This window comes from Primulina eburnea, chromosome 3 (assembly GCF_022965805.1).
Source record: "Primulina eburnea isolate SZY01 chromosome 3, ASM2296580v1, whole genome shotgun sequence".
Classification (NCBI taxonomy): Eukaryota; Viridiplantae; Streptophyta; class Magnoliopsida; order Lamiales; family Gesneriaceae; genus Primulina; species Primulina eburnea.
Genome location: NC_133103.1, coordinates 7888758 through 7959000, shown reverse-complemented (window position 1 = coordinate 7959000; position 70243 = coordinate 7888758). Strand labels below are relative to the sequence as shown.

Genomic DNA, 70243 nt, shown 5'->3' with positions numbered 1-70243 from the left:
GCTTCTTGTCATAACGTTAATGGGGAAACTTTAAGAAGTTTTAACCTAAAAACTCTGATATAAAGGGAAAGATATGATCATTTTTCAAGAGCTCAAATTTCTTTCAAAAGATTATTGAGAAAAGATGGGAAAGTTGGGGCATCTCACGTCCAAGCAAAACACGTAGGCTGAGAATGCATGTGACACATAGATTCTCGACCTTTGTTTCACTTAGCATGGATTTGAGCTAGTGTTTTTTTATAAAAAGAAAAAACAATTCAACCCATACACATCCGAGATTACATGAATATTTAACTCTCTAGAAAACTACAGCTATTCCACTAAGCTATTTGGTTGGCCGCCAGTGGCCACTCCATGAAACATCTTTTTGTGTTACTCTTTCTAAGAAATGCTTGTACTCATTGTGTATGTAGTGGAGAATAGTGATGCAGCTAAGCAAAGGGTGCTCTTGATTTGTAGGTTTAGATATACTATATTGGTAGTTATGAAGGTTTATATGAACTATAAATGCTTAAGGAGTGTCATTTATTTTTAATATCTTTGATTCTTTGTTTAGTTGTACGGCTATATGTATTTGTGTATATCTGTGCACATATACATTCTACTTCCAATTTTGAGAAACGAGATTACTATTGAGCTTCCACATAATGCTCTTGAGCATGTTATTCTCTATCTTAGCCTCGGTGAGCTTGTTTTGCAGGTGGCCTTAAAAACTTTGATTGTTATTCATCGTGCACTAAGGGAAGTGGATCCTACATTCCAGGAAGAACTTATCAATTATGGTCGGAGCAGAGGCCACATTCTTAACTTAGCAAATTTCAAGGATGACTCCAGTCCAAATGGTAGGGGTTTTATTTTGGATAGTCCTTCAGAGGTACACAAAATAATTAGTTATCGATGAAATGCATCTGCATCACTTGGCCAGCCTGGGACTATTCTGCTTGGGTCCGCTGCTATACATTATATTTGGAGGAGAGGCTGGAGTGTTTTAGAATACTGAAATATGATATAGAGGCTGATCATCTGGTGAGATATCTACCCCTTTCTCTCGTTTTATTTTATTTTATTATACATTCACTGTATTTTTTATGTTTGTGTCGTGCTGTGTTTTTTTTTAAATTTCAATAAAATCTCTCTGCTTGAAATTGATTTAATATCTATATTCCTATCACATTAGAATAAGTTGAAGCCTCCGATTATTATTAAGGTCAAGTACTGGTACGAGTTAGAATATGTGCTTTATGGAGGCCAGTGCTGATTACAGAATTTTGTAATTGATGATTTTTTCCCTGAACTTTAATCTTAATCTCGTTGTGTCTAAACCAGTGAGGCATGAAAACAAATAATTTTTTGTCATTTGTTTTTTTGATTACCACTAAATGCAAGTATTATTTCAGAGAACCAAAGATCTGGACACACCAGAGTTGCTCGAGCATCTACCGTCTTTGCAGCAACTTCTCTTTCGTGTGCTCAGCTGCCAGGTAAATTTATATTTTATTTTTTTCTGAATGTCATCTTTAATATTGGTTTTTCAGGGTACGTTCGATGACCTTGGTTTGATATGTGGACTATCAGATAGTTGAACTTGTATGTTGTTGATGTCATGCAGCCACAAGGAGCAGCAATTCATAATCATGTCATTCAATTGGCCCTTGCAATGGTACGTTAAGTTATATTTTATGTTTATGTTCAGAATAACTAGCTTGCAGTGGACATTGCTATGTGTCATATCTAATGTTTATTATTTTTAGGTTGCTTCGGAAAGTATTAAAATTTACAATGCCATTAGTGATGGTACTGTTAATTTGGTAGACAAGGTACCCTTGTGAACTCTGCTTTTTCTGACTTTCTCCGAGTGCTCTATTACTTAAGTTCTGACGACTTGATTTCTGATAGTTCTTTGAGATGCAAAGGCCTGATGCTCTCAAGGCTTTGGATATATACAGGAGAGCTAGCGTGCAGGTACAACCATCAAACAAAATATAACTTGATTGGTATTTTTACTTTTAGGAATCTCTCTAGAAAATAATTTAGTCATGATATATTTAATTTTATCACGATTATCTCTAGGCTGAAAGATTGTCCGAATTCTATGAAGTATGTAAAAACCTTGATGTTCAACGGGGAGAAAGATACATAAAAATTGAACAGGTTTGACTTCTTAGTTACTTTTTTGTAATTCTTGTCATTCGTTATGACCTGTATATGTATCTCATTTCATTGTTTCGTGATGTGTTGTATAGCCCCCTGCATCGTTTCTTCAAGCCATGGAGGAGTTTGTGAGAGAGGCGCCACGTTCTTCTGCAGTTCGCAAGGGTCTGGTATGTTAGCCTAACTCAACAATCTTTGAACTTTTTCATGTTGGGACATAGTATTCAATTGGGATGTCAATTATATTTTTAGAGACCGACTAGACGAATGTCTTATTTTTTTGTATACATTTTATTTTTATTAATTAATTTCTTTTTTGTCAAAAAAAATTATTATCCATCACTCAACATCCGTCTTTGCATCTGTTAATCGGAGAGTGTGAAATGGTTTTGTAGTAACATTTCCCAATCATATTCATATGGTAAAAGATAAAATGTGAAGTACTTGCTTAGTGCTCACAGTCCACATTGTTGTGTCTCGCTTGCAAGTCTAAACTCATGTGAGCATAGTTCGTGATACAACTTGTTCGTAAAATCTTGTTTTGTGGAGAAGTTCTATGACATCTTAAAGCTGTCCCATTGCTTGAATTGATATATTCCTCTGGAAAGATCGTTGGCAAATGTATTTTACAATTGTTAAAATTAATTGTGCCCAATGAAACAGGCTGATGATAAGCCCAAGGAGATCTTAGCGATAGAATATAAAAAGAGTCCAGAGGTGAAAGAAGAGTGTCCACCATCCCCACCTCCGCCAGAACCGGTAAAAGTAAAAGAACCGGTAAAAGCTGAAGCTCCAGCTGCTGAACTGCCAGATTTTCTTGTATGTGATTAAGATATAGGAGAAGAACCTGAATCTATTTTTTCACTATTAGTTCGGAGATGCCTGTTTTAAGAAATGCAAGCCCTTACCAATCACCACATTTGTCTTTGATACAGGGTCTGAATGATCCTGTTCCCGCTGCAACAGAGTTAGACCAGATGAATGCTTTAGCATTAGCCATTGTACCAGTTGGTGAGATTTTTTCAAATTGAACTGTTCGTGTGGTCTTTTCTGGAGTCCTTTTGTTGTATTCTGGTGAAAGACTTTTGAGAAAATGTTTTATGGGAATAGGATGTATGTTAGGTATATGATTATGTTTTATTGTTAGTGGCAGATGTTTCTAGAAATTATCCCAAAGTGCTGGCCATCACAACATAATATTATAAATCATCATTATTTAGTATGTTATGTTAAAATATGATAATATGTTATCTTGATAAATGGTTAATGTAAGTTATTGCGTTGGAAGATTTGAAAATTCAAAAACAAAATTAAAATAAGAAATCTTTTTTATTCATGGGATCGAAAAACAGATTTCAGATATGGACACCATCAAGGTTTATATGTTTCTGAATGTTGTGGATATAAATAAAGGTTTCGTTGATGATATAGGTTCTCCCGCACAACCAGCTTCCAATGGACCAAACTTGGCAAATGGAACTACAGGCTGGGAGTTGGCACTCGTTACTGCTCCAAGCTCCAATGAGAGCACTGCTGCCTCTAGTAAATTGGTATCAGTCAAATCTTCACTCGATGTTTTTTTGTTACTTCACCGATAAAATTTTAATTTTTTGTTTTCAAACTGCACTTGTGAGAGCCCCTTTTCGTGTTTTCCTCTCATGTTGACAAAGGCTGGAGGGCTAGACAAACTTACATTAGATAGCCTGTACGACGATGCAATCAGAAGAAATAACCAGCAGAATGTGAGTTACAATCCATGGGATCAAGCTCCAATGGCCAACTCTATGATGCCACAAGTCGCACACGGTCCATTCTATGCCTCCAACGCAGTTGCTGCGCCAAATTTTGTTCAGATCGGGGCTATGGCGAATCAGCAACAATCTTTTATGTATTATCCACAACAACAAATGATGTTTATGGGACAACAACCACCACCTTTGATGATTAAGGGACAACAACCACCCATGAATCCGTTTGGAAATACCCATATTGCCAGTGGCCACTCCTACGGCTTAGGTATGGCAGTTCAAGCCAACAATCCTTATTCCGGCCTCATATAAATACGAGAAAATATTTTCTCATCGGAAATACTAGGTGACGAAATACAAACGAGGTTAGGCTTGGGTGACATTTTGGTCCGATATGTGAATCAAGGTTCATTTATGTAATCATATGTTGTGCATTTGAAGTAGATAGATGAAATTCATTGTGTAATAATTTAAGTGTCATAATTTTTGTCTGCGTCAGAGAAGTGGAAATAAACATTTTTGGGCTTGCATTATTCTTGCTACTTTCTTCGGTTGAGCAAGAAATTCTTTCATGTTGTAAACTTGTTCTTTCATATCGAGAAATTTATGGGATGTAGCATATGGGTGGACGGAAAAGAGTCGAAACTCGTCACAATGACCGGTCCAATTTAACCCGGCTTAATCTAAGCAATAAAAAATTTAGGGATTTTGGCAAGAAAGAGCAAAATTGATTGTAAAGCAATAATCGAAATTACAATTGTATTCATTTAATAATTATATCGTAAGATTTTCCAAATCTTAAATTTTTTAATAACATTTTGTCATATATAAAATATTCTGATAATTTTTTTAATATGTTATTTAAACTTTGTTGTTAACAAATTGTACTAGTTTTTTCTTCCTCCAGTGTGTTTATTTTATCATTAAATATATTTGAGTAGGTCTCTTGTGAGATGATATCACGAATCTTTATCTGTAAGACGGGTAACACTATCGATATTCACAGTAAAGAGTAATACTCTTGGCATAAAACAACATATTTTTTCATGGATGACCCAAATAAGAAATCTGTCTCATAAGATACGATTAGTGAGACCGTCGTAAAAAAAATCATGGCTTCTTATTTTTTTATCTTTTATGTTTTTTTTCCTTAGCTAGAAGAAAAGTTTGTCTAGCTATATATCTATTCTCATATAAAAGTTGGTAAGATTTGATAAGTTTGAATCGATTTGAATCAGATAATTTTTTTTGAAAGTTAATTTGGGTATAAGATTTAGTTCCAATAGAACGTATATAGAGGAGCAATATCAAAACCCTACACACAAATTTGGGGGAAAAAGATGTCATCTTGGATTCCTTCACTTTTCAATGCCAATCATAGTCGCGATTACGATCCCGATTACGATAATCCCACGTCCCCCACATCTTCTTCGCCCAGCCGGACGCCCAGAGCCGCTGCTTCCGGCGTGAAGGATGATCTCTCCGCTGTGTTCCGCGGTGTTGCCGCCTTTCTTGCTCCCAGGGAAGGGAGTTCGAGTTCGGCCGTCTCATCTTCTTCTTCGGATGCTATTACCGGGATTAAGAATGATTTGGCGGAAATTCAGGGCTCCTTTAAATCGGGCCTCTCGTTAATTTCCTCCAAGCTCACCTCCAATTTCTTGCAGTTCAAAGGACAACTTGATGATGATGATGCTGACGAAATGGAAGAGGAGGAGGAGGATGATGATGATGAGGATGCAGTGGGAATTACAGAAGAAGTGGTGGATTTTGTAAGAAAACTATCTACTCGGCCAGAATTGTGGATTGATTTTCCTCTCTCTTTAGCAGATGGTAATAATCATGCAAATTTTAGTTTTTTTTCCTCATTCGATTCTACTCTTTACACAATTAATGTTGTGATGTATGTTTGAACACTGGTAGCACACTCTTAGTGTAATTAGTATTTAATAAGTTGGTTTTTCAGAGGATCAACTTTAAGCGATACTAATTGTAGGCTTGTAGTAATTATGGTGAAGGCAGTTTGAATTTGTGTTTTCATATTGGAAAGCCGTGACATTGTTTTACCACTGCGTGGCATGATGAAGTCAGAATTTTCAATTTTAGAGGATTGAAAACACTTTAATGTAAAACAATAATTATTGAGATGATACTTATTGAAATGTGTGGACTCTGGAGTTGAGTGGAAGATACTTCCTTATGACAATCGTAGTTATTAAGGGTATTTGGTGTGCAAAGGTCTTTGGAGCTGGTTTCAAAGGTTAGGTGAACAGAAGGATAAAATTGCTATATTTCAAATAATTTTAATAGATATAAACATTGAGTCATAAATCCCAAATTAAGTTACGAAATAATAAATTTATACATTAAAGTCAATATCCGTAAATCTGAAATTAATTGTAGAAAGGTATATATTGAGTATGCATTTTTTACCTTTCAATGTAGCGGAGTCGATGATTTCAGAAAGTGAACATAGCACTCTTATGAAACTAAAACAGATAACAACTGTGTTTTATGATTGTTTCGTGCTAGTAATTACTAACGGACCCTAGTAGCTCAAACCTTTCCTCATCGTCTAGTGATATGTGTAAGCAGAATTGTCTCAACTTATAAACTAGTTATGGACAAATGAGGAGAAAGAAATAATTTTCTTGGGCAGAGAGTGCAGCCTGTTCAAATGCTTGTAAAATGAACAGTATATGACATCCAAACTCTTTCCAATAGCTTGACTCTAGATATAAACACTGCTTCGCAGTTCTTGGGTTTTAGGAACTGCCAAAGTCATTATTGTGGCCAACATACTCTTTAGACCAGCAGATATCTACATTCAAATTTCATTGGCATATTTTCTGATATTTTTGTTTGCGAATTAAAAATAATTGCATTTTGGCTGTTAATAGTACTATAATAGTGTTGTGTAGAATCCATGATCATCAGTGCAAATAATTTTATCTTGAGGATAGTGTATCAGTTGGTCCTGAACTTTGGAATATTCTGTTGCAGACTTTGATATGTCAGACTATCAAAGAGACCATGCTGCAAATATCGACTATTTGGTGCCTGAGCTTGTGAGACTAAGGCAGAAGATTTCCAGTCAAATTACCGAAGGGAAATTTTGGCTTGTCTATTTTATTTTATTGTTTCCCAGGTTAACTGAAGAAGATTTGAAGCTTCTTTCAGCCCCACAGGCAAGGCTTCTTTATCCAACATTTTTCTGTAGATCTTCCTTTCATGCATCTTGAGAAGCTATAAAATAAGCAATGAAAGAGTTACTTAGGCTTGTTATGGAGATTTCTTATATCATATCTTCGTGCGTCTAACTTATAATAAATACAAGATCCACACCTTTTCAGCTATTGAAATTTGTCTTGAAGAAAAGTATGTTTATACTCTAGAAGATAAGTCGATAATTGTTTGACATTATGTACCATTATGGTAATTCTCTTATTATGCTCCCTTTAAATACTGCTCTCGAGTTTCTTCTATCAGATTCTTGACATTGTTGGACAATAATCAGATAATGACTTTTCACTTTATAGTATAATCACACATGGAAAAGCCACCAGAATCTAACTTACTTCGTCTTACCCTCTCTCTTGATATATATATATATATATATATATATATATATATATATATAATGAACGCTTAAATTCCCTTAATATGAAACACTATTGAGATTCATGCCAATTGCTGTTGTTTCCTTTCATTTGTTAAGGATGTCGAGGATAATTGACTTTTCCTTTTTCTTTCTTTGCAATTTTCTTCCTGTTTTTAATATTAGTTTTGCAAAACATACAACAAATTTGTTTTCCATTCTTTGTAGTAAAAGAGGATTCCGGCATTTCTTGCTTATTTACATGCATTTGTCATCATGAACGAGTTGCAAATCCGTGTACGCTAATATTTAGTTCCCCGCAGATCGTTGAAGCTAGGGAGACACTCTTAAAGAAACTGCAGAATAAAAGTAACACGATGCAAGAAACATCTGAAAACCACTCTGAGAATTCTGAGACTAACCATGACATTGATCATGGGCATGTCTCGGAAGGGGATGCAAGCGACACGCAGCACAAGAGCACGTCATCTGAGATTGTGAGTGCAAAAAAAACCGATGGATAACACGGCACCTGACTCCAATATCTCTGAAGAAGAAAAAGGTTCACGCACATCTGTTGATGCTCGGAAACAATCTGAAAACGAGGATATTTCATTTAGTGATTTGGAAGATGACAACAACGACCTATCAGAAAAGAATTTGGGATCTAGAGTATTGAATGACGACAAAGGCGAAGCCAATGAATGGATTCAACTAAATGAGAACATGGGAGGACGGGGTGCTAAACAAAAGGCAGGCCACTCTGCTTTACGAGATAAAGAATCAGAGAGTGAGGATTCAAATGATTGGCTTGCCGTTGATGATAATGATTTTGACAATTTGGGGGCACTTTAAGTTATGTATATTCTATACCCTTTTTCCCATTTTATTTTCTTCCGGTCAATTTTAGATATTCACCAATGGTGAAATTGTTCATTAGAAATAAATTGGTGTGAATATTCTCTTTTATGGACCTGTTCTAAATACTTTACCAGTAATTTACCTCTATAATATATTTAGTTTCAATTATTTATTCAATATGTTTTAAATATATATAGTCAAAATAAATTTTTCTTCAATGATGTGCCATTATGCATTTCTTTCACACACACACACACACACACACACACACACACACACACACACACACTATCACTTAATTAACGAGAGTTATTTATTATAATTTCCATTCTGTTTGGCGTGAGTTTTCTGTTGTTTCCTGATCATATATGCATGTATTAATCTTTCCAGTAGCTTCTCGAAAATATTAATTCCTGTGATTAAGGTATGAAGAATGCTTGATATGATGGTGTGACTTTTATTGTTTTTCAAGATACACTTAATTTTGATAATGAATAAAATAAATTTTAATTATTCAGAAGTCATATTACAAAACGTTATGATTATTTATTTTTTAATCAAAAAGAAATAAAAACAGTGGTTAAATTTAATTTATGTAAATCGAGCAGTGGCTAAGTCTAGCTAATTTATATAAATTAATTATTTTAAACTATATTTTTTTCATGTATACTTTGATATATTAAAACTTAGTATTGATCTAATCACTCTATGCTGTTCTTATTTCATTTTAATATATTCGTTTTTATTACTAAATTGTGGAATTTTCTTTTTAGACCCGTACCAAACGATCCTCAATCGCTAGCTAACATTGAATTTTTGAAGAATTTTTTCAACCATTCCTCCACTAATAATTTCAACATTCTAATATAAAGTTTCTTATTGACGCTGGAACAAGTTGGATATCCAGAAAATAAACATATCTGTGACATCTACCTTAGAACTTTTTACAAGTACATGTCTTGCTTTATTGAATAACGTGAATATAGTAATCACAAGGACCACAAATGTAAGAGTACGCGTAGTCACAAAAATCAGCATCACCACAGCATAAATATTCAGGATTCCATGGGCTGTGTGATATATGCTTGATGGTGGTCGGAACAGCGACACACTCTAGCTACATCAATGAAACTCCCGTAAAATTTATATCCAAATCCATTGCATCTTTTTCGACACCTCACACAAGCAGACATGGAACAAAAACCCCTTGATTTCGAGGTTTTAAAAAAAGTGTCCTTTACAGTTGGGGGTAAATATGCTCAAATCACACTGAGATTAATGTTGCCAGTATATATACTGTGAGAGGAGGTGAAATTATGGGTTGAATACATGCATTGCACAGTAGTTCACTATCACTCTCTACGTCCAAGAAGAATGATCACTGTGGTGTTTCTATATGTTCCCTTTTGTTCTCTCCCGCATGCATCACAGACCAAGGAAGCTTCCTTGCAAGGGGTCACCAATGAGTGTTCATGATGAATGATGTGTTTTATGCTGATCTCCAAAGAGAGAGCACATTGGCAGTGGAGATAAAATGTTTCAAGTATCCGATTCGAGCATTCGTGTAAGTAAACTTGGTGCATAATTTTTCACGGTTCTCACATTTGCAATTTTCATGCAGTGGTTCTGCTAGTAATTTAAGATCAAAGATAAATCCATTAAACTCACGGTTCGATGATAGAATCAACTGTACGCATGGCTGGTGCAAGAAAAATTGTAATCTTTGCTACATCTACTCGACAATAATGCCTTAATAGTTATAGGAAAAAATGGGACAAGTAATTAGAAAACAATTAGATCAAGTAAGGTATCTGGGAAAGTCGTGCGGTTGAGTGTAATATCGGAACCATAATCTTAGTAAATGTAATATTCTTGAACTTTTTTACTTTTACTATGTTTCTGCCTTAAAGAGTGACATTCAAGCTTCCCAAAATTGAAATTTAAATTTGAAATAGTTGATGATAAGTTGATAATGATTCTGATAACGTATATAAAAAATGACCTAGGCTCCACAAGTTTTTTGAAAAATGATTTTCATCTCACTAAAAGCAGATGATCAAAAATCAAATTTCCCCTCTTATTACCATGCATTCTACATCGGTGATAAAGGAACAATAAAAGAGATGAAGAAAAGATTATAAACTGGCATTAAAAAAAGTACACGTGATTGCATTAGATCAGGTTAATAGTTTACCATTTTCTTCGGTAGAAATTTGTCTCGCGCGCATTGAAAATGGATCCAAAAGTCACACATTGAGCAATGAAAAGCCATATCATCTATGAAACCTTGAATCATAGCCTGACAAGAGCCACACCTTTGACTTCCCATGGTAAGCATGCGAGTCAGAGCCACGGGATGATCATGAACATGTCTTGGTAGATCAATTTTCCTTCCAAACTTGATCTTCGACAATTTCCCAGTCGAAGGAATGCAGTTGACATGAAATGATTGATCACATTTCCCACAATAATAAAACCAGAACTTTGGATTGACGTCTTCTTCGCAAAACTCACATAAATAATGTCTTTGCTTTTCTTCGTCTTCTTTGTGTGGAATTTGAAGTATAGGGTCGTAAATGAGGTCAAGAGGATGTTCGTCAAATTTGTGCTCAGCTGTTTTCGGTAGAAAGGCACAAGAGACGTGAATATAGTAATCACAAAGACTGCAAATGTAAGAGTAGGCGTAGTAACTAAAATCAGCACCACCACAGCATAAATATTTAGCATTCCATGGGACTGTTAAAGCAAGAAGGTGTGGGCTGTGTGATATATGCTTGATGGTGGTTGGGGCAGCGACACACTCTGCATCAATTACAGCCCACCATTTTTCTCTATATCCAAATCCATTGCATCTTTTTTCACAAATCTCACAAGAAAATATGGAACAAAAATCCGTTGATTCCGAGAAAAAGTCCAGAGGTTCGTTCCTGAAATAGCCCTCCACAGATGGTGGTAAATTCGCACAAATTTGATGGAGGAGAAAATCACACGGAGATTGTGGGCAACTATAATGTGAAAGATGAGGTGAAATTATGGGTTGAATACATGCATTGCACACTAGTTGATTATCACTCTCTCCCTTCCAAGAAGAATGATCACTGTGGTATTTCTCTATCTTGGATTCCCCTCCATCTTTGATTTCAATATCCTCTCTGCTTTCGATTAACGCACGTATTATCAAACTTGGAAATGTATCCGGATTTCTAGGAAGAATGGATCCTTGAACTATCGCTGTAAAAATATATAATAAAATGTAGAGATGTCAAAAGAAGTTGTATTCCACAATCCCAACCAAAGTATATAGATTGAAACATAATAAAGCATGAAAGGAGGTTTTACCTGGCTCCTCTAATTCTGATGCTGCACAATTCAGATGAGCCCCAGAATCACATAATTGACAAATATATGCACCGAAGCTCAAGGATATCTTATTTTTACAAATGAGACAATTCTTATCGCTAAGATAAGACTTAGAAAGAGAATAATTTAGAGCGAGAAGATGTCGATGATGATTTATCTTTGCAACAGTGGGCAATAAGCAACAATCCTGATGAATATGGAAACTACATTTTGGACAAGAGAAAAATATCCCCTTTTGTTCTCTCCCACATGCATCACATAACAAGGAAGCTTCCTTGCATAGGGCCACCAATGAGTGCTCATGATGACTGATGTGTTCTATGTTGATCTCCAAAGGGAAAGCACACTGGCAGTGGAGGTAAAATGATGGATGATACCAATGCAAGCATTCGTAAGTAAACTTAGTGCATAATTTCCCACATTTCTCACATTTGCAATTTTCATTTAGTGGCTTTGCTAGCAATTTAAGATCATAGGGATCTGAACCAAACATACGGTTTGATGATGGATCCAATTTTGAACATGGTTGGTGCAAGAAAAAATTGCAATCTTTGCTACATCTATAAGAAGGACCCGACAATAATGCCACCCCACACGCACTGCAAAGACTCCTGGGATTTTCATCTTCGGTGTAAATCAATGGATGGTCGTGGCTAAAATGTGGAATCTCCTTTCTGTCCGTCGATATTGTGTGGACGTGTGCAGACATCATATGATTATTTCTCAGCAGCGAATAGACTCTACAAAATAATATCGTGTCATAAAATAAAAGAAAAATGAAATAATATTGTAGTATCGATTAATGCAATTCGCATACAATGTTTAGATATTTATAGGAAATAAAATCAAACAAATTAAAGCAAATTAGATCTGGCGCAAGAACAAGCAAGGTATCTGGGAAAGTTGTTTGGTCGAGTGTAATGTGCGCAAAGCATAATTTTAGAAATTAAAATGTTTTGAATGTTTTTTTTCTTTCTTTTAATATGTTGTAGCCCGAAATTATTAGAGAAAGTAGGGTACGTATCAGGAAAGTTGTGCGGTTGAGTGTAACATCGGGAAGCATATAATCTTATTAAATATTATATTTTTGAACCTTTTACTTTTACTTTTACTATGCTTCAGCATTAAAGAGTGATATTCAAGCTTCCCAAAGTTGAGATTTAGAGTCAAATAGTACTTTATAAATTGATAAGTGCATGATTTCTAAGTACTTTGAAAAGAGAGGATTATTCTCAAAGTAAGTAATAAATTAATACAAAAACTCACGTGAGACGGTTTTACGGGTCAATTTTGTAAGACGGATATTCTAGTTAAATAGAGTTAATCCGTCTTAGATTCGTAAAAACGTCTCACAATATATTAATAGTTTAATACATACATTTACCCCCAAGTTAGCCAAAGAATATGAATTGAGACGAGACATTGTTATTATAACTTTTATTTTGTTCATATCGACAATATATTCTTTATATCATGATAATATATTTAAATCTTGTAATTTTTATATTTTTTAAGTTTTCTAAATTTTTTAAATAGCAATCTTGCTAATAATGTTAAACGAACTAACTTTTAAAATATTAGTTTTCCAACTTTGATAATATATTAGATTTTATTTAATAACTAAATTATGTTTTGAAAAAAAAAATGTGCGAAAGTTTGCTTGGCGAATGAATAATTTCTTGTTAGTTTTTTAAAATATCTTGAAGGGTTAGCTTATTAACTAATATAATTTTGTTAATATAATTCACCAATGGTTACTTCGAAGATTTCGAATTTCGATGTGATGCATAGTCAATAATTTCGTTTATAGAATCGGTGAAGTAAAATATTATTTTATATTTTGCATGTTAAAAATACGGGCTTTACTTCAATTTTTAAATTACTTTTAACTTCCTAATTTGTTATTTGATGAAGTGATATGGCTAAAAATTAAAATTAATTTTTAGATACCGAAATAATAGGTTTAGTAAGATGAACCGATTAAATAGTCCTAGTTTTATTTCTCAAAAACACATAATTGTAAATCTAATTTATATTCCACAAACACTCCAATAAGATCTTCTCGTAGATAAACTTTGTGAGATGAATCTCCAACATGAGTCGACTCATGAAAAAAATATTATTTTTTATTTCAAAATTATTATATATTATGGATATAGATCAAATCAACTCGTATCACAGATATATATTTGTAAAACCATCTTATAAAAGTCTTATTTACTCTTTATATTTATTATCTGCCATACTATATAATGACTGAATTCAAAATATTTTCTAGCATAATTTAAAATATTCATAAACTTATTCATCCATATTTATCAAGTTTAAGAAGGGAAATGTTTCTTACACTCCAAAAAGTGTTAAAGACTCCATTTTATTTAATTAGTCAATTACTAGACAAATATACCCTTCCATTAACTTTTCTTATGTTGTAGAATTTTGAATTATTTTAAAACATCTAAATGAAAAACTTTTTTACATCAATAACTAAAAAAGTTATTTTTAAAAAACAAATAAAAAGTAATATTTTAAAAAATTACCATATTTTATTTTACCATACAAAAATAAAATATAAAATAAAAATTAGTTTGGATTTTAGGCATGTAATTCGTTAAAATGATTTTCCTATAGTAATTTGAATCTTTCCCATTATTTTTGTTTAAGCATATTTAATGTGTGTAATATAAACTTTATTCTTGTCACGTGAATCACGTATGAGAGTATGTAACAATGTCAAATAAGTGATATCCGGTAGATTTAGTGGTTTCGAGCAAAAAGAATCTCAAAAACGAAGCAAAAAAAAAAATCCAAGTTATTGGATGAAAACAATATTTTGACAAGTTAAAAAACTAAAACTCAAAACATATCAAATTTACAATTTTCTCAAATTAATTTAAGACAGAGTTTATTAAAATCTACTGTGTAAAAGTTATCTGACTTACAAAACTGAGATAACATCTAAGGATAACTATTCCAAATTTCTTCTTCTTTTTTGGTGCCAAAAAAAAAAATAACTGCGGAACCAAACAACGTGTTTTTACTACAATTAATTTACATACGTTATTAATGGAAATGTCTATATATATAATTAAAAAGGCAGGTCACTGATCAATATTTGAATTAAGGAGGAATAATTTTATTTCATTTTCAGTTTTAATTTTCTAGAATGCTTAATTAGTACTATCATTAGTCAAATTACTAAGTGAATTTAATATAAATTTAAAATAATAAACTAAATAATGATAATTAATTATATTTGAAGAAATTAATAATCAATGTCATAGATATCATAAGTTTATGATGTACTAAATTCAGAGCCATACATGTGGTTCACATGGCCTGAGGCGATATATTTTAAAAAAATCTTGTGGTGATAAATAACCATAAAACTTAGTTTACAAATTAAAAATAATCAAACAATAGATATAAGAAAAATATAATTTACGAGTTATATATTTATCTCTTTGTGATTTTTTTCTTCATACGCCACAAGATCAACATGGATCTAACGTAATGCAGTGTCATATGAACAATTATATTAGAAAAGGATTGAAATTGGAAAAAATTGTATGGTATGTTACTAAAATTGAAAATTATCAATATAAACTATCAAAATAACAAAATGATAAATATAATGAACCAATATTGTAAAAATATACGATTTGTTTTAAATAATAAATATAATATTTTAATCAAAAAAACAGAAAATAAAGATATGTAAAATAGATAAGTATTACAATTTTTTGTGTTTATTTTTTGAAATGGGTCCAACTACATAAATTCAAGAAAAGAGGTCAAATAATCGATAAGCAAAATATAAAAGTTTAACACATGAGTTGACACAAGATAAAATAATAAATATATTGGACAAACATTATCATTGTATGCATACAAAATTTTTTAAAATTTAATTAATGAGCCATGTAGCTTTATCGTTTGGGCTCTACATAATTTGATTAAATGCCTAATGAACACAACTATCATACTTAATCATGTTTTCAATGGGTCAATGTCCAATTTTTTAAAAAAAATATATAATACACGTACTATTTAGGTGCATGTCTCAACAACATGAGACCAATGATATTTTTTTTGGGCCCTTGTGAAGACCGGATCCTGAAACGATGGCCTCTCTCGCCTCACATGAGGTACGACCGTGACTAAATTATATTGATATTATTGAATCCATTTGATAAAATAATTAAAAAACAATTGATCAATATTGTCACGTCCGATTATGACACTGGCATCAACAACAAATCTTGGTATTACAAAAAAATTAAATCAATCTTTTTATTACACAAAATGACAAATATATAGTTTTCATAACTCAAAAACAGCAGCGAAAATATGACCATAACAACGGAAGAAGAATTAGAGTCGAACCTAAATCAGCGGCAGAGTTCCGCATCTACAAACAATGTCTAGAATTAGTATCTCTAGAATTCAGTCTACTATTTCTCTTCGATTTCATTCTCGTTTTTTTCTCCAGAGTCAATTTTGTTTTTTTCTAAGCTGGAAATGATGATCGAGTGATATAGTCTTCACTCAGTAAGTCGAGACATGAATACTCGTATTTTTGAAAGCCATAAATATATAAAAAGTCGAGGCATGAATAGCTCGTATTTTTGAAAGCCATAAATATATATAAATAAAAAATATCATTTTTATGTCAAAAATATTACTTGTTATTGTTTATCGATTTGTTTACATAAATTCATTCAATAGTAGATGTTAAAACCTTAGTTAGTTGTAAGACCGAGTATTTGTCGTTTTACCAAAAGCTATAGTTGGTGGCAACAATGCAACTCAAATTTTTTAAATTGTACCGCAACTCAAGCACCACGTTTCGATTTTTCTATCCAGCCTGGACAATTTTTGCACCCAACAATCTTTCTCTCAATAGTTACACTTCTTGCTATCAAAAGAATTCGAACTCGTGACCTTGATTCTGATATCAATTTAAGAACGAGCGCTTGGTGATTTACCAAAAGTTATAACCAACGGTAACAATGCAAATCAAACATTTTAAACCATACAGCAGCTCAAACACCACGTTTCAATTGCTCTACCCAACATGGATAATTATTGCACTCAACATTAGTTATTTTTTGAATCGTTGTAGTTATTTCAAATACATCTCTATGTGAAGTTATTTCAAATCATTTATTCAAATCCGAATACAAGCTTGAGTTATTTGTGTAGTCTTTAAATCTATCGATTTGAAATTTTATACCTATTATTTTCAATTATTTTTATTAATTATAATGATGGATTTCAAATTCTTATTAAGCGGAATCATTTGAAAGTTATTATTTGAGATCCACAATTTGAAATCAAATCCTCTTATTCAAATAGTTAGCTGCAAAAAAACGTCAGTTAAAATTTTATAAAAATAATAATAATAAGTCTCCCAAGTGTTTTTGAGTTCAAACACACTTGAGAAGTATTATTTCCCAAAATTTTCCTTAAAAAAACGAATGCTATCATATCATGATCGACATGCAATAACTCCATTTTCCGGGAAAAAAAATTTCAAAAAGGCCCCCAAAATCCATAACCTTAGTCACATAAATGACTGGCTAGTCCCCAATTAAGTTATATGTTTAAAATTAAATGATGATATTTAGTTTTTTTTTAGATTCAGTCAATATTTTTTTTAAAAAAAAAAATGAGCCTTCCTCCCCTCCCCATATGTATTGAAATAAAACGAAAAATCGATCAAGTCTAAATATCTAAATGTGATGTATTTTATATCTATAAGCTCAATATCGCCTCGGATGATTTGAATCGAGAATGCTATTTTATGCATCTTTATTTTGTTAAATTATTAAGAAACTAATCAAAACTTATTCAGAACTACGCAATTATATAAATAAAGGCAAAAACTTGTGTGAGACGGTCTCACGGGTCATATTTGTGAGACGGATCTCTTATTTGGGTCATTAATGAAAAAGTATTATTTTTTATGCTAAAAGTATTACTTTTATTGTGAATATGGGTAGGGTTGACCCGTCTCACAGATTAAGATCCGTGAGACGGTCTCACATGAGACTCACTCATAAATAAATATATATATATATATAAATATATAATTTTGATATGCTGCACACCTACCGTGCACGCCTATATGAGCACCGATGAGGTGTCACTCACCCATTGGATGTGATGAAAAGTGACACCTCATCGGTGCTCACATAGGTGTGCAGCATATCAAAACTATATATATATATATATTCATTCTAAGAAATAAAGAAGGGAAGGGGTGACAATATTGGCGGGGACCTGTGGCAGCAAAGATGAGGGATAAATGACGAAATTAGCAAAATTACAAAATAATCCAGCCTTGAAATACAGCAACATGCAAATTCACATCACATTATGAGTTGTGATGATCCCCACCATTTCTCTCATTATGCCTGAAACGTCGATTTTCACTTGTATTTGTGTTCGTCTTTAACAAGGAAAAAGAAATTATTGTGTGTAATTAGTCGTTTTTAACGTTATTAAGTTCGGCCAAGTTTTCCATCGGTCCCGTGCCAGAGCAGCATAAGTCGAGATCCATTGGCTAAATTTGGATATGAAATGATAGATTTTAAACCTATTTTCGTTGAAGTGCAGACGTGACACCGAAAAATCCTAACGTAACATTTAAAATTGATGACATTGGCTTTGAAAAAAAAGTTGATGTCCAGCAATTAGACCAAAATTGTCCGAAAGTAGAAGTTGATACATTAAGACCCATAAGACCAAAATCTGACAAGTTAATGGACTAAAACTAAAATTGGGCAAAAAAAATATTTTTCCTTGCTACAACAACTTGAATTTTTAAACTTCTAATTTTTTTTGTAGGAACATGGCATTGGACATGTCAGCAATGAATGGTGGGATATGAATGTTTTTCGGCACTAAGTTATCATCCCAACAGAAAATGAGTAAAACTAAAGTCATCTTACTGCACTAAAATCAAATTTTGGCAACTTACAAGAACAGAAGCCAAACCAAGTTAAGAGAGAACTCGCTATCCCTAGTATGTTTCCCGTGTGTAGGGTACTATATATTCTGTGGGATCGGAGTCGAGGAGCAGTGCGTAAATGCAAGCACTTGAAAATAAATCAATCATAGGGTATACATATTACATAAGGATCCAAGTCAAATCCAACCAGTTGATCGAGCTCGAGATGGGACTTAAGGCGATCGTCTCTCGGGTTTGTGAGCTCGTTTGATCGAGCTAGAGTCCGTGATTCAAGCTCTCTGACTATCCCAATCTCGCTCAATTTTAATTTCTCCGTAATTGGCAGTTTAACACAAGCTGAAATCACTTCTCATTTTTTTTATAAGAAAAAAAAATTAAGAATATGAATTACAAAATAATTTTATTTCGATATTTCTGATGGGCAAAAGCTCAATATTCAATTTTTCCGAACCTCATGAGCGGTTTTTATTAACAATGCATAAAACTAAAATAAACTATTATGACTATATATAAATATAATTATATTAAATAATATTTCAAATAACTTACGTATAATATTGTATATCAACACATGAGCCAAAATTAATCGCAAACCCGAGCTTGACTTTTAAGTTTATTTATTTTGATCTTGAAATTTATGTTCAAATTCAAGTAATTTGATTGTGTTAATTAAATTACAGAAACTCGACTCAAAGTTACCTATTTATGGCTTTGTACTTAACATCGACGATATTACTTTTTTAGTTTATAGATGACATTACACAAAATTATTTGGTCACTGAAATGTCCTTTTAGGGATTTGTGCCCTAAAAATTCGGTTTACAGAATGGAAAAAAAAACACAACTAGATTAATAAAGTTGCATGCATGTAAGGGTCCCCCGATATAATTTCTAGTAGTTAGGTGTAATTTAACGAGAGGTAATGCTTTATTAATCCATTTTATGATGACATATAATCAAAGTTTAGTGTTCGGGCACACACTTTGTATAAAAACGTATATATCAGAAACAAATTTTAAAAAAAAGTATAAAATATAAATTATGTATTATTTTAAATAATTTCAAAATATTTATTAATCTTTACTTCTTTAAAATAGTCGTGAAAGATTAAATCATAGGATTATTTTAGGTAAATCAAATTATGCTTCACCAAACAAGTTTTAGTTAGTTTGTATAATGGTCGATCTCTCCCGTAATTAATAATTGCCCACTTTACGTGCATGTCTATTCGGTTTTTTCAATAATTAATCTTGTTAAAAAACTGAATTAAAATTAAAAAAATTCTGATTTTTAATACATACATTTACATTTATGCATTGAAAGGACGAGTATATATGGCTAGCTATCGTAACAGAAGAAAAACTTTGCTATGATATTGTCGTTGAAATTCGAGAACACAGATATATTTCAACTTTTGACAATCTTAGTATTTTTTTCCCCAGAAAAATCACTTATTTGACATATATGATGACTATGCCAGTATCAAATCAACGCTATATGATGACGTCACATCAATATTACATTAGAAAAATGATCAAAATTGAAAAAAAAAAATTAACAGATTAAAATTGAGATTTTTGACAATGTAGATGATTAAACAAAATATTATAAAATTTTCAAAAATATAAACATGTTAAAAACAAGAACTCCTTATCATTTATTAATAGAAGTCAACTACATTACAAGTATAGGCAACATGCGTAACCCAAACCTTATTCTTTCACCTTATTGACAGAGTGTATTGCAATTTTGGAATGAATGTTAATAGAGTTTGGCAGAGGCAATATATATATATATATATATATATATATATATATATATATATATATATATATATATATATATATATATATAGACACACACATATATACACTAAAAAACTTGCACTTTTAACCACTAGCAAGTAGCACGAGATAACTGAGATTCGCAACAAATTTAAAATATGGACTAAGGTTTAAATAAATAAAAAAATTATTGTATTTGGATGGTAGGTGACAACTAGCATATTTTGTCAGCTGCTTCATATTCACATGGTTTGGTTCTTAGGGTTTTTTGTATTATTGCATCACTTGGACACTCGCTCATTCTATATAACACATGCACTGCTTAATCATTCCTATCCCATCTTTTAACTTAATTGCAATATGGGATACTCATTCAAGATTTTAGCGTTTCTCCTCCTTTCCAATATTTTCTCCATTTCCAAGGCCACTCCAACCATCGAACCTGACTGTGGCTCTTGTTCCAAGCCTCCCGTCATTCCCGTAGTCCCACTTCCTCCCGTTACCATACCCACACTACCTGTTCCTCCCGTTACCACACTACCTGTTCCTCCCGTTACCGTAGTACCTAAAGTACCCGTGCCACCTGTGACTGTAATCGTCCCTCCCGTTATAGTACCGAAAGTACCCGTGCCACCTGTGACCGTCATCGTCCCTCCCGTTACCGTGCCACCCGTGATTGTAACCGTCCCTCCCGTTACAATACCTACAGTGCCCGTAGTTGGAGTCGTACCTAAAGTACCCGTGCCACCCGTGATTGTCACCGTCCCTCCCGTTACCATACCTACAGTGCCCGTAGTTGGAGTTGTACCTAAAGTACCCTTGCCACCGGTGATTGTAACCGTCCCTCCCGTTACCATACCTACAGTGCCCGTAGTTGGAGTCGTGCCTTTGCCACCGGTAACTCTGCCGCCCGTTTCCATTCCTACTTTGCCATTACCACCGGTGGTGGTCACCACACCAGAGAAAGGTAAGCCATGCAAACCGCCGGCACATAAGGAGGCCATCTGCCCCCTAAACACACTCAAACTTGGTGCCTGTGCGGGTGTTCTTGGTGGAACGGTCTCCGTTGGTGCGGGATTTCCTGCTGCCAAGAAGTGCTGCCCAATAATATCAGGGCTTGCGGATGCTGAAGCTGCAGCATGCTTGTGCACAACTCTTAAAATAAAAACCCTCAATCTTAAAATATATGTTCCAGTGGCCCTTCAGCTACTCGTCACCTGTGGCAAGACACCACCTCCTGGCTACACTTGCGCTGTCTGAGTATATTCAAGTACACCCCCTACTTCCATATCTGCATTTCATTTTTTTAAAGCAAGATAATATCTTTAGAACACCATACCTACAATATCCAAATTAGCTCAAAGCCATTTGAGCAGTTCATAAATTTTAATTAACGAAGCTGCGGATTCACGAAAATTTCTATATTAGGTTGGTTCTATACATTGACCTATAGAGACTTTTGGTGTTCTGGTTCGTCAAAATTTAGTTTTAGTACAATATAATTTTTTTCCCATATTTAATCCTTTGTTTTAATCAAAATTTAGTTTGAGTACAATAACTTTTTTTCACATTTTGAGCCCATTTTTTTTGTTGGTTTCCTGACACTAGACGCCCACTATTCATCAATTTTCAACGTCATGCCGATGTTCGAGCTAAAATAAAAATAAATATTAAAAAAATAGTTCCAACCAAACTGTAACCGATCAGATGACTGAAAACTAAACTAGGTCACGGGACAATTTTGGAATTTTGGCCTGATATTTAATATAATTAAAGAAAGCGGAATTATAATCATTAAATGTGTGTTCCAAGCTATTCTCTCCATCCAAAAGACTCGTGATTTCGGACAAGACATACCCATGGCTGATTTAATTAAAAAATGTGACTTTCCTACACACACACTGTGATTGTTTCAACGTTTTCTACTGAAGTAAATAAAATTATAGATTATGATAATTGAAAAATATGATTTTTTAGGAATGTTTGAAAATAAAAGAGAAAAAATCTGAAGTGTTTGGTAAATAATTGATTTTATTACTAACTTATTATTTGAATCTCTTTTGTAAAAACAGAATGATCATCATCTCACCAACTTCTAGATTTCAAAATGGAAACGCAGAATCTGAGTTTAAGAAATATAAAAAGGTGGTTTTTTAAAAAATAATAATTACTTTATTTTAGTGATTGCAAATACTCCTTAATTTTTATTATTTGCAGATTAATTATGAAGAAAAAGACTCTTAATACATTGCATTTTCTGATAATACAGGTTTTTTGTGCGAATTGAAGGATGAAGTCAATTAATAGACATGAGAACATGTCCAGTTTACGGTTCCATTTTCCTCGATTCATTTGTGTTTTACTTAGCCGTTTGCCATTAATGTTCAGCTCCATTTCATTCTGTAAAGTGTAAACTAATAATTTCCTAAAATGTATTTATTGTATATTGTTTGTCCAAGGATGCAATTCAATATAATGCGTGTTTTTTACTTCATGGGAAAATTTTCCCATCGTATATGAATTTTATATGTTTTTTGTACAATTAATGTATATATATTAAATATTTCTTTTTTATCGAGTACTTAAGCCGGAAAAAAATAGTAATTTAACAATTTTTGTTGGGTTATAAGGTGGCTCGATCGTTTTCCTACATTCGAAGTTCATTGTAAATTCCAATATAATAAACGGTTAAGACTTAGAAATTTACGTAAATTATTGACAAAAACAAAACTATTTTCATCATAAAAAGATAAATACATATTCGAGGTTGCATCATTTGAATTGGTACGTTATGGGACCAGTTCCATGTTAAGGGCACATGAACTTAATTCGTCTTTGCGCCCAATCGAATTTGTGGTGCCTGCCAGACTCGACGATAACTTTTTTCCTATTTCTTCATGTCACTCTCCGAAGCCGGAACACGACATAAAAATATTTCTAAAAATTCAATAAATAAATAAATAAAATCAAGGAACATTAATTAATATGAACTTTAAAACATAAAGTTGCAAAAATATATATATATATATATATATATATATATATATATATATATATTAAAGATTTTGAGAGAACACGAGCTCTAGAAAAATATAAATATGTTCAACTTGGTTTTCACATAGATAGTACGTTATTTTAAACAGTAAGATGTTAAAGTGTCGTGGAAGTGTTGGAATGATATCTTTTAGCAAAAATGCCACACAAAAAAATGTTCTTCCCTTAACCTACAACATCTTAGCTGCGGGTCAATAGTGATTCTAATGGGATCTTTTATAGATGCTGAATTTCAAACAATATTTAAACCCTCATTACTTTAAAAATATAGAAAATATTGTTTTAACCATCCGATGTGAATAAAGCGTGTGACAGTTGTGACAAGGTAAAATAAACGCGTAACATCGAGAGGCAAGGTAAAATAATCGTATAAAATCCATGGCGAAGGAATTTAATCCATCCTCAATGTATTTTCCAAGAAATATTTATATGTTTCAGAGAACAAAGCCGAAGCTACAAATGAGTCGAAAATTAAAAGTTAGTGTACGGTACACAAAATTTTGAAAATTTAGTGGACAAAAACACAAAATTGAACAATTTATGTACCAAAAACACGATTTCCTGGCCTGAATAAATTCACATGGTTTGGTTCTTAGGGTTTAATTAAGATAGTTTCAGTAAATTATGTTAATAAATTTATCTATCAAATCCTTCTATGAATTCCAAATGAATCCATCCAAATTTATTGCAGCATACAGTATATGTTCACCTTAACTTTTTAAATTCAGCAATTCCATTTTTTTAAAAATTCAGCAACTCCTTTTTTTTTTTGGCACATTAAATCCATCCATCGACGACTTGTAAAGTATTTGTTCACCTAGAAGTTTATTGATCTAGTCCAAGTGTTCTCCGTATATTTTCAAGTTAAGATTTAGTGATATATATATAAATCAAGAATTTACATAAGGTCTCTATCATAAAATAAATAAATCTTCTAGATAATAATAAATAATAAAATATTTGAGATTCTATTTTATGAGGGCCAGAAGCATGTTAGGGTACATGAATTTAATCTGGTCTTCCCCGAGTAGATGTGTGGTGCCTGCTAGACTTGATGAAAACCTCTTGTCTGGGTTCTGCGGCCATTTTATTTTCTGTCTTAAAGTTTTCTAGTTGATTACTGCTGCTAATATAATATATACTACAAGACACATTTATAATATAATACATTCATATTACGTATTTTACATATTTTGTTTCTCGAGTTTTAATTTAGTTATGATTTTTACAAAAGTAAATATGAGGTAGGATATAGAAAAAAGTTTTTTCTATAATTATAGAATATAAAATTTAAGCATACTCTATCATTCTAAAATAAAAAATTAAATAAACAATAATTTAATACATAAAATACAATCGTTTTTATTTTTTTGAAAGAGTCAAATTCAAGACCATAATTATATATACTAGAGCCAAATATGTGAGGCCAGGTAACTTTGAAAATAAAAAAATAAAAACTTCAGCTACGTACAGTTAGTTAAGTATTGAAATTTCTCCCTAATTAACAGTACGGATACCAACAATGCTAAGTTACTTGCCGTTGTAGGTTAATTCAAAAGGTGGAGACTTTCAGAAAAAAAAAATGTTAAAAAAATAAAAAAAAATTAACAACTTCTAAATTATGGAAAGACCTAACTATATTTTTTTTAAAAAAAATCAAAGTTTTCATTGAATAAAATGTTATATTTTTTTTAAGTGACGCCCATTTTGGTTGTACTTGAAATCTACCACAATTAATTTGATGTGAAGTTGATTCAACTTCAATTTTGTTCATTCAAACGAAATAAAACAAAAATATTGAAATCGATATATTTGAAATTAATTATCTAACATCCATCGATTCAAGGGAACTAACTAACACTGTCACCCGTAAAATTATTATTGAACCTACTTTAGATACTTTTGGTGATAGATATAGATATAGCAATCCTTGTCGCTTATATTCTTCTTATCTTTCAATTAATCGAGTTTTCATCATCGATTATAAAAAAATAGTTGAACTACGATAAAATTCTTTGAATTTTTCTATAATCAAGATTCCAATTTTTGTACATCTATCTTCCCGTTTCCTATGGAGCGTTTACAGCTACAATAAATAACGTTGGAGAATTAGCGGTCAAGAAAATAATAATATAACGGTGGAGAATCAAGTCATCCTTTTACGTAAGATATCTATTATTAATTAGATTTATCCTTCAAATGATTCAGGACACAAGGTGGTCGGAAAAAAGCCTTCAAATATTTATCCTTTGGGGTCATGAAATGCAAATATCTTCGCCAAATCAAAACAAAATTAATTTATATATATATATATATATATATATAGTGAAACTGCCAATTCACGCATGATAACTTTGAACCAGTAATTAATTTCTTATAGATGTTCAGAAACAGCCAAATAACATGCTCTCAATCATATGACTAATTTATACAACAAAAATTTCATGTTCTCAATCTCATATTAGAAGTAAAAATTAGGTTTGTAATAAATAATGTCACAGGAAGAAACGGCCAACGTTCGTGTAAATCACGCCTGATTTTGCAATGCACAATCACACGATATGCTCAGTCCGATCCCAAAAAAAACGAGAATTTCAACTTTCGAGAATCTCGGCGGTAGCAGCTGAAGCTATAACAGCGGTAGCAGCAGCCACATCGCTCGTGCTCGGTGAAATTGCATCAGGATTCAAGTCATCTGCACCTGGAATGACTTCGGCATCATTGACAGGAGCCAAGGCTGTGATAGAAGGGGAACTCGAGCCCAATATATGTTCAGAAGGTTGTTTCGGCCCATTTAAAGCATTGCAATGAGGACAGTAGTAAGTTATGTAAGGAAAATCTTCCTTCCTTGCAAGCCCTGCAAATATTGATGAAAAAATTACAAATCCTTGCAACCACATCAGCATGATTTAACCAATACTTGGTCCAGAGAAATCTCTTTACCGTTGTGCATATGACAGTTTCCACAAATCAGTGCATAAGATTGTCTTGGATCCTCCCCCACAAGCAACGCAGCTAATCGAGCAATCCAGCCTCCATCATTTGTGTTCAAAGCTGTTTGAGGATGATGCTCCACAACCAACTGGTGTTGCTCAGAAATGGCAGCACCCTTAATTTCTGCTCTCGCAGCCATTTGTTCTTCAGGATGGTGAGCGGATGCACTTCCCGGGCTACTAGTTTTCGAATGGGACGCCTTCCTGTTTCGCAGTCCAGCAGTCCTTGCAACTTCCACGTCATTGCTTTTTCCGGTATGAACAGCATTGTTCTTAGCCTCATCTTCCACACGGAATTTCAGACCAGAATCCAAACCCAATTTAGATGCCAGTACAGTAGCAGCAGCTGCCTTGGCTGCTGGATCAGGGTCATACCTCTGCACTGAAGATTCCATATAAGAATATAATGGATGCAGTTATAATAGACCGTGTGTAGAAGAAAAGTTCCACCAGCCAACTATTTCTAGCCAATGTCATTTAACTATCATGCTAGCTTGTTCCAGTGACAGATACATAGAGAAGGGAAGTGCATAATGTAGTGGCGACTGACACAACAACACACAAATATGTTATCATAAATTAGAAAATAGCTTGTTTCACTCTACCTGTATTAGTTGTTGTGTAATGTAGTAATTTGTCTTCTCTTTAAGTTCATCTATTTTTGCCCGCCTTTCAGCACGAAGCTTTTCCAAAGTCATTTTGTCCTTTCGGTCACCTGTAAATGACAGAAATTTTACTTTCAGAACTAGAGCAGTCAAAGGAGACATCTTCCTCCAAGATAACATCGACGGATTGATTAAATGAATCATCCAGGAAGAGAAGCCACTAATGGGTGGGATAAAAACATGAGGATTCGTCCGTGTCTTATGCCTCATTTTCATATTGAAACTCTAAAAATAGGGACTAGAAAATAATCGTGCAGCCCATGAGATTTAACCCACACTGACCAGAATCAAGTACTCTGTGGTAGGAGAAAAGAAATGGATAATTAAGAAGGTCTGGAAACTGACTCTCTGTTCATCCCTCCCCCATTTCAAAAGCCGTCACCAATTAATCTTTTATGAAAGCCATCATCATATTTGCTACCCTACTTTTTGTCAAAATGATACACTGACAATAAATTAACAAACATTGAGATATGAAGCCGATTGCAACTAATCTACTCAACTAAAGGGCAGGTTAGAAAGCCAAATCAATTAGAGGTACGATCAATTTACAGAGAAAATTGCACTCCTGATCTGAAGTTATAAAACCTGGTTTTCGTTTGGTGGTTGAACTCAGACTCACTCGTTCAAACTACTTAGTTAATTTTGTGAATTAACTGAGAGGTAACTTTCGACAGTTGCATATTCTGCAATCTTTGAGTTTAAATCAAACTCAATGCCATCATCTGTTAATGCATGCACAAGAGTTCTGAAATCTTTAGTTCCTTGCATGATATAAAAGGATCAGAACAGTGCGTGATAGCACGTGCATGCTTATGCAAACCTCAAGGCTCAACCTGATGGCAGTAACATACAGATCCATATATGATTCGTCCCTATCCAGATTTCTCAGCTTGCATATTCAAATTTCATTATCAGCATTCCAGTTAAAACTAAATTCACGAGAAATAAACGGATACAAGTATAAAATTGTCTCTTCCAGTTTTGTATTTACACAACCAAAAAACAAATACTTAATTCAGATTTGATAGTAAAATAATTTTTGGCCTTGCAGATCCTGTCAGCAAGTATCCGTCTAGCTAAAACAATATAAATTCTAATCTTGAAATGAATTTGAAAAAATTAACTGTTTTAATGGGCCATATTCTGAAGGGCTACTTACAAAACGTTCAGGGTCCAGTTAGAACCAAACTCCAAAAGGAAAGAAATAAAAATTGATAATGATGACATGTGATAGTGTTCAAGACCAAAAGCAATGTAGCAATAGAAGCCGAGAACATATACTTGTCTAAAATCAGATAATGGCTCAGTGAACTCTAAAATCACAATCAAGTCAAGGATGATGAACCAGATCCTGGTTAAGGCTGGAACCACAAAAGCAAAAACACATAAATTATCGTAGCATGCAATTCCTTACAAAAATTCAGTACGAAGTGGCTTTCACATCCTTGTGCAGCTTCCAGGCATCAGATAAAGACAATGACAAGCAATTTTTTACAACAAAATAGAGTGTGAAGTGCACTTGAAATGCTTACGCATCCTGGTGAATCTTCCAAGTGCTGAATAAGTAAGGGATGATAATGCTGGAAGCAGAAACATGGGTAAGACTCTGAATGCCCTCATTTTCCAGTTCAAGTGTAACGATCTTGTGGTCATGATAGCATAAACTACTGCAACAACCTGAAATTACGAAACCTTCCATGAAATCAGAAAACACCAAAAATTAAGCTAAGAGAGCAAGGATAAAAGAAAAATAAAGCCTCTTTCATTTTCAACCCAACCATAATTATCAAAAACCACAAGGCCACAACGAAGGGTGAAAGACAAGAAGGAAAAATGTACAGGTTTCTATTAAAAATTAACGTGAAGACAAATCTTAATTTGAAATTAGATATCATAATTTATATATTCGAATAACATGTGTGTGTGTGAAAGAGTATATTGGTGTCAAATTTCTCCATATTTCAATATATAACATGATTAATGAAGCATTTTGAAAGATATAATGGTTCCAAGGATTCGCTACAAGTGTGGCAGGGTAAAATGCAGTTGACCCCAAAAAGCATTTATTACAACTCTCAATCTTAAGAAAATAAGGAGAAACAGCGATTATAACTAGCTAAAATTCTACGAACTCTGATAAAATAAACAACGATCAAAACAATACAGTCAACCGTAGTTTTTTGGAATAGGCATGGCTGTATTGGGAATCAGGGAATGTAATTAATCAAAAATAGTTAGCCAAATAAATATTGATTGATATTACTGTTGAAGCAACTGGATCCCGTAGCTCATCAGTCAAAGCAGTATAATAAAGGCACTCTACCTCAAATAGTACAGAAAAGGCAATCAATTGCCTAGTCATTCTTCGCCAACTTTGAGAACGCCTTGTAATCCTGCCAAGCACGGCAGCCTCTTCCTTTGATATATGTTGCAATCTCTTTTCAAAGTCGTCTCCATGTGCTCTAAAAAGTGCACCCCACAATCTTGACAGCACTCCTTTTTTCTCTTTCTTTGTTTTAATCTCAGTGTCTTTCGATTTGATGGCCTCCTCGACCTCATTCTTAGATTCTCCCGCCATTTCCTGCTAAAAAGTGAATATAGAACATATTTTAAAAAAAGAAGAAGAAAAAAGTGAAGTTAGAACATCTTTGACATGATCACAGGCAAACTTAAATAATTTCACTCATACTCCATGCCAGATTAGCATATTCCCTCCAAATTACCTGAAATTTCAACTGTATGTTGTTTTTCACTATTTGGTCAAACCTGTGATGATGGGACCGATTATCATCGAGTGGCATCAATTATAAGGAAAACAATTGTGGAATTGTTGCGATAGAATGTCAGTTTTGTTGTTAACAACTGGCTTAAGATAATTATGTTTGCTTTACGAACATTGTTTTTAGTTTCACAACTTTTTTCCCACTTTTTCAATACATCTTCTTGAATGAATGAGAAAATAGATCTAGTTTAGGCATTCATTGAGTTTTTCCATATGCGAGCACCAACTGATATGATCTTAAGAACTGCGACAATACATTTCCCATTTCGACCTTGGGAATGCGCCAACAAGAAGCGTTAGAGGAGCCAAACAAGACAGGATTAAATCAAAATATTCATTTCATAAGCCAAATGATACTAAAGTTGGTTGTCTTTACTTGAAGGAAATCTTCTAGTTACTAAGAGATCTTCAAGGTGAAAGCCAGCTCGACAGACCCACCACAACTGCAATGAAGCACTAAAATTACGAAAAAAAATACATAAGGTGGCAAACTGAAGATGGAGCAACAACCTAGCAGGAAAAAATCTAAGTCACATCACGAATAGCAAACGAAGCATGGATCAAACACTAAACAACAAACAAATGCAAACTTCCATCATACGACAACTCAAACGCCCCATAGCTTCCATAAAACGAAATATATATATATATATATATATATAATAACTAAAAGATCTTAGGAAAACTGAAAAAAAAAATGTCAAAATACGGAGATTCCATCTACTGTCACGATATGGGAAGAAATCAGCATATTCAAATTTCAAACAGTAGAATTACGATCGGAGCATACAATACTTCGGTGAAAGGCTTAGATTGGCCATCGACACAACATAGTAAATCTTAAATATGCCGAAATGATACAAATTATTCACCTTCAACCGGTCAATCAACTGTGCCGCTGAATCGGGGACACAAAATGAGAGAAAAATCCACCTACACTCGATGGACCGATTCAAACAGTGTGGAACTGTCGAGCCTTTTCGAATGTGTTGTGGTAAGGGAAATGAAAACTCGGAAACCTCACCATTCCCTCAGGAAACCCACGCGTATCTTTTTGAATATATTTTATTTAAAAACCAAATAAATAAATTAAATATGGATAGTCCTTCAAACTTTTATTACATTTTTCCCCCTTCATTTTTCAAATGTCCCGAATTAAAGACACTGTAGTAAAATTATAATTATAAAATATAAAATGGATCGTTTATACATTTCTTGATAAGTAATCAAAAATAATAATATGAGTAAAAATTATTTTATTTATTTTAAAAATTTATACCATTTTTTATAACAATTTTTAAATTTCTAGATATAGATAGGTATGGTGACCACACAATTAAGATAGTTCGTTTGCATATCTTAATTATAATATATAGTTACAGACAAGGAACGTGAAGAACATTTTTTAGTCTGAATTAAAAACTAAAATTAAACTCAAAGTTTTTGTTTATAAAATGAAATGTTAGAACCCGAATTCATAATTGCAACCGTAAGTTGAATTATTCGGTGGATCGTTAATTCATAATAAATATTCGTCAACTTAAAACTCAATAATTACAAGGGAAAGTACCCTTAATTACAATCAATCAACCAAATTTTTAAGAAATTATGAATAGTAAGAAAAATATAAACTAGAAGAAAAATTACATTTATTATCATGTAATTTGTAGGTTTTTTTTTAATCATGTTATCAGTTAATTAATAATCTTAATTTAATAACTTTTTTTTTTCGTGTAAACAGTCATTGACCTATCTTCAGACCTTGGATATATTAGCTCTTGTGCTAAAGAGATTAAGAATCTGATTAAGGAACCCACGCTATGCTAATATTATAGCTCACTCTCTATCTCAATTTATTATTTCTTCTCTCTCGCCATTTTGTTGGGTGAATGGGGATTTCCTATCTTGGTTGGTTAATTTGTATATGTGAACATTGTTTTTCTTAATAAAATGGATACATTTTACATAAATTTTTAAAATAGATAAGTCGTGTCACTTGTCATATCTATTATTTGACTCATTTTTTTTCAATTTTAATCACATAAATTTTTAAAATAGATAAAGTCGTGTCACTTGTCATATCTATTATTTGGCTTTCTCCAAATACTTAACTTCAATCCCAATAAAGTATCAAAAGTGCCGCACAAGAAAAGATCTTGATGTAGAGAACACGATTCACATAAATTTGCTTTGATGCACATCGAAAACACACACTCATCACATTTTTCCGAGTTGACAAAATTTTGTGTGAAACAATCTCACGAATCATATTTTATGATATTAATTCTTTATTTGAATTATTTATGAAAAAATATTACTTGTTACGTTAAAATTATTACTTTTTATTGTAAATATCGATAAAACTGACCCGTCTCATAAGATAAAAATTCTTGAAACAATCTCACAAAAAACTTACTCTTCCGAATTTATATTTTAGTTTAGGTAACTATAAATCTATATATTATATCAAATTGCATCAAATAATATTATTATTATTATATTCCTCGTCGTTAATAATTTAAGAAATTAAAATTATTTATTTAGTAACCGATACACTAATTTTTAAAATCTAAATGTAGTTACTATTACATTATCATGAGAACTAATCGAATTGCTAACCATTACCAAAAATTCAATAACTTACGAATCCAGATATTTATGATTATAATTTTCCTGACATTCGTGGAAAGAAATTCACACAAAAAATAATGTAAAAACGATTAGAATAGAATCTTTGTTTTATTAAATAGTAATACATAAACTGGTTAATTAAAAAGGTGATCACAACATATAAATAAAAAGCACAAATGGGTTAAGATTTTAATTCTCCTTGATGCTCCACTGATGAATCTGCGAAATCAGCAAGCAATTACTAATTGAATTAGATATACATTTTCAAAAATACATAATTTAACATTTCATGCTTCATTACTTACAATAATATATGGAAAAAGTAATATTATGATTAATTACCCATTCGGGACACATTGATTTGTAGTAGTCAGCAACCTTCTTGCATTCTTCTGCTTCTGATCCTTTTTCTTTGACGCACCTAATATTATTATTAATTATCATCTTTTACATTTCATTGAAACTTTTTATCTATGATTAAACTTATAAATTAATTAAGTACTTATCCATATTTTTATAAATATATTATTCATATATTATTTATTTCTCAGACAAAAAAAAAAATAGGCATACTTGTGATAGTCGAAGTAGCTGTCGTAGCAGCGGCGCATTTTAGAGGATGCTGTTTCTACCTCGGATAGGGCCTGCGATGCGTCGCTCTTGTTCATCACCTGTATCCATAGATTATGCTCATATATCGTGTAAATGGGACAATGAAATCATGAAAAAAAATTGATTCCAAAGATGAATGAAACGATGATGACGAAATACCTTAGGGTTGGTGGAGGAAGGTGGCGGAGCGCGAGACACGGGAGGAGATTGCTGCGGCGGGCTGGGAGCCTGCTCGCCTCTCGTCACCTTGTTCACATCTCGGGCCCTCATCCTGTCGTGAGGCTCCATCACTGATGCTGTCGACATTTTTTCTAATTATTATTGTTTCTTGGTAATAATTAAGTTGATCAAAACCAACCAAGTTCTTCCTGCTATTGCTGCAATTTGTGGACGGTTTCGAACCTTTTGTACAATGTAAAAACAGATATCACAAGTCATAAATAAAGTAAAGAAGAAGCAAAAAGTTGAATTTGGATAGAATACAGATTATTATAATAATCTTACTAACGAGGCATGTACGTACGTGTCGACTGAGTAGAGATTTTTCCACTCCATTTGAATTTGGGACTCGTGATTCATCATCCTTGGTATTTTTTTAATCGACGTGTTTCGAAACACGTGTGCTACGTACGTAGAAGATTCCTGCTAATTTAATGTATAATAAATATAAATACCGAATAAATATTGGTTGATTAATTTCATTAATAATAAACAAAACAGCAGAACAATTAATTATCTTGCGTGTCGGGTCGATGAAACGAGATGCCTTTAGAATACCATGAAAACATTTTAGATGGTATAAATTATTAATTTATCATGCATGTTTCGACTGAGACAGTTTGTCTAACTAGCGATGTGATGGACTGAAGCCCATCATCTGGATAAACACGGCCCTGAAATAAGACTCAACAAACTTTCTTCAACATCTCCAAGATGGATTCGGAATCCCTAATATCCTCGCTGTCTTGTGATTCTTCATTTACTTGAGAGAAATCAACACCGGTGTAAGTCCGAATACCAGGGCCATGTCCATTGCAATCCCTTGCTCGACCTTGCTGTGCTCGCCTGACTTCTCTCTGGTGTTCTGTCATCTCAGGTTGTTTTCTTTTCGTGCTAAAATTAAGCTTATCAAAGTCCTGTTGTGATCCATAAGTAGGATTTCCAATGTTTTCAACTCTTTTCGAACATTTGTTTAGTGGAGTTATCACCTTACTTCTCTGCAGCCTATTGATGCCATCTTCCATATGACAGGTTATATTGCATAGTTTTATTTTGCCACTTCTGTATAGCTTGTCTAACACAGGAAGTAGATTTTGTGGAAAATCCAACTTGATCTGTTCTCCATAAGTTGAATTCCAGAAACTAATGGTCGGCTCAGAGATGGTTGGATTCGGGTGATCAAGAGTTCTTTCCAGGAGGGGTTGTTGGAGCTTGAGCATGGAGGAGTCGAACTTCAACGATGACGGACATTGCAGCAAACGTCCAAGGATTCCATTCCACAACATTCGGAGTTGATCATTTGTGTTCTTGTCGAGTAGATGCATATCCGATAGCCACTCAAGCAATGGACTTGATGTACTCTGATGAGATATATATACATATATAAAAGCAAACATTTAATTATCTAGTAATTTACGAAGCAACAAAGCATATCAGTAGCAGCTAAATTTGTAATATTAACTGTAAAAACTAAATAGACCCTTGAGATGTAAACATAGCATAGCATTGTTTCTCATTATTTAATCTTCATGGCCAACACCGTGGTGACAAAATAGCATACCTCGATTAACATAACAACATCTTCCTGCCGCTGGAGGCATCCGACCAAATTGACCAATTCTGTGAAGAAGCTGAGATTCAAAAATTTTAAAAATAATAATTGATTCTACATTCCTCAAAAGGATGTTAAAACATAGAAGCACTGAGGATACCGCGATGCCAAAGAGAAATCAGATGGTTCGGTTCTTTTTTTATTCGTGCGGAACAGCTTCATACACCTGCGAGAGATTTAAGCCACGGACACACTATATGAAATGCTGTCAACGTTTTCACCAAGGAAAATATTAGGTATCTAATGGAAAAATTCGTTGCTTTCAAACTTCAAATTTCAAGAGTAGATACATTAAAACAAGAAAAATATAGGCCCCAAATAATCTCTTTGCCGGATAAAACACACAGACGGGGATTCTAGGATGCAGAATTACAAATTTATTTAATCATAACAAGCACAATTTGATAGGATTGAGAAATTACTTATTCATCCACAAACGAAAAGATAAAAGACCAGCAAAATATGGTACAATGTGCAGATATTTCACTAATAACACTAGCAAATTAATTTTTGAAAATATTAAAAAATTAAATATCGCGAGTTCCCATTTAGGATCCAAATGTAAATTTCCAAGATATATAAGTCCATTGATTCTCAGTTGTATAACTCACAGTACCATTTATGTCCATTAGCAAGATCCAAAAGAAAACAAAGGTTAAATTGCCCTTCTTTCCAAGTAAAAAATGCAGCCTGTTCTGCAATTAGATCCATTGTTTGGGGGGATTCATAGTACTATTATCAATTAAAATAATTTATGGTTGGCTTTGGTTGGACTAAAAAAATGAACAATCCAGGCTCTGTTTATAAAAAACCACATTTTGATTGGTCATGTTGAAAATGCATCATTCATGGTTTCTCACCTAAGAGGTAAGATCATAAGTTTACAGTAGCATATTTGTATACATACATCACTACAAGTACTACAACAACATCCAGTTCAATTTTTACCTCTTTGGAAATCAGAGAATATTTGCAGATTTGTGCAGTTCAAACAGAAATTTTAACATGCTTACCGAGCTGCTAACAACATGCCATTTTTTCTGACATATTTTCTGCCATCATAATCTGTGCTTTTGCTTTCTTTGGAGCGTATGCTCGACGTCAATTGCTTCAAAATCAATATAATAATGCTTCCACAAAGTAGAACAAACTCATCAATGTTTTCCTGATGGAGATCATTTCCGCTGCCAACTGTTAATATAGTTTGTTCGATAAATCCATTCAATATTGCACAAAGATCCTCTAAGAAATTCGTGATGGGGAAATGAACAGTCAGAGAAGCCCGTTCAACAGATGCATAAAGCAACTTCCATGGTTCGACAACAATCTGAAGATTGAAATTGATATGAGAAGAAGACCACGCGGAAAAGGGATATGCGAGGAGAAGCAGTACAAGAGAATATCCAATATTGTTCGCCTCTGTATTCAGAAATGATCGACAGTTTTCACCATCAATAAAGTCTTTGAGACAATTCGCTAGAACCACCCAGATTTGTAGGCCGTCAACCAAGGTGACTCCATACAATGAACATACAAATGCCTTAACAACTTCATGAGAATGGTACGAAGATGATAGAAACTTCATATAGTCCTGCATCTTCTGTAATAGGGATTCATGTTCAAATTCCTTGGAAGATGAATTTATAATAACAGAGAAATAGAGAATACTTAGGTACACTAATGGTGTAACCTTCTCCTCAAAATCGAAAGAGCACATACTCGGTACTATTGCGCGTTTAATCTCAGAAGCAGGCTCTGATTTTTTAATGCACGTAAATTCTATTCCCAGTTTGTAGAGAGGAGATTCCAGAATGGATGATTCCAATCTCTCGGTCACCACCTCTAAATATGTAAGGCATATGCAGGAGTAATAGTGGCTGCAATGATCTACTGAATTCACATTTTCACATACTTTTGCCAGGAATCTGAAAACTGGTATTCAAACACTGCATAATGTCATCATAAGTAATGGAGGCACCTGCTATAGATCTTTGAACTGCTTCGAGAATAGATTCAAATAATCTTAAGACAGCTTCATTTGCCTGTCTTCGACCTTCAGGATTACCGGTGGAATTTGTCTCTTGATTTAGAAGAATAGATATCATTTTTAAGAGCATGTCAAGCTGGCAGAGGTTCCAAGGAGAACAAATCACTGGATAAGGTCTCAAAGGGTACTTACCAGACGAAAGACTACTGACTGAGGTATTTTTAAGCAATAATGTAAGGGTTTCCTGGTTATACGGGTCCGCAAAATTTTGCTGATTTTTCCCCAGTATCATAGCATGAAGGAGATCCAAACAGAAGTATAACAAGATGTTCTTGCTGTCTGCACCAGCTAGAAAGACTAATTCAATTATAGGCTGCCAGACATTTTTTATCACCAACTGACAGCTAACAAAACCTTCGAGTTTATGTAGAAGATAAGACCATGTGCTCAAGCAAGATGCATGGACTGACACATCAAATTTACTTGACATAATTCCTATAAGGGGTGTCATAATAAGCTTAATTCTTTTCAAATATTTGTCAGATTTGGTCCAATCGCTGTTGCCTTCAAATGTACTCAATACTACATCACCATGTTCTGAAGCAAAAATACTTGGGCTATTAACTGGAGGCTCTATCAAAGCATCAATGAGACCTTCCCATGCAACCTGCAAAGAATAGGAGGGGCAATAATTTGCCTTAATCACATGATGAAACTTGGTTCAACTGCATAAATAGCGTCTTATCTTACTTTTTTCATTTGGATATATAACTTCCTATGGCAATGATTATACTTCATAAAATGAGGAACTTAGGAACAACATTAACGACCAAGGTACCTATGATACTGCTCCTGCTGTTTAATATACTAATCTGGACAACAATAAATGTATAGCATAACAAGAAATAAAACTAGAAAAGTGAACAAAAAAGCTACACCTATTTCAATAAAAATCATGTTAATGTCGTGAACAAAATTCGAGACTCTCACTGTCCATTCAACTTTATACAAAATGGAAAATGACATGATATAAAAGGAGATGAAGAATGTCACATCAGGTTTAAAGACCACTATCATGTTAAAGGTGATCTTAAACATAAACCTTTTTTAATTCTTTATCACTGAACAAATACCAGTGAAGCAATCTGAACTTGTGAGTCAAAATCTGAGAGCGTCTGCTCGAGAATTTTCAGCATCTCATTAACCAGATGCTTGTTCTTCATTGCATATGGTCCAAGTAGACGAATAAACCAACCCCATGCTTGAAGACTCTGAATCTTCATCCCCTGGTGTACTAGTCCCTTCATAGACGAGAGTAATTTTTCTTCAAGTCTAGTAGAATTGCCTGCTTAAATTGCATCACGTATTGGATTAAACACAGAAAAAAAAATGTAAAACAGAAACAAATTTTGAAAATAATTATATCCAGGAAGTTGAATCGAGACTCATGCCGACTGCTGATGGAACACATTGCAGTATCCATAGCAAGGGATTCAATAACAGTACCTTGGAGAGAATAACTGGTGGAGGGCATATTATTGGTTTAATCTTTAGCAAACATCTTTCTGACATATCTCTGTCTCTTTTGTCAACACTAACAAGCCGTCTGTAAATGGGAGGCATCCACACGCTAGAAATACTTCTCATCTCTTTAGTTAACGAACTAGTCAACTTCACCACAGCCTGTCATAGCAGAATTGATGAGTATTGGTAACGAAAACATGGCCATGAAAGAACATGGAATACCTCCATCAACCCATGTGTATAGGATAAGCATTATTCGTCAATTATGCACCTATACATTGCAAATAGGGCTATACCTGGTAAAAGTATATATCTGTAATTTAAGGAGTATTATGATGTTCAAAATTTTAAGAAGGGTGATACAAGCAAAATGCACTATCCAGCAAACAACCAGAAATCGGAAGAACTTTGGGAGCTTATGATGAGGCACAATGAGACCCATCCCTTCAATAAAGCGTGTGTGTTGACTGTGAAGCTCACTCTGTGATGAGCCCAATTGATCAAGACACCCATTAAGCAAGTGTCCAAGTGAGAATTGTGAACTCAAAGTCCAATACAATCTTATAATAATTAATGTTTTCTAAGTTTAATGAATATTTATTTAATTATTATTCAATAATTTGTAAAATACCTATTTAACAATATATAACAAAATTTTATTCAAGCACTTAGATTATACAATACTATGCTTTAGCGCACCTTCGGCCTAAGCTATACAATATCCATGAATGTTAGTACACCATAAAGCTCCAATAACAATGACGTGTACCAAAAGATAAAGTTATGGAGTGAGTAAGCATATAAACGAGGAATCTTGTATTCGTGTGATCTTTACCATTTGATTTGTTGTTTAAATGATTGCTGCAAAATAATGAATAGCATTTTATCTCCTTCATTTTTTAAGCAGAAAGTGATTATATTGATATTTTAGAACTGTAATCCTCAGATTAAGAATATTCATGAGAATGCATATATACAAAAATTACAAGTTTTTGCCCCATTGATGATCGGTATGCAATATCTAACATTAAAATTTCTCCAAATAAAAAATTATTTTAATGATGATTTGTCGCATGGACAGAAGGCATTTTTGGCACACAATTGAGCAAATCATTTGGCCTTGTACTCAGTTATCAACTGCAGAAAAGAGCATAATCTCAAAAGGTAACTCTTCTATTTCATAAGGTGGTGCGGTTTAGTAGATATTCCTCTAAGCAAGAAGCAAATGGGATTTTCAAATGTCTCAGCAGGCTTCAAAAAAAATTGCTGAGTATTGCAGGCAACAATTTTAAGATCGGTACTGCAATTAGAGGCGAGCCAAATATTATGAAGTACACGAGCACGACACCTGCATCGCTTCGAATGTTGTTGAGAGTGAACCAATTGGATTGTCGATGGCATGGACGACTGCCCTTAACAAAGAGTGAAGGTGATGATCCAGTATGGATGAACTAAATTGTTGGATTGATATACACCATACCCCTAAATTACAAACAGACTGCAACCAACAAAATCAAACGGTTATTGATCATGTCTAAGAGAAGTATTATGAGCCTAATATATTGTGGAAACCAATATCAACTAACCTTGATTTTAGTGGTTGTAATGACCTCTACCAGCGATTGAATTACTACGTTAACATCATCACCTGTATAGGATATAAATGGAAACGTCAATCAAACAAACTTCTCCAATAAATTTCTTTATGTTATTATGCACATGGATTTACCATTCTAACAAACAATACAAGTATTTTGTATCCATTGTTGTTACATCATGTGCATGATAGCACAGTCACTTGGTGGTTATGTGCACACACAAGAAATTATAAAAAGACGCCAACACATTAATAACTTCAATTAAGCAGAATAATTGGCTTCTTGGGTAAAATTTCACACATGTGAATAGGCACATATATGTGTAAGTAATACATCTGTAAATAACAAAGAAATGTTGATTCCTCAGCTTGAGCATAGCCATGGTTAACAGATTGAATCAATCTAGAATCAATTTGAATTCGGTCCATTTTAATCCGAGACATGAATCGAATTCAACAACAATAGCGAATTGAATTGGGTTGCTCCAAAATGGATTTGGAACCATTACAAGCCGGCAGCTATATACACTGCAGACACACACACACACACACACACACACAGATATATATATATATATATATATATATATATATATATATATATATATATATATATATATATATATATAATTGACATGAGACTTATATCTAATTTTTTTAAATATATAATTGTTTTTTTAAAAAAAAATTATCACAAATTTCGTCTCAATCCGGTCCAATCTGATTTCAATCCAACTTAACACAATTTTGATTTTGGATTGGATTAGACTCTCAATCCGGTAAATCCAGAACCGATCCAATCCAGTATCATACAGGATTGGTTTGATTTCATCTTCTGTCAATTCGGAACTGGTTTGAAACAGGTCAGGTAACATGTCTACCTGAACTGATCATCTATGTGGACAACCTCACTCAACTTAATGATAAAAGCAAATAGATTCAACAGTTAAACAGTGCTGAAGAAGAATAGACAAAAATGTAATAAATCTACCTACCTCCAAGTGCGGCCAAAATATTAGGGTCGTAAATCATAAATCCCAAACACTTTAAAGCCTGCGCAGCGCTATAAACCACGAACCAGTGATCAACAACATAATCCAAACTTGTCCAACAATTAAAATAAATCTAATCCCATTTTGAAAAAAAAAATAGAGCTCGATAAAATAAAAGAGTGGGCTAGACGTACATTTCTTCATCGTTATTAAAGATATCTGGAAGAAGTGAGAACAGTATAGCGTGAGATGAATCCGCAAATTTCTGAATGGAAGAAGAATCAAAAGCTGAGATTTGTTGCAAGTGCAATAATTTAGGGTACGCTAAAGCTTTGTTCCCTGATGACAGAAGAGCTACAATTTCTTCCATTTGCTCTATGAAATCCGCCATTGCTAGGGCTTTTCTGATGAAAGGCAAGACCTTGTCGTCTGCTGATACGAGTTTATCGATTCGCGCCAAAAAATTTGCCGAATTGTTCCATTCGAAGATTTTTTTTATTTAATAATAATTTTAAAAATAATAAAGATTTGGTTTGTCATAGCCATAATTTAGTCTTATTCCATAAAGTAATATTATTAAAATAAAAAGTAATATCTCAAATAAAAGATTCGTGTCACGAAATTCGTACGGTGCATGAATTTATGCTTGTATTCTTGTCTACTTGTTGGGTCAGCTTGGTAAGAGGCTGACCCATCAAGATATAGGGCATGTCCTACTCTCCTTGACACTGGCCAACCTAGAATTTCATTTTGGGATCTGTTTACCTTTATTTGGAGCACTGGCCCAAAATATTGGCCATAACATGTTTGAACCGGAATAGTATCCGGCCCAAGCCCAGTTAACAGAATCTTACCTGAGATATTAGGCATGAGTCGAAGTTGAAAATTTTGGGTCCATCGAATAAAAGGCCGCAGTTTTTTCTTTAATAAAATTTTGTGAAAACTTATCAACATAATATTTATTTGTATCATTTTTCAACTGATAAGTCCTCAATATTTTTATCAATTTTATCTCAATTATCTGGATAATCTACACTCAAATAGAAAAAATCTCTTGATTCATATATTATATGCTAATCATCTTCAATAGTATTAGCACTATCTTTTTCATTCAACATATGCATATTGAAATTTGGAAACAAAAAATCTGAACAGGAATTCTTAATACTAAATTTTAATTATTGAAAGTAAAATATAATATTTAAATTTGATTACCTAAATCACATGTTACTACGAAATCAAATTGAAAGAAATAATAAATATGAACTTTATTTATATGTTTAGATATCAGTATAAAATTAACAAAATTGAACTACTTTATCATTAAAATTGTTTTATCAATATAGTAGAATAAATATTGGTTTTGGTATTTATTTCAAATTAGTTAAATAAAATATTGTATAATTATATTTAAAATATTTTTTGAGGTTCCATTAAAGCATAGACCATGGCCGTCTCACGTGCCTCGTTTCAAGTACGAGCCTGCCGGCGAAATGTTTGAATGCAAGAAGAAAATTATATATAGAAATAAGATCTTTTCATTTACTGAAAATAAATATTTATGTGATCAGGTAAAAATGGGTATGATATGCGTTGGTAATTTCACCGAGTCGGTTTACGAAAATGATGAGAGATGAAAACACAGCGAGATGCGTCCAAATAGAAAAATTTTCTCTCGAGAAAAAATGATGTATCCTGCAAACACAAAGATAACTACGTGAACGTACGTCGGAGAGAGGTCTGACACAGCCACTCCGATGCTTAAGTCAGTCATGAATAAAGAAAATCAATGTAGCAAGGAGAAATGTTGTATTAATGATGTATATCAGAGAGTAAATGATGGGGGGCAGAATATATATGAATGAATTCTTCCATGTTAATCAAACCTGATATTTATAAAAAAAAAAAAAAATTCAATTATGACATTGTTTTTAGTGCTAATTTACTAATTATAACAGGATGATTGCTCATAACCTGCTTTTCTGACACCTACTTGTCAAACTGTCTCTTTCTCCTTGTCAAATCTATACGATTTTGTCGGTAATGATTACTCCAATAAGGTACCACATGCTTGTGCACTCCGATAAGGCCATCACCCGAGAACTCGTCTGAAAGTCCGAGCTTCTGGTAAGCCATGGAGATGATGTTTAGTGCATTCATTTGCCCGGTTATTATCGGATCGGCCCCAAAATTTTCATAACCTGATTAATAACCCGATATAATCCAATACCCATGACCAGGGCCTCCCCGGGGGTATCACCAAATATGAATTCATTTTTTCGGTCCAACATGTCTCACAAAACTCGCTTGGTAATATTTTATCTGGCAGATGTGATTTGCAGACTGTTACACTAAACATGAGAGTTTATCTGGCTCATTCGAACCAAGTCCGGGTTTAAGTCTGAAACCTAGTCAATCTTCTTTATAAAAAAAACAATGATAATGAAAAATCTTGAACTCAACTAATGTTTTCCACACAAAAATAAATTTCAAGTAAGTACAAATCCTTATAATCGACAACTCTGACAACATGCGTTTAATCCGTCTTTTACTTCTTGGGGATCTCGAAAGGCTAGATAAGAAGTCACATATTACAAAATAGTGATCATAATTTATACGCCATTATTTGATTCGTTTCGATTCCTTATAATTCGACAAAAGTTTTCCACGATCAAGTGGTTCGGAATTAGCCTTAGAAAAAGGAATTAGATCGTTGCATTTGTCTCGTACGATAATTTGGGATTCCCTTATTAATTATACAACAAAGAGACCAAGAGCATGCCCTAACCATTTTTTGGATAACATGATAAATAAGCACACGAAAACAATTAGTGGCCAAGATGGTTGAGTCATGTATATATTATTATATGGAAAATTTAATGTATGTATATGAAGTGACTAAAACAAGTCAAAAGTGGGGTTCATAATTTCACATAAAATTGGATTTGAAAGATAAGCTCAAATAATTGATATGAGCCATCAATTTGAATGTAGCTTAGCAATGATAACTAATTTATAGTTTGGCCTCACATATATCTTTCAATAGTCAGCCAAATAACTTTTAGGAAAATGGCACTTGCTACATTAGTGGTAAATATTTTTTTGTAAAAAACTTGTGTGAGACACTCTCACGGATCGTATTTTATCCATAAAAAAATATTGTTGTTTATGCTAAGATTATTATTTTTTATTGTGAATATCGATAGGGTTGACTCGTCTCACAGATAAAGATTCGTGAGACCGTCTCACAAGTGATCTACTCAATATTTTTTATGTTGAGGCTAACCTTTTGTTCGAGTCACAAAGTACATGTAGATTCAATGGTTGTAAGTTAAAAATCGGGCAAAACTGCTTTTGAATATATGGATTTAAATTACGAAATGATCTAATTCGAAAATAGAATTCAAAATTGGATTTCATCATGCTAGTTTCAAGTGTATTTGCCATTAAATATTGAGTTTAAATCAATTACACTTGATTAGGTACCATCGAATTTCACAAATTTAAAAATTCTCCTCCTTCACTTTCAAATTTACTTCGTCCAAACACACTCCCTGTTAAAATCTATCTAAACAAGTCAATAGATTCGAAATCAATTACTTGTTATCGAATTTCATACTCATTATAAAGGAAAATTCAAATTTTAATAACGGATCGATTACTTATGATCGGATTTTATATGTTAATTGCTACTTTACTTTTATTTTTTTGTTTTAAGAAAATTATTTTCAGCCACTGTTGTTCATTAAAAATTATATATTTTTATGATTTTATCCAATTATTAACTAATTATTTTTTTAAAAAAAAAATGCAATCCGATCAAAGTGAGAAAGGTCGATCTCTTTCGATTGCATATGATTTGCTAGATTTTGTCTTCATTCAATAGACCCTTTATTGGATGGGAAATCACCCCCCTACACCTGGGATGGTGTGAGTCATATTGCTGGATGGGGCCTATAACGGACAATAATACCAAATGACATATACCAATAATTCGATAAAGATCAGCTCAAAAAAATTTCTAATGATCTTCACCAATAATTTCATAAATCCAAGCTATCTCTAATTTTTCTATCTTGGCTTTAAATTTTAATTATACAACTGGACACCTACTTAGAAATAACGTTGAAATCAGAGTTTTTAGAAATTATAAATTTCATTATTGATATTATAATAGAATAATATATTTTTACTATGTCTTTTGTCCAATAACATCTCAAATAACAAAAATCTATATAATGTTTAAAAAACACATATTTACGTTTTTATTACATCAATACGAGTAATTTTGGAAAGTGTAAGCACTATGAACAATATGCACAAGATAAAAATTGTTGGCATGGGGTTTCAATACTAATTCAAAATTAGTTAGTTATACTTGAATGGTGATAAAATTAACTGTGTAAACGAAACGAATCGAGACAAATATGCTGGAAAAATCAAGACTCTAATTCAGTTAGAAATATGGACTCTAATTCAGTTAGAAATAGATATATTCGAACTTAAACTCAATTCGAAGTTCTAAAAATTTTTAAATTTTTAATTTCGAATTTGATTGGAATCAAAATTCGAGTTCGAGTTACAAATTTATATATAGATTAATTACACTTTGATCAAATTATTAATTATGGTTGATATATCTAACAAATAAGGATTTGTGAGATCATCTTACAAAAAATCAACTTTAATGTATGACGGACAAATATATTTGATTATATTAACATATGAAATTTAATATAAATTTTAATGTATTATTAAAAAGGGACTTTAAAAAATGAGAAAATTTAGAATTTGTTTTAATTAATTATAAAATTGGGGAATTTGGTGAAAAATCCTCAATCAAAACATTTATTGGGTTCACTCCCTACTCACAAAATTATGGTACTATGTCATATAAAATGTGGTACACTTCATATGGAAATGTGGTACTAAAAAAATATCCAGAGAGTTAACAAAAAAAAATCGATGATTGAAGACTGAAGACCAATTTTCTGTATAAAATTTGAGGTCTTTTTATTTATTTATTTAATGGCGGAGACAAACTCGATCCTTTGCCAAATCTGAGCAGAAGATACGTAGCTGGCAAATCTAAAGTTGCCTGATTTGGGGGTACACTTTACATTATTATGATTTATGACTCGACAGCTTCCAACCATTCGGTGGCATTAAGGCCACATGGACGTCACGTGATTGTCTAAAACGTACTGTGGGTAATTAAGGCTCGTTAGAGTTGCTGTCCAAGGGTGGTTCTATTTGTTATACATGAAATTCAAAATAAAAACAAGTTTTAATGCAACATGTTGTACTGTCCAAGGGTGGTTCTATTTGTTATACATGAAATTCAAAATAAAAACAAGTTTTAATGTAACATGTTGTATTAAAATATGATGAAAATGTTATTCTAATTATAACATAAACTCAACTGCTTTGAATAGAAACCCCGATATTTTGTGGATTCGAGCTTGAGTTTCATATTTTTGTATATACATCATCTCTGATATGTGAAGCATAATCCAAAGGGTGATCGGTAGATATCACCCACGGCCAACTTAGTTAAATATATTGGATTTTGCGCTCGTGATTTCTATATCATAATTAAACTGATTATCCTATAAGTTCGAGATTATAAAAGGTAGTAATAGTTGAATGAGTACCCTAAAATGTATTTAGTGTTCATTTAGACACAGAAGCATCAAATAACTTAGGGGAAACAAACAATTCATTAAGCTAATTTTTTTAAAAATTATTTTCTTTGTCAATTTGTACACAAAGAAAGATGGAGATGATTTTTCAAAACTAAATTTTCACATCATTTTATTCTGTTAAGTTAAAATATAATTTTAGAAATATAATGTTTAAAGGTTCCAATAAATTTTAAAGTATATATTATACTGATATGTACGGATATTCAAGCATACGCTTTGTGCATGCGTGATAGCTCATAACAAAAATTTCACGTACAAGAATTATTTTAATATATTTTAAATAACTCAATAATAAAAATAAAATTATCATTTAATCTTAAGACGTGGAGGATAATGTTCAACATTCTTTTTCCATCAAATATTTTTCTCTAGTTGTATCATAATTGAAATTAAAAATAATAATTTTATTTATTCTTTCAATTTATTATTTTTATACCATAAATTATTTTATCGTCTATAATATTAAATGTTTGTCTTTTTTATAAAATTATATAGCTAGTTGTAATTTTGCAAGCGCAGCTACAATATTTTAAATCGAATAACAATACAAATGACACGTGTTGATCACTCTCCTAACAAGATAATTATCGTTTCTTGACATCATCTTATTCCATGAACCTAACACCTGAATTTATGGCCAAAGAAATCACATTCTTGGTAAAATAAGTTTTTTATACTCCAATTATGCTTCGAAGATAAATATTATATACATTATGAATATTTTTTTAAAAAAAATTACACTGTCAGTAAGATATTAATGACACTTACACGGAAAGATAGACTTCGAAAATTGAAACTGAGTAGAAAATACAATGTATCTATCAAAGGCTCACTCTATGAATTTTGTGTCGTATCAAAACTCTCTCTCTATATATAGGGTTTTTTACAAAAATAATTTAATTTTTAAAACTTTTTTCAAAAATAATGTAAAAAAAAAAAATCTTTTCAAAACTACCCTAAAAAATATTAGCGACGGATAATATAACCAAACCGTCGCTACTTGGCGACGGTTTATAAAACCGTCGCAACACCGTCGCTATTATTAGCGACGATTTTTAAACCGTCGCTGAAATGTACTCAGCGACGGGTTATAAAACCGTCGCAATTGAGCGACGGTTTTAAACCGTCGCGAAAGGCGCCCTTAACCGTCGCTAAATGCGAAACTTTAATAAATTTGCATGATGTGCTTATAATCTTGCAAGCCCACGATCCATGCCCCCATTATATTAATATCATCATAATCTCGATCGACGATCCAATATCATTGATTGACAATTTAAACTTGTTTGTTTATATGACGCACACTTTAATTTCGAGATACATACCTCTACGCACGCTACGCGTAATTGTATCAACAGCGTGCACATATGCGCCGCGGATAATTTTGAACTTTCAACGGCTTGCAAGTTTGCAGTCTTCAATATATTAAGTTTGAAGGCTGCAAACTTGCAAGCCGTTGAAAGTTCAAAATTATCCGCGGCGCATATGTGCACGCTGTTGATACAATTACGCGTAGAGGTAGGTATCTCGAAATTAAAGTGTGCGTCATATAAACAAACAAGTTGAAATTGTCAATCAATGATATTGGATCGTCGATCGAGATTATGATGATATTAATATAATGGGGGCATGGATCGTGGGCTTGCAAGAGTATAAGCCCATCATGCAAATTTATTAAAGTTTCAAATGCGCATTTAGCGACGGTTAAGGGCGCCTTTCGCGACGGGTTATAAAACCGTCGCAATTGTGCGACGGTTTTATAACCCGTCGCTGAGTACATTTCAGCGACGGTTTAAAAATCGTCGCTAATAATAGCGACGGTGGTGCGACGGTTTTATAAACCGTCGCAAAGTAGCGACGGTTTGGTTATATTATCCGTCGCTAATATTTTCTGATGCCTACATGGCACAGCGTCCGTTCTTACGGAGCGCGGACGCTGCTCCACGTGTGCAGCGTCCGCGCTCCGTGAGAGCGGATTAGGGTAGTTTTGAAAAGGTTTTTTTTTTTACATTATTTTTGAAAAAATTTAAAAATTAAATTATTTTTGTAAAAAACCCCTATATATATATATATATATATATATATATATATATATATATATATATATTTCAAAATAAAATTCAGATTCCAGTTATCAAGAAACCAACTTGCTTTACAATATTTAATTAGTGCATTATTTGAGATTGAAAATTCGGAATCGCTGGCTTAAGTGTTTTCTGACATGTGCTCTGTTTCTTTTCGTTTTGGACACAGAATTTCCCACATCTGTTATATTAAGTGGTCCGACGTAGAATCTCCTTTTTTGTTAATTTGCAGGTGTCGTTATTTTTCCTACTTTTGATTTAAATATATATTATGTTAAAATAATAATCTAGTTCTGAAAGTAACTTTTAGTGGAGCATTCTCCATTGAATTAATGTCTAAAGGAGGTCGGTTGGCATATTCTAAATTTGTTAAAATATGATTATTATACAATCAAACTTTATGTGATTGCATGATATTAGGACATATCTCACACATTATAGCGATTGATAGGCTATCAGTGTATGTTGACTCATTTCTTTCATATTTATAAATAAAAAAAATTTAAAACACACATCTTATATATTCAAATTATTTTTTATGTCACGATGATTCTCTTCGCAGATTTAAGTATCGAAATGATTTTGCAGGAACAAAAGTTCCGACACTATCTCACCACTTGTTATTGCTTTCAAATGTCGTTGGATAGTCCAGATAGTCCCAACTTAGTAAAATAATTGTTTGAAACATATAAAGAGTGATTTTAGTTACTTAAAGTTCACTTTTAAGTTGTAAGATAATGTGATATTAGTGATTGCATTTTTACCATATGATTTTAAATATGCAAATCTCTATAATTTCATTTTTAAAAAATTAAATGTAATTTTCGAAAATTTGTGTGTACTAACTCGTGTTGGGGGGTCTAAATAGAGAAAATTCAAGATGTAATTTCAAAATTCTGAAAATGGTCGAATCAAAAGAAGAAAAAAAAAACAAGTTGTGTTTCATATGTACCAAGATACATAGTCAAGGATTAATTTGCTTGACCAAATAGCGAAGCCTTTCTTGACCAACTTTTTTTAAACCAATCAGATTTTTGAGATAATTCGTATTTGTCCTACATTTTTTCTTTACTGTCCACACAGAGCTACTATAATACAACCACCATCTTTCATATATATATTTGTCTATATATATATATATATATATAAAACTGTTTTTAGATTTAATATTAAAGTATGATTATGAATTTTCAATTTGTTTAGATACTTAAAAAAGAGTAGAAATCAGGTCGAAAAAATAATTTTGAATGCTTCTACTTTAACTTTTTGTTATTCAATAGAAAAATATATTTTTACTACCATACATCAACGTAAATATGCACCACTTTAAGTTAAAATCTACTTGTTAATAGTTTTATGAAATACTGTTTTAAAATAAATGGTCTAAAACACAAATTCACTCGTCATTTAATATATAAAGTTCTTTAATTGATAAAATATGCGCAAATTATTCATATAATCAATATAAAACAATAAACGAAAAAAACTCGATTGTTTATTTGTTTTTTTAGGAGGTTTTACGCCTGACTTTTAAAATTATAAGATCTTTAGTATTAGATTTAACTAAAGAACTCGGCAACAAAATCGTACCAAATGGGTGTTCTAAGTCAAGAGATATTGCATATTTCAATTTTATTATTCAAATTACTTACAAATGCCTCAAGAGTATTAGACACTTCTAAAAAATAAATAAACAGAGAAAGACACTCATTATTTAAAATACACTCTTATTATTTTATATTTAAACTATTTACAGCTTTCAGATAACATCTTTAAATTATTTTATGACTTGAGCGTCGGAGTGTTAACGTCGAGAAAACCTTAACATCTCTGACGTTTGTTTGTGATGCATGTGATAACCCACAAGCTATTACATACAGACGAGATTTACTCGCTGCATATCTTAAATAATACTGACTTTGGGTTCTTCATCGTAAAAAAAGCACAAACCATAATTTCTCTTGGGCATGATTGTAAGGATTGAATTTTGAACACGAGATTTTGGGAAAATCTTAGAAGCAAAATCCGATGACACGTGACAGTATATAATTTAACCGATTAAAGTTTCATGTCGGGTAAGTTATACTTTATTAGGACCACAAATTGTTTTTACTTTAAACAAAAGGACAACAATATGACATTGTTTAAACAAAGTGTTTCCCATGTGTCCAGCTGCTTAATCATTTTACCTAACCCAATATATATAAAGTGACCACAAATTAATGAACTTACAATCTCAGCCGTCGGAAGACCGCACGGAGCAATCATCCGCCGACACGTTATTTTCTCATTCCCATCGGAAAGTCGTAGCCGACGTGGAGACAGATCAGCACCAATGTTTTTGTGGCACCACAGGTCTTAGATATTTCCATGTTGAAGATTGAGTTGTTAGATACGAGAAACGTCGATTTATGATTCGGTGTATCTATGGAGTGATTTACATTGAATAAATTTAGACTAAATATTTCTTTATGTAATATAAATAATTTAGTTTGTAAAACTTTCGAAAACTCTCAAATTACATTTTTATAGGATACACACTAAATTTATGTATTAATTCTCTCGAAATTATATTTAAAACATGCACTAAAAATGTTAGATGCACGAGCCATATTTTCCGCTTGGTCCAGGTGAATTTAACCTTCGTGCCCTCTGATTTTCCCCTTATTTCCTAATTGTCGGCGCTTCTCTCATTTACAACATCTAACTACTGCTATTTATGAACTCACATATATTTTTGTATGAATTAATCAACCACAGGTCTACTATTTTTGGCCAGTTTCACTAAATTTCAATTGGTGTAGCAGCCTCGGTGTTAACCTTTGCATCCTCCAATCTCACAGCCTATGCTCGGGGTCGTGTTTGCATGTCTCCTATAACAACGATTTTGTATTCATCGTTTCATGAAAATGATTAACCCAAGTTGCTACGTAAGTTCATTGTAACCATTATAAATTAATTTTAGATATTTAAGTTTTATCATGTGGGACAATATGTATAACAATCACTCATTTTTTAAGAATACAACATCATCGTCGTGGTCTGATCCATTGATCCATCAACGTCGAAAATCCAGAAGTAACTCATACAGGTTCAAGAGATTGCTCTCATGCACGTAACACTTTTTTCTGTATAACTTAATTCTCGGTGTTAATTAATGGTGATCATCTCCGATACCATTATGTGTGACTGGACAATGGACCTCTATAACAACTATTTCGTGATCGTACTCACTTTACGATATGATTAATCCATATTGTTATATAAAAATTCATTGTAACTTATTATAATTTAATTTTAAATCTTTAAGTCTTATACGGTGAATAGCGGTTTATTTCATCCTACCTATGTATGCGTTGCCCACATGATAAGATGGATGATCAAGATTTGTCCATGCATATATAGGACCCATTTTTTTTTTTTTGAAATTGTATGTGTGGTAAGATCTTACCCGTTAAAATGAAGTGAAGGTAGTGCCCACATAGGTAGGATTTCCTTAAACGTGAATAGCATATCCAATGTCTAATGTCCTAAATCCCATGTATAATCCTTTACATGTGAATTAATTGTAATTTGTCTCCAAATTTTGGTCACCATTTGTTATTTCGACGAATGACAATTTATTTTATGTTGTGTTGAAGGTTGTAAAATGAAATTAATTTATTTTTAGGCTAGATATTCATATATTAACTCTTTATGTTGTGAGCAGATATTAATTTCTAACGTTTCCCGATACTCAAATTATAATAGTATAAACTTAACTCGGAACCATGTCAATTTTTGTATAATAGAAACTTATAAATCTCACCTTAAATCTTTTTTTTTATTATTATTATAATTATAAATCATGATGACCAAATTACCTAATGGAAGTTGTTAGTTAGACCATGGGCTGTCATGCCGTGGATCCGACGTGGTAATTTGATCTATAGTCAGAACATCGACCTGATTGAGGCAAATCCAGTCTTTTCCACCGTTGGGTTCCAACATTTTTATTAATTAATTAATTTTTATTTTGTCGTAAACCAATCAGAGAGAGATGATGCTTCAATCCCACTGTATCATCAACGAATGGTGAACTCTTACTCTTTATTGGCTCACCATTTGAAGCCTCTCGCCACTATAAATACCTCTGTTCTCTTCTCTTCTTCTGCATTCATTTATCCCTTCCCGATATTTCTTAATACAATCAACGAGAGGGGGTTATTATTTCTGTTCTTCGTTTCTTTTCTGAACGTAATAGTGTTCTTGATTATTGGGTACGTTGGTTTCCTCAGTTTTAGTGTTAAAGTTTTAATCTTGATCTATAGTTTGCAATGTTTCATATGAGCTTTATTTTTCTTGCTCTGGGAGCTTGCCAGCCTCTGCATATTTGATTTTGCTGATTTGTTGTTTTACAGGGTAGTAAGGTAAGAGAAGAGATGACGATCAAGCCAGCGATTCGGGTTGCGGATGGGAAACTGGTTGTGAAGGACCGGACCATACTTACCAACGTGCCGGAAAATGTGATCGCCACGTCCGGAGCCTCCGCGGGACCTGTGGCGGGGGTGTTTCTGGGAGCAGCTTTTGACCAAGATAGCAACCGTCACGTGGTTTCGCTCGGAAGTCTGCGTGACGTTCGGTTCTTGGCGTGTTTCAGGTTCAAGTTGTGGTGGATGTCGCAGAAAATGGGGGATAAGGGGCGAGATATTCCTCTCGAGACGCAGTTCCTGCTTCTGGAAACAAAAGATGGATCCCATCTCGAATCGGAGGTTGAAGGTGATGAAGAAAACAAGGTGATTTACACGGTGTTTTTGCCTTTGATCGAAGGGTCATTTAAAGCTTGTCTTCAAGGGAATGATGAGGATGAGCTAGAATTATGTTTGGAGAGCGGGGATAATGATACTCTTAGATCTACTTTCACACATTCAATGTATCTAGGTGCCGGAACGGATCCGTTTGTGACGATACACGAGGCCATGAAGGAGGTTAAGTTGCATCTGGGGACTTTTAGGATTAGGCAAGAGAAGAGGCTACCAGGGATTGTTGATTGCTTTGGTTGGTGTACTTGGGATGCTTTCTATCATGAAGTGACTCAAGAAGGGGTCGAAGCCGGCCTCCAGAGCCTAGTTACTGGCGGAACACCGCCGAAATTCGTTATCATCGATGACGGTTGGCAGTCAGTCGGAGGAGACGAGCAAAGGAGCCAGGAAGAGCAGCCGCCTCTGCTCAGGCTGACGGGGATTAAAGAAAACGCTAAATTTCAGGATAAGGAAGATTCCACAGCGGGGATCAAGAGTATCGCTAACATAGCAAAAGAGAAGCACGGATTGAAATACGTGTATGTGTGGCACGCCATCACTGGCTATTGGGGTGGGGTGAGGCCTGGAGTGAAAGAAATGGAGCAATATGGATCAGCTATGCAGTATCCAGCGGTGTCGAAAGGCGTGATGGCCAACGAGCCCGGGTGGAAAACCGATGCACTTACAATGCAGGGGTTGGGATTGGTGAATCCCAAGAATGTGTACAAGTTCTACAATGAATTGCATACATATTTGGCTTCCGCAGGGATAGATGGGGTGAAAGTTGATGTGCAATGCATATTGGAGACACTCGGGGCCGGTCTTGGAGGCAGAGTGGAGTTAACAAGACAGTATCATCAAGCTCTTGAAGCATCTGTCGCAAGAAACTTCCCTGATAATGGCTGCATTTCCTGTATGAGCCACAACCTGGAATCGCTTTACTGGTACACTTTTCAATTCTTTCCACTGAATCTTTTTGTGGTATTAGAGCTTGGATTTCTTATATTTTACCATTTCCATTATTTATTTAACTTCTGATAGATTTTCTAATGATGATTCCGTAAAACAGTTCGAAACAAACTGCTATTGTGAGAGCATCTGATGATTTCTACCCCCGAGAGCCAGTATCACATACGATCCACATTGCATCTGTTTCATATAACAGCGTCTTTCTTGGAGAAGTTATGTTACCCGACTGGGATATGTTTCATTCTCTACATCCGGCCGCAGAGTACCACGGATCGGCCAGGGCAATTAGCGGTGGGCCTGTTTATGTCAGGTAATGATCCCATATCTTCCCCTTTTTCGACCAGTGTACATGTAAATTTATGCTTTATGATCCCTGTTGGATCTCTGTTTAAAATGCTGACGATCAAGTTCTTTTGAAACAGTGATGCACCAGGGAAGCACAATTTCGATGTTTTGAGGAAGCTTGTTCTGCCGGATGGCTCGATTCTCCGAGCCAGATTACCCGGCCGACCTACTAAGGATTGTTTGTTTACAGACCCAGCCCGTGACGGTGCTAGGTGAGTGCTTTTGAATGATTGGCTTTGTTTTAGTCTCACTGATTTGAAATTCCACATTGATATACTAGTACATCATGGCTTCAACCTTTTGCTTCAAGTACATAGTTTTACGTTGTTAAAGTTGATCCTAGTAACCTTGAGCTTTTGGGGTGAACTCGAAACCTATTTGTGCACAGCCTTATATGTTTTACCACGCTGGTTTTTAGCATCCGATCGTATTTGATTCGAGTCTATACTCCTTGGTCCCTATCAGATTAATTTTACCACATCTCATGCTCTTAGGAAATGGATTTCTAACTATTTATTCTTGTTTACTTCTTATACTCGTGTGGATGCATTATCTGAATAACTCTTTGTTCTGTTTCAGCCTGTTGAAAATATGGAACATCAACAAATACACCGGTATACTCGGGGTATACAATTGCCAGGGTGCAGCATGGAACAGCGTTGAGAGAATGAACACATTCCATCAGACTAACACCGAAGCAATAACCGGCCACGTCAAGGGCCGTGATGTTCATCTCATTTCAGACACTGCCCTCGACTCCAACTGGAAGGGCGATGTGGCTCTTTACTCCCACCGGAGTGGGCAACCCATCACTCTTCCACGCAATGTTGCCATGCCGGTTTCCCTCAAGATCCTAGAGCACGAAGTTTTCACTGTTACACCCATTAAAGAACTCGTTCCCGGGTTCAAATTTGCACCGTTCGGGCTAATTGACATGTTCAATGCCGGTGGAGCGATAGAAGGACTCGAATATGACGTGAAAGAAGGTGAAAAATCTTATGACTTTGAGAATGGACAGAAAGCGGAGAACTTAAGCGGAGATGTGTTGGCAGTGGTGTCTCTGGATGTAAAGGGTTGTGGACGTTTTGGTGCTTATTCATCGGTCAAGCCAAGAAAGTGCTCCATAGGATCATCCGCAGTCGAGTTCGAGTACGATTCTACCTCGGGATTGGTGACCTTGAACTTGCAAGACATGCCGCGGGAGGATCAGAAAGTTCATAAAATTGAGATTGAATTATGAATTTTCATTTCAAAGCTAGATTATGAGAATCATTAAGAAACACAGGGGGGAAAAAAAATTTTAATGTAGGAAAGAATAAAGGGGACTTAGCTACCCTTTGCTCCGTATACTAACTCATTCCCCTCCCCCATGGTTGCTACTGATGTTATAATGGAAGGAAAAAAAGTTGAATTCGAACCGCTCTCTTTCGCGCTATCTCACGGCTGCCCACTGGATTCATTTTAATCTGAGGAAGAAGCTCATATATAGGAAGATGTTGATATGATAATTCTTAGTTTTTACAGTAATAACTTGATAGATTACTTCTATCCTTGTGGAAGTGTAATGGTTTAAAGTTTGTGTTGTCTCTAGGTTTGCTTTTGCTACTCATGTAACGCTCCTTCCTTTTCAGAATATCTATGTTTTAGAAGCAGATCGGAAATAAAATATATGATGTACGATTACAATTTCTTTTTTGCCTTCACCTTTTCTTTGGAAGTTTTTTTTTTAAATCATATTGTATTATTAGTTGCAATATAGCTATGCTTATTTTTTTAACACCTTCAATATAATTATAATAATTTTACGCTTTTTGAAATCTAATTTAATTAGTAAGATATTTCAGAGTAATGATGATAACTATTAATAATATGTAAGATATTTATTTAACTAAAAATGATATAGATTCAGTATATATAGTTGAACGTCGGCTTTTGATACGATTTATTCGATCTATCTTTGGGGTATTACCTATGGATAATTGGGTTGATCCAATAGCCGCCATTAAAAGAGCACATCTTTTTTTCAACTTGAATAAATCCATTTGAAAATTGTAACACATGAAAATGAGTGAGTCTCATGTGAGACCGTCTCACGGATCATAATCTGTGAGACGGGTCAACCCTACCCATATTCACAATAAAAAGTAATACTCTTAGCATAAAAAGTGATACTTTTTCATGGGTGACCCAAATAAGAGATCCATCTCACAAATAAGATCCGTGAGACCGTCTAACACAAGTTTTTGCCCATGAAAATTGACGTGATTCCTTTATGACTAATCTTATTGATATCCAATTCACCATTCAAATAAAAAACTTACAATTAAATTTGTTGAATAAATAGTATTAATCATATAAATCAAAATTCGAATAGTCATAAATTAATTCAAATTGCAGGATTAAAGAAATAGTGGTTTCCATCGTTTCTATAGTTACTTTTCATTTAATCAATGTTATTGAGAACTTGTATGGTTCACACCACGCTCTTTGGCTCTATCCCTGAATTATCCAGTAATAGGTCTTTCACAATCAGACCCGCTTATAACAGTAACGGTATTTAATTATGAAAGTTAGCTGGGTAGCTGACCCTTGTAGTCCGTTCTTGACCATACTCACGGGAAATTTAGGGTCCGATCCACGCAAGCATCACTAATCCAAACACGGGCTTCAAAATTACCCTTGCGCCTGAAATCACAAATAAGACCGTTAAGAGGGAGCCAGGAGGGTGTCTTGGCGTAGTTCCTCCGACGCTCAAGTCAGAGACTGAGGATATATATTGACTATATAATCATACGCTCAAACCTGGTATTTATAGGAGAATACCTGAGTTTGTCATGGGTCATTCACCTGTGGGCCTTAGAGATGGGCCGGGAGTTTGAGCCGGATCTTGATGAGTTCATCCCTTGAATATCAACTTCTTTTTTTTAAAATAAATAAATAAATATATAAACCCTTGAGCCAGTCATACACGAGGCTTCATTGACATATACGAGTGTAAAGTAGCCAGCCTTCTAAGAAAGATTGGAATACAAAACTTGGAACCTTAAACATATACATATGCAAGAGATCAAGAGAATACTGCACACACTTTGAAATAGTAGATCTTCTAATTGCTTGCTAAAATCATTATGGATTTTCCTCTCTGCAACATTCTCATCATCTTGTTGAATTCCAATAATTTCCCAAGGTTCCCTTTGTTTCATATTATAATCGAAACTCTGAGGTACGTAAACCTTGTTATTTTCTTGGTTCGGAGGCTCTGCAGCAGCTCAATGAATCCCAGTTTGCTCATTATTAATGACTGTAATATCTAAATTAGTTTACGGTCCATGAGCTCTCAAGAAGAAAAATATTGACATACTCACTCGGGACTAATATTCGTGATATGCCATTGTTACGTTTCATTAGCATGGATGTAGGGACATCCATATATTCAAATAGGTGCTTTATGGGATAAGTACATTGACCATCATCGTATATTCTCTAAGTGATTAACATTGGTCGAGTAAAAAATCTATAGTTATTATTGTACAACGTTAATCCTCGCGACCCAATACACTACTGTAGCTCTATTCTACGAGCACTGCATTGTGATCTTAAAGAGAGAATGGAAGATTTTTAGGCTTCATATCAAAATATCAAACACGATAATAATCTGGAATTTAGATTTAAGGGGAAAAAAAAAGAATGCTAACGACCGAGAGTCCACAAAAAAAAGCTTTATCCATATGGTGGTAAATGAAGAAGGTTCTTCCCAGTAAAGATTACATAATTTTTAAGCCTACTAAAGCTTGATTCAGTTCGAGTACCTAAAAATTATATTCAATCTAAGGTAAAAAAAAAAAAAAAGAAGATATTTTAAAAATTTTCATTTCCAATTTATTTCAGAATTATATAACATTTTGTACTAAAATATATAATACTCTAATCAAATCAAATCAAATCAAATCCGATTCGCTTCCACGGTTGCCTCTCGGGTTACAAATTCATAGGAACTGTACATCCTCATTAAATTTAACTCGAAATTGTTGAATTTAGCTCTGAACTTTCAGTGAATGATTTTCTTCAATTCAATGGACTTAAAAAAATTGAATTTCTTAAATTCAAATGTTTGGATATATAAACTGTTATTTTAGTCATGTGACTCAGTGGTGTATTTATTCACTCGGCATATGACATGTGTAATCAGTGAAAAAATCAGTATCACTCTTCTATCCCTAAACACGACTATTTAACCACACCATTTCTAAAAATAAAATAACCTATTTCGATCTAATAATTAGTTGGAGCAAACTGAAGTACACGAGTTTCTCTATTCCAAACAAACCTCGAAAAATAGAATTATGATACAACGGAGAGTTCAAAGTTGGCCAACTCAAAAAACAAAGCTTAAAGATGATACGATCTACCACCTAAGATACCTGCTTTTCTAACAAATAAAATTTCAAAACAATCATTAGATCGGAACTTCCAATTTCACAGCAGGAATAGGAGTTTCAACCTTCTCCGGCTGAAGCCAATTCTTTGCGCATATAAGAGCTTCCACCGTTTCAGGTCGCAACGAGCACCTGTAACTATCCATTTCCCTCGGCACCATATCAAATACAGAGCTTGAGGGAACAGTACAAACTGGGATCGATAATATATCACGAGCCATCTTTGACAGGGTTGGATACTTCGTTCTGTTTAGCTTCCACCACCCCATCACATCGAATATATGCACCCGCGGCAAAAGGGATTCCTCAAGATACTGATCTAGTTCTGATTTTGATTGCTGGCTGTTGGTTTCCATCATGTACATGTCAAAATCTGCCAGCCCAGCAAGACCGTTGTTAGCAACCCCGGTTTCTTGTGCTTCCTCGAGTTTTACTGTCGTCCCGTTTGCTGATTCTTCGGCGTAAGCTGGAGTTAAAGGTAGAGGAAGAGCTACATATTCCATAAAGAGCTCGTGGATTCCTTCGTTGACAACCTTCACGTAAGAGTCCACTTCTTCCCCGTATATTTTCGAGAAACTAAATTCAACAAGCTTCATTTTAAACCGAGGATCCATAACGACAGCAATAGCAAGAATAAAACAGCAACTCTTCCAGTATTTGTCGAAATTATCTAGCATCGACTTAGTCAAGGAACTAATAAACGGATCTTCACTGGCCGCCGCTCGAGCTAACTCCAACTGAATCTTCCACGCCTCATGGAAAAATGTATTTGTTGTCAGAGTAGTTGCTGTGGTCAGAAGATTGGCTATGTCAAAAAGCGGCTTCAAATAAGTACAGAAAGTCTCGATCTGTTTCCAATCTTCCATAGTTGGGGCATCCTTGTAGTCCGGATCCGAAGTATCCAAGCAAGAGAAGATTTCCCTCAATTCTGATGCAGCCAACAACATTTCATAAGTTGTGTTCCACTTAGTTTGGTCATCAAGAACAAGATTTTTAGAGCTAGGCACTTGAAGTTTCTGTTTTAGATCCAGAAACTTTTCCTCGAGCGATTCGGAAGTTTTCACGTACTTGACACTGTCTCTAACTTTGTCAACAATGCCCTTCGCAGAATACAATGCATCTCGTACAATGTTACTCAAAGATCGAGCTAGGCAATTTTCAAGCAACAATTGACCGTTAAGCATCAAAGGGTTCTTTACAGAGAGAAGGGCTCTAAGATTATCAATGGCCGGTTCACTCAACGGTTGGTTGATCGTAACTGAAAATAACTTGCCATCCATACTCCAATCAGAGAGGCATGCAGCAACAGAATGGCTGAAAGCTGTATCTGAATCTGGATACGGTTCCATTATAACATTAAGAAGTTTATGGTGCATTTTCCAGTCACCATCAAAGAACTGCCCAGTTACAAATACGTAGCCAGTAGTTCGACATGATGACCACATATCTAGCGTAAGACAGATACGTCCTGGGATACCCATAATCATCTTCTGAATACTCTGTTTTTCCCTCAAATAAGTTGCCACACAATCCCCTTGTACAGTGTTGAAGCTGACCATATCAAATCGAGGCTGTAAATTCTGGACAAATGACACAAAACCGGGGTGCTCAACTATGTGAAGCGGGTAATCGTGCATGATTATCATCTTAGCAATCTCATGTCGGCACTGGTCTGCATCAAAAGCAACGTAAGGCACACTGGCAGTTCGGTAGCGGCGTTTAGGTGTATTTGATAACGTGCCCATCTTGGACGGTGCACTGAATGGGACTAACTGATTTTTCTCCTGATTACGCAGAACAACAGGGCATGTTCCTTTCGCAATATGCCGCTTCAGATGACTCGTTCCAGCTACTTTTGAGCCAGTGCTGTAGGCAAATGACTGTTTACATTGTTTACAGCAGGCCCTTCGGCATCCAGGACCAACTGTTTCTATAGTGAAATGTTCCCACACTATCGACTTCTTTTTCCTACGCTTGGTGGGTTGTGCCACAGGATCAATGGGTGGCATCTCAGTCTCGAGGGGTTGTGTATCTAAGATGTCAAGTTGCATTTCATCGTCGACATGTTCTGTGTCTATGGTGTCAATGGCGTCAATGGGAACTAATTCATTATTCATGACTGGTTTAGGGTCCTCAGCCTCCATCTCGAGGAGATTCATGAAATTTTCTGCAAATTTGAAATTATGTATATTAATGCAGAATGCAGATCATGTCACAGTACCAAGAAACAACAACAAAAGTTCAGAAAAATACCTAAAGACTCGTAGCAAGGACACTACAAGTAAATAAGTACAGCAAAATATACAAAACATAATATAGTGCAACTTCAAAAAATATTTCCACAAAATGACTAGGTCACTACTACATGTCCGGCAAATATATTGATTGATTATTCTTACTTATACAGCATCCATCTATACAAAAATAATAATAACTATTAACAACTTTTCTGCTATTTATAGGATATATAAAATATATTTTAATAATACATGTAAAATATTGTTAAATTGTAAAACTTAAGCAATAATAGAATGTATTATTCCGAGTATTTCTCACATGTGGTCAAATGTTAGCCATTGAATCATCATCATTTATGTCAACTTCTATTAAAACGTGATAGACCCACATGATCTAATTATATTGGAATATGTGGAGAAACTCGAGCTCTTTTCCTCAAGTTCCAGTTGGAGCTCAACTTTTTAATCAAATACCTGAGCTTAAGCTGCTCAATCAGGCCAGCAATCACAACCACAACCACAGAAAAGGAACAGAATCACCGTTACTTACCCAAGTCCATTATCCCCAATTTCTTCTAAATATACACCAAGAACCGATGTCGCAAAAAATCAAATTGTTCATACATCTCGAACTCTCAATTAAAAATATAAAACAAGACAACAACAAAAATGCCGAGTGTATGCTAGGAACAGAAAAGCACAAAACTTCGCAAACTAGCAACACAGATCCAACTCTAAGCCAAATTCAGTTCACCAGGACCGGATGAAAACTAAAACCCTCAAACAAACCGAATTAAACAACAAATTTCACCATAAAACACAGTACAATCTCATATATTAACAACAATACATTAAAATCAACAAAAAAACACGAGACATAAAAAATCGAGAAAAAAAACAGCAAACTCTCGAAAACCTCACGACCGATCCAAACCTCCCACACACGCACAGGAGCCGAGAGAAACCCAGAGGGAAAAATACCTTCTTTAAGCTGAATCTAGGTCGGAATCGGCGATCTCCCGGCTCCCCGACGGAGAACCAGATCTAGGGTTTCGAGGAGAGAGAAAGGGGGAATTGGGCTTGAACCGTGAACCAATCCAATTGGACCTAATTTTTTAGGGTTTGTTGGGAGCGATAAGGTCTAGCTCTATTGGGGAGGATAGAAAAAAGGCTGCCAAAATTAAATTGAATTGGATAATGGACTTTGAGGTCCATCAAATAGTCTAACTGCGTGTTTCCCAAGGTGTCTTAGTGCGTGTTTCTTGGGATTTAACATATTTGGGGTGATTTTTTATATGTGACCACAGCAGCCCACCATAGTTGGTGTAGCCCACTTTAAAGAAAATTAATAGTAGGGGCCCACAAATTTTGACATTTTTTAGCCCAAAGATGTGGACAATATTTGATTTTTAAATCTGGGAATATAAAATTAACTCATTTTATATAGAAATTATAGAACTCGGTCCAAAGGAAATATGTTGGATAAAAAAGGGTGGTTTTGTGCCTTTTCTCCTTCGTGCTATGCATTTGAATTGTTGAACTATATTTTGCCTATATAACGAAGAATGATATGGTCTTTATATATATGAGTGAGTCTCATGTGAGACCGTATCACGGATCATAATCTGTGAGACGGGTCAACCCTACCCATATTCACAACAAAAAGTAATACTCTTAGCATAAAAAGTAATACTTTTTCATGGGTGACCCATATAAGAGATCCGTCTCACAAATACGACCCGTGAGATCGTCTCACACAAGTTTTTGCCTATATATATATATATATATATATATATATATATATATATATATATATATATTTCATATCAATCGTCCACATTTATATGAGTATCGATAAGATGACACTCATCTACTAGATATGCATCACATGGAATCACATATTCTTAAAAATAACTTGTTTCATAAGATACAATTTAATACATATCGTATTCTTGGATACAATCTCAAGAAAACATATATTTTCAGAGAAAATACTGAAAAACGAAAAATGAAATCACACGTTAGCATCCTTGAGTTAAATTACGTATAGCACCAAATAGCATTTGAACCCCTCCGACTGATTGGTATTTGCCCTTTAACAACAGTTGCTTCTCAAGGAAAAAATAGAGGGAAAAAAAAAAAAGCTGTTTCCACCCACTCGTGGGATCAAAATGGTAGTATTATGGAATAGAGGGTTAACAACCCGAGAGTGAAATTTAAAATTTTATCATCCATGCTATAATTGCATGATCTACTATACAAGTGGGGAAAATAAAGAATTTTATTTTCTAAGTTGTCGTATTTAATCTTGTAACTTTGTTTTCTTGGATTTTAGTTTTGTTTTGCTTAAGTGCTTATGTGACAAAAAAAAATGCAGCTAACGTGAAATCAGAAATTGACCATGTTTTTGGCGTCACATGAGCACTCCGACGAAATATAACTAAAAAAAAAAACAGAATTGCAAGAATAAAATACAACTTTGACAAGTTAGAGGACCAAAAAAGAAATCATGACAACATAGATGACTTAATTAGATATTTTTTCATGAATAGGTCTCTTGTAAGACTGTATCACGAATCTTTATCTTTGAGACATGTCAACCCTACCGATATTCAAATACAAAACAATACTCTTAGCATAAAAAATAAATATTTTTTCATGAATGACCCAAATAAGATATCTGTCTCACAAAATACGACCCGTGAGACCGTCTCACACAAATTTTTACCTTTTTCATATAAGTGAGATAACTCAGTATTTTGGATAAATCTAAAGATTGGGAGATAAAAATAAATGGTAATTTAATTTTGTGGAATATAAATATAAGAAGTTTCATAGTTAAAACGATTACATCTCAAACTCATAAGTCACACTCTATATAATTCAAAAATTATAAACGTATAATAATTAATTAGATAGAAAAATTACACGGATTTATTATGAATTTTTGCGTGAATGGCTAACATGAAAAAATAAAAGAAATCTTTTATAAAGTGACATGTTATAATATGCCTGCATATCCCAACGAAAGATGACATAAAATAGTGGGTTTGCCAGCTAATTTAATAGAGAATCCACTAACTTCCATTCCACGAAAGTTGTATATTAATATATACTTCTCAACGTGCAATGCCAAATCAAATGACCTCTCCTTGTCGGTCTTTTTCTTGCACACACACCACACACTCAAAACTAAATTAATTACTTTTTTTTTAAAAAAAATAATAATAATTAAATGCTTGGGACAACTTCCTTTTTAATATTTTATTTTTGTAGGTAGTTAGTTTGTTGTACTTGACAGTGATGTAAATTTTTTAGTGATTTATTCAATTTTTAATTGAATTTAATATTTATAAAAGAATGAATAAACATTTTTCGATCTGTCTCAAATTGATTGCTCGATTTAAAAAAGACAAGAAAGAGTACCTTTTTTTTACTAGCGAAGAAAATGTCACCTTTTGAAGACATGCAATTTTGTGTAACACTAATATTCTACAATAGTATAAGAAAATATTCATTTCAAATATGAAACATTCAATATATATTTTACTATGTATGTATGTATGAAAAAAATTTACTATAAAATTATTGGAAGCTATCTCCATTAGTGATAGAATTAGTAAGCCTCTAAATTTATTTATAACAAAAATTAAAATTGTTGAGTCGATAAAATATCCAAGAAAGTTGTTACATATTTAAGCGATTGAATGAAATTTTACTAGAGAAAGATGTTTTCTATATACATTTGAGCCAATCATTTGGAAATAGAGAGGGCAACTTGGGTAGTTCATAATCGTTCCATCACAGTTCAACAAGTACTATGCGGTCGTAGACAAGGCAGCCCTATATAAATTGCTTTATTTTACAAGAGCATTGGTGTATTTTATTAGACATGACACTAAGATTAGAGACGACTTATAACTTATCTGACATTAATGTTCCAAGTTTAAGGACGAAAGTTCAGGGTTTGAGATCCAATCATAACATTATTCTCCACCCGCTAAAAAAAAATAGAAATACCACCAAAAGACATCCACAACTGCATTAATTCTTTTCTGAAACAATGAGGGGGAGTTAGATCTGATGAGACGTCGAAAGGGAACAAATCATAAATACTAAAGGCAGAGCTAAATATGAATCCTGGTGGCCCGATTTTTTTTATATATTAATTTTTGAAACTTTTAGATTAATTTGAAATTAACCCGAGTAGCTCAATTTAAAATGTTAAAAGATTACATAGTTTAGAATACTAGTCTGGATGACCTAATCTTTCCAACGAACACATAAAGCTCATATAAGATCCATGGAATGTAACAAATTTGATATCTCATGTAATATAGACTCAACAGTAACTTATATCGAGGACTCGACGGTAACCGATACCGAGGGAGTTAGAAGGTGTACATGGGAAGTTACATGATCCGGCCGTCCCGGCAGGCAGACAAGAGAGACCTTGGTCCTTAAAAAACGGAGTGCTTGTCATTTTCCACACCGTGGGTCACCCTCACATGCGCCCCATGTGAACCTCCAACGTTTTCCTTTCATTCCCCATAATTAATTATTATTGTTATTCTTATCTCCATAATTTCTTAATAATTTGATTAACAAACACCAACATATATATTTATAATGCATATTCTAATTATTATATTTAGTATAGGATAAGTCATGGAATTTTAATATGTACTTCGTATTTGGTTTTTTTGGTGTGTTTTTTAGTCTTTATTGGTTGTTGTACTCCTCTAATTTGTGTGGAATATTCATTAAAACGTAGAGGACGAAACTATAATTTAAATTTAGAAAGAAATAATTCATATTTTTATTATAAATCTAGAATATATGGAAATATAGAAGTTTATTTTTTTTTTTTAAAAAAAAAAAGATATATAGGGAGGCCGATTCATCCATTGAGCATTTATAACTCAATTCTCAATTATTGTTTGTACTCCAGTTCACCTTTTAAATTCCTGAGTTGATCATACATAATGTACGTATTAGTTCCATTGTTTCATTTATGCATGTCCAAATATTTGGCTTCAAAATTCTGGTTAGATATTAATTTCACAACAAAAGTAATAAAGTAAAATACACAAGAAGATTTCAATTTCCATCACATATATAATCGTCTCTTTTTGATTTTGATAATATATTTTCCAAACTTTACCAATTGTAGTTCTTTAATTTCATCGAAAGTACTATTGTGATATTGTACACACGAAGGCCGTATCACAAAAATATTACATTTGATGGACACCAAATTCGATAGAATCAAATAGGACAAAATAAAGTGCATTAAGAAATTAAACATAGCTAGCATTAGTTAATAAGTATTCTATTCGACAGTAATAATTATTGTACATTCAACATCTCTCTCAATAGTGAGCAAATAAAGTACTTAATTAAACAAGAGCAGACGTACGGATTGTTGCCACTAGAACCTACATTTCAAGTAATAATACATGATTACTCATGCATGTCTCCCAGGATTAGCTAGCCGGGCGAAATCTCGGATTCGAGTATATCAAACAGAACTCATCTTCGGATCTGGCTAATGGCTACTAGATAGAACAAGAGGCTCTGGACCAAAAAAGATCGAGATAACTGACCTATGAAGTTGAACGAAAGTAATTATTAATTACGATTACGAGAATAATGTATTTAAAATAGAACATTAGGTGAAAACAGAGGACTAAAACTTTATTATTTTTTAAAATATATTTACCAAGAGCAATTTAACTTGTTGTTGGAGTTTATCAGTACTGATATACAATAATTGTCTATAGTGGGTAAATCTTAGGTAAAACGATCGAACCGTGACATTTAAGTTGTTGTTCAGTTTACCAGTGGAAGAAATACTGAGATTAGTTATGCGTTCTAAATATTTTAATGATTTCAAAAGTTCCTTTTTTTAAAAGAAATTTTAAAAGATTTCAACAAACTTATTAAATGGACAAAAAAGCAAGAAGCATGAATGGCACCACTCCTCTGTCGTTTTTTTAGATGTTTTCTTTTTTAAATATCATAAAGGCATGAATGGCACCACACCTCTGGCTTTTTCAGTTGTTTTTCATTTTTAAATATTTAGCAAACTAATTTTTTTTTAAAAAACCCTAACCAAGATGAGCAGAATGGGGGAAAAATAAGTAAAATTTGGTACATAATGAACATAGATTTTAATTTAGAAATACGGCGACTTTCTATTATTTTTTTTTAAAAAATATTTTCCTATGCTTAAAAGTACTATATATTTTCAAATTTAAATTTATAGACTGCATCTTGATAATATTAATAGTTAAAAACACGTGCATTTAGAATATCGGGACGAAGGGACCCGTTCTCATGTACCCCATGCACTGAGGTAAATATCACCGTTGGATCATACGGTAGGCGGCATCCTAGCCGTACATACGAGGAGGATTCCTTTGCTCATGTACAAAACTGGCCCCAGTGGTAGCATGTTAAAAGTGATATATTTAATCGCTCGTTATTCGGTCTTTTTTTTTTTTTTGTTTCGATAAATTGTTTGCGAGATAATTTATATAATAAAAAAATTTTAAAAATCTTCCTGTCGAAAAATATTGTTTCACTAATACTGCTATATTTCAAATTAATCCTTTTTCAGTTTGTTTAGAACAATTACCCTTGTGTTGTGATAAGTGAAATTCTACGTCCCATGCTCTAAATGTACTTCTTCAGGATTTTGATAATTCAAATTGTTTAAATTGGGTCTTGATCTTGAAACTTATTTTTTACTTTTATGTTTTACCTCTAATTCTATTTTTTCGAAATGATAACGCAAACACGATTCACGTGTTGACGTATCCGATGTCACATCAATACTCCAATAAAATAAAATTAATAATAAAAACAACATACATAATCAAAATCTTATTTTGATTACTTAGAGTGTCAAAACCGAAAAATATGTCAAATTATATATTGATGCAATTTACCCATTTCAAGAATTAGAACCTCCGAATGTCATTAAAATTAGAGTATCCATCTCTTATTTTTACACTGCCAGCATACAAGTTCAGTAAATCGAAAATCTTGAAATCAAAGTTAATCTAATATTATTTCGTAATTTGATTTGACAGATAGATTGACGAGGTGGGATCGGACGTCGGCTTTTAATAGGCCAATATTCTTCTCGGGATTGGTGGAAAAGACTTCATTTTTCCTATAAATACCGCCTTCTCCTCTACCTCTAAACCTACAGTTGAGTTGACACACATTCATCTCTATCTCTCTCTCTTCTTCCTCTGTCAAACAGTATTTCACAGAGATCTTCTTTCTTCTTCTTTTTTCTCAAGAAAACCCTATTTAGGGTTGCAACAAAGGAGAGAATTACTGTGCAATGCCTCAACAGAATGGCCCTCTTCTTGTGTTTCCACAGCTTTCTTGAACTGCCCGACATCATGGATTAGCAATGTGTGGCCCTGACCAGTAGGTGATGAGGAAACTGAGCAATTCGCAACCTTTTTTGCAGTTCAATATAGCTGTGGGAAGACATGGAGAGGTTCAAGGAGAATTCACTGGCTCAGAATTGGTTTCACTGCATGGTAATTCCATCCATCTTCGCTCTTTGAGTTGGATTTCGTGTTCTTTATGTAAAGTTCGTCTTTCAACAGTATTCTAGTTGACTGAACATACTTTTCGTTGGTTGGAGACTGGATCTGCCCTAAACCCAGGTGGATTTTTATTATCAGTAAAATTCAAGAAAATGTCGCCTTCTTTCTCACTTTTTTGATTATTTTTTTAAACAATTTTCATGCCATTTATACATTCTTGAATTTGAAAAATTTTACCGGAAAATTCTTGTTCCCCCTACCCCATTCCATTGCCTTTCATCCTCAACCACACAATATCACAAGATAAGAAAAAGATTTGTTTGCCAAATTATACGGATAAAACACAAAAAATATAATGCGTGTATTGGCTGATAGTTCTTATTAAATTATATAACATTACACATTAATTTTGGGCAAAAACTTGTGTGAGACGGTCTCACGGGTCGTATTTGTGAGACAGATCTTTTATTTGGATCACCCATGAAAAAATATTACTTTTTATGCTAAGAGTATTACTTTTTATTGTGAATATGGGTAAGATTGATCCGTCTCACATATTATGATACGTGAGACGGTCTCACATGAAACTCACTCTTAATTTTATAATAAGGTCAATTTTTTTCTCTCTTAAAAGAACATGATGCCTTGTATCATGTAAGATAACATATTATAATAAAATATATATAATAGTGATTTTATTTACAGGCTGTGAAATATAATATGTTTACTGTCTACAAGGTACAACCAATTATATTTAGTTGCTCTTCAATAATTTTAATGATAATTACCCCATTTCACCCTGTAATGATAACCCATAATTTTGTAATAATTTAAGGCTATATAGGTAAGAATAATGTAGCTGGACCACACGGTTCACCTTGCCCTTTTGTCATGCAACCACATTTATTTGTTATTATATATATTAGGTAAAGCATGTCTCTGAAAAAGGATGCACGAAAATATTTGAGC

General features: G+C 33.5%; 10 protein-coding genes across 19 annotated transcripts in view; 4 read left to right on the top strand and 6 right to left on the bottom strand.

Annotated features, from left to right (window-relative positions):
- The window catches only part of LOC140825951 (putative clathrin assembly protein At5g35200), a 5822-nt gene extending 1390 nt beyond the window's left edge, over positions 1-4432 (top strand). For both annotated transcript variants that reach the window (XM_073188013.1, XM_073188014.1), the window contains exons 5-16: positions 701-842; positions 926-1026; positions 1398-1481; positions 1610-1660; positions 1752-1817; positions 1897-1962; positions 2071-2151; positions 2244-2321; positions 2815-2970; positions 3087-3162; positions 3583-3701; positions 3822-4432. In XM_073188013.1, coding sequence (XP_073044114.1) covers positions 701-842; positions 926-1026; positions 1398-1481; positions 1610-1660; positions 1752-1817; positions 1897-1962; positions 2071-2151; positions 2244-2321; positions 2815-2970; positions 3087-3162; positions 3583-3701; positions 3822-4211 — 1410 coding nt within the window. In that variant the 3' untranslated portion in view covers positions 4212-4432. The remainder of the gene's footprint in view (positions 1-700; positions 843-925; positions 1027-1397; positions 1482-1609; positions 1661-1751; positions 1818-1896; positions 1963-2070; positions 2152-2243; positions 2322-2814; positions 2971-3086; positions 3163-3582; positions 3702-3821) is intronic.
- A 731-nt stretch (positions 4433-5163) lies between these two features.
- LOC140825950 (uncharacterized) lies at positions 5164-8523 on the top strand. The gene is made up of 3 exons (XM_073188012.1): positions 5164-5729; positions 6900-7084; positions 7818-8523. Exons 1-3 carry the CDS (start codon positions 5240-5242, stop codon positions 8016-8018), a joined length of 876 nt encoding a protein of 291 aa, XP_073044113.1. The 5' UTR covers positions 5164-5239; the 3' UTR covers positions 8019-8523.
- Positions 8524-10421: 1898 nt separating this feature from the next.
- LOC140825949 (uncharacterized) lies at positions 10422-12518 on the bottom strand. The gene is made up of 2 exons (XM_073188011.1): positions 11695-12518; positions 10422-11586 (listed from the first exon to the last, which is right to left on the bottom strand). Exons 1-2 carry the CDS (start codon positions 12425-12427, stop codon positions 10538-10540), a joined length of 1782 nt encoding a protein of 593 aa, XP_073044112.1. The 5' UTR covers positions 12428-12518; the 3' UTR covers positions 10422-10537.
- An 8283-nt stretch (positions 12519-20801) lies between these two features.
- LOC140825948 (uncharacterized) lies at positions 20802-22969 on the top strand. The gene is made up of 2 exons (XM_073188010.1): positions 20802-21745; positions 22745-22969. The coding sequence occupies exon 1, from the start codon at positions 20836-20838 to the stop codon at positions 21733-21735; it is 900 nt and encodes a 299-aa protein (XP_073044111.1). The 5' UTR covers positions 20802-20835; the 3' UTR covers positions 21736-21745; positions 22745-22969.
- A 3048-nt stretch (positions 22970-26017) lies between these two features.
- On the bottom strand, positions 26018-31046 carry LOC140825947 (uncharacterized protein At2g24330-like). 7 transcript variants are annotated; one of them, XM_073188004.1, is made up of 7 exons: positions 30845-31046; positions 30349-30428; positions 29514-29774; positions 28723-28867; positions 27128-27237; positions 26473-26899; positions 26018-26386 (listed from the first exon to the last, which is right to left on the bottom strand). In XM_073188004.1, the coding sequence occupies exons 3-7, from the start codon at positions 29766-29768 to the stop codon at positions 26124-26126; spliced, it is 1200 nt and encodes a 399-aa protein (XP_073044105.1). In that variant the 5' UTR covers positions 29769-29774; positions 30349-30428; positions 30845-31046; the 3' UTR covers positions 26018-26123. The 7 variants fall into 7 exon arrangements, with proteins under 7 accessions (XP_073044105.1, XP_073044108.1, XP_073044103.1 ...); XM_073188007.1 differs by having other exon boundaries at positions 30349-30415; XM_073188002.1 differs by having other exon boundaries at positions 29514-29771; positions 30845-31045.
- Positions 31047-32672: 1626 nt separating this feature from the next.
- LOC140825946 (putative cytochrome c oxidase subunit 6b-like) lies at positions 32673-33654 on the bottom strand. Its single transcript, XM_073188001.1, has 4 exons — positions 33375-33654; positions 33177-33274; positions 32946-33024; positions 32673-32822 (listed from the first exon to the last, which is right to left on the bottom strand). The coding sequence occupies exons 1-4, from the start codon at positions 33519-33521 to the stop codon at positions 32793-32795; spliced, it is 354 nt and encodes a 117-aa protein (XP_073044102.1). The 5' UTR covers positions 33522-33654; the 3' UTR covers positions 32673-32792.
- A 96-nt stretch (positions 33655-33750) lies between these two features.
- LOC140825944 (uncharacterized) lies at positions 33751-36948 on the bottom strand. Its single transcript, XM_073188000.1, has 4 exons — positions 36060-36948; positions 35147-35212; positions 34996-35065; positions 33751-34795 (listed from the first exon to the last, which is right to left on the bottom strand). Exons 1-4 carry the CDS (start codon positions 36761-36763, stop codon positions 34121-34123), a joined length of 1515 nt encoding a protein of 504 aa, XP_073044101.1. The 5' UTR covers positions 36764-36948; the 3' UTR covers positions 33751-34120.
- LOC140825943 (uncharacterized) lies at positions 36948-41611 on the bottom strand. Of its 2 annotated transcripts, none has more exons than XM_073187998.1 (7): positions 41341-41611; positions 41150-41217; positions 40144-40205; positions 39906-40055; positions 38540-38716; positions 38167-38334; positions 36948-37700 (listed from the first exon to the last, which is right to left on the bottom strand). In XM_073187998.1, exons 1-7 carry the CDS (start codon positions 41535-41537, stop codon positions 36951-36953), a joined length of 1572 nt encoding a protein of 523 aa, XP_073044099.1. In that variant the 5' UTR covers positions 41538-41611; the 3' UTR covers positions 36948-36950. The 2 variants fall into 2 exon arrangements, with proteins under 2 accessions (XP_073044099.1, XP_073044100.1); XM_073187999.1 differs by having other exon boundaries at positions 41150-41207; positions 41341-41480.
- Positions 41612-52963: 11352 nt separating this feature from the next.
- Positions 52964-56720, top strand: LOC140825942 (probable galactinol--sucrose galactosyltransferase 6). 2 transcript variants are annotated; one of them, XM_073187996.1, is made up of 5 exons: positions 52964-53194; positions 53336-54660; positions 54786-54995; positions 55108-55242; positions 55610-56720. In XM_073187996.1, the coding sequence occupies exons 2-5, from the start codon at positions 53357-53359 to the stop codon at positions 56268-56270; spliced, it is 2310 nt and encodes a 769-aa protein (XP_073044097.1). In that variant the 5' UTR covers positions 52964-53194; positions 53336-53356; the 3' UTR covers positions 56271-56720. The 2 variants fall into 2 exon arrangements, with proteins under 2 accessions (XP_073044097.1, XP_073044098.1); XM_073187997.1 differs by having other exon boundaries at positions 53060-53211; positions 53341-54660.
- A 2604-nt stretch (positions 56721-59324) lies between these two features.
- On the bottom strand, positions 59325-62878 carry LOC140825941 (zinc finger BED domain-containing protein DAYSLEEPER-like). The gene is made up of 2 exons (XM_073187995.1): positions 62685-62878; positions 59325-61633 (listed from the first exon to the last, which is right to left on the bottom strand). The coding sequence occupies exon 2, from the start codon at positions 61623-61625 to the stop codon at positions 59487-59489; it is 2139 nt and encodes a 712-aa protein (XP_073044096.1). The 5' UTR covers positions 61626-61633; positions 62685-62878; the 3' UTR covers positions 59325-59486.
- Between the last annotated feature and the right edge of the window lie 7365 nt (positions 62879-70243).

Bases quoted from the DNA above. Each gene is read 5' to 3' on its own strand.
- LOC140825944 (XM_073188000.1), bottom strand. From the start codon at position 36,763: ATGTGCTCTTTCGATTTTGAGGAGAAGGTTACACCATTAGTGTACCTA. The intron at 35,213-36,059 runs GTAAGCATGTTA...AATCTCTCGCAG, and splicing joins GGCATGTTGTTAGCAGCTCG to GTGTATGAAGCTGTTCCGCA. The intron at 34,796-34,995 runs GTATGCTATTTT...ATATCTCATCAG, and splicing joins ATGTTGTTATGTTAATCGAG to AGTACATCAAGTCCATTGCT.
- LOC140825950 (XM_073188012.1), top strand. From the start codon at position 5,240: ATGTCATCTTGGATTCCTTCACTTTTCAATGCCAATCATAGTCGCGAT. The intron at 5,730-6,899 runs GTAATAATCATG...ATTCTGTTGCAG, and splicing joins TCCTCTCTCTTTAGCAGATG to ACTTTGATATGTCAGACTAT. The intron at 7,085-7,817 runs GCAAGGCTTCTT...AGTTCCCCGCAG, and splicing joins AGCTTCTTTCAGCCCCACAG to ATCGTTGAAGCTAGGGAGAC.
- LOC140825948 (XM_073188010.1), top strand. From the start codon at position 20,836: ATGGGATACTCATTCAAGATTTTAGCGTTTCTCCTCCTTTCCAATATT.
- LOC140825943 (XM_073187998.1), bottom strand. From the start codon at position 41,537: ATGGCGGATTTCATAGAGCAAATGGAAGAAATTGTAGCTCTTCTGTCA. The intron at 40,206-41,149 runs GTAGGTAGATTT...TATCCTATACAG, and splicing joins TATTTTGGCCGCACTTGGAG to GTGATGATGTTAACGTAGTA. The intron at 40,056-40,143 runs GTTAGTTGATAT...TGTTGGTTGCAG, and splicing joins TTACAACCACTAAAATCAAG to TCTGTTTGTAATTTAGGGGT.
- LOC140825941 (XM_073187995.1), bottom strand. From the start codon at position 61,625: ATGAATCTCCTCGAGATGGAGGCTGAGGACCCTAAACCAGTCATGAAT.
- LOC140825949 (XM_073188011.1), bottom strand. From the start codon at position 12,427: ATGATGTCTGCACACGTCCACACAATATCGACGGACAGAAAGGAGATT. The intron at 11,587-11,694 runs GTAAAACCTCCT...ATATTTTTACAG, and splicing joins ATCAGAATTAGAGGAGCCAG to CGATAGTTCAAGGATCCATT.
- LOC140825947 (XM_073188004.1), bottom strand. From the start codon at position 29,768: ATGGCGGGAGAATCTAAGAATGAGGTCGAGGAGGCCATCAAATCGAAA. The intron at 28,868-29,513 runs GTAGAGTGCCTT...TCGTAATTTCAG, and splicing joins CCTTTTCTGTACTATTTGAG to GTTGTTGCAGTAGTTTATGC. The intron at 26,900-27,127 runs GTAGAGTGAAAC...TCTTCAGTGCAG, and splicing joins TTACACAACAACTAATACAG to AGGTATGACCCTGATCCAGC.
- LOC140825942 (XM_073187996.1), top strand. From the start codon at position 53,357: ATGACGATCAAGCCAGCGATTCGGGTTGCGGATGGGAAACTGGTTGTG. The intron at 54,661-54,785 runs GTACACTTTTCA...TCCGTAAAACAG, and splicing joins AACCTGGAATCGCTTTACTG to TTCGAAACAAACTGCTATTG. The intron at 54,996-55,107 runs GTAATGATCCCA...CTTTTGAAACAG, and splicing joins GGTGGGCCTGTTTATGTCAG to TGATGCACCAGGGAAGCACA.
- LOC140825946 (XM_073188001.1), bottom strand. From the start codon at position 33,521: ATGTCGACAGCATCAGTGATGGAGCCTCACGACAGGATGAGGGCCCGA. The intron at 33,275-33,374 runs GTATTTCGTCAT...CTATGGATACAG, and splicing joins CTTCCTCCACCAACCCTAAG to GTGATGAACAAGAGCGACGC. The intron at 32,823-32,945 runs GTAATTAATCAT...CTGATTTCGCAG, and splicing joins AATCAATGTGTCCCGAATGG to ATTCATCAGTGGAGCATCAA.